General features: G+C 35.9%; 1 protein-coding gene across 1 annotated transcript; it reads left to right on the top strand.

The window, feature by feature from the left end:
• The first annotated feature begins 34,714 nt into the window (after window positions 1-34,714).
• On the top strand, window positions 34,715-63,476 carry msx2b (muscle segment homeobox 2b). The gene is given in 3 exon segments (NM_131276.3): window positions 34,715-34,781; window positions 60,486-60,963; window positions 62,512-63,476. Coding segments are annotated over 2 exon segments (726 nt in total). The 5' UTR covers window positions 34,715-34,781; window positions 60,486-60,659; the 3' UTR covers window positions 62,934-63,476.
• Window positions 63,477-72,089: the final 8,613 nt, after the last annotated feature.

Below are 72,089 nucleotides of genomic sequence, written 5' to 3'. Positions count from 1 at the left end.
TGTTCTGAAGTGAATTTGACGCGCGAATGAAACGGATTTGATGCACAAATGAAGCGAGTAAACTCAACTTATCACGAGTCTATTTACTATTATGTTTGCCTCACAGTAAGAAGGTCGCTGGTTCGAGCCTTAGCTGGGTCAGTTGGCGTTTCTTTGAGAAGTTTTTATGTTCTCCCAGTGTTCGCGTGTGTTTACTCCAGGTGCTCTGTTTTCCGCCTCAAGTCCAAAGACATACGGTACAGATAAATTGGGTAAGCTAAACTGTCCCAGTGTATGTGTGTAAATACGCGTGTTTGGATGTTTCCCAGTGATGGGTTGCAGCAGGAAGGGCATCCGCGGCGTAAAACATATGCTGGATAAGTTGTATATATATATATATATATATATATATATATATATATATATACACAACAGTTTTGTATGGTTCTAGAATCTGATTGGCTGATAGCTGTGCAATATTCTGCAATAAGAGTGCCTGTACAGCCTTGTGTATTACTTCGCCCACATAGAGTGACAGCAGATCAATACAAACTCAATACAATTTGACATATATTGCAGCTGTTGGACAACATAGTGTACTATTTAGGCAAGAAAACAACTATGTAGTTTGGATAGTGCCTTTTTTTAAATATTTATAATTACGAAGATTCACCACGTTGCGTATATTTCTCTATTACTTAAGACAAAAAAGTAAATGTTTTTTCCAATAATTAAAATATAAGTTTTTTTTTTGTTTATTTGTTTTCAAACAAGCAAAAAAACAAAAAAAAAAAAACAATTGGTACCTGTAATTTTTATTTGGTTAAAGTTAATTTTACATTTTCATCCAAGAGTATATTATATCACAAATGTCTTACTATAACTTAACTTGTGCTGGAACTGGAACAGTTCTTTAACTTCACACTCAATATAACTAAATACTAAAAGATAAATTTAATATTTGACTTTCGAAGTCTTCATACGGCTCAGAGACTTTAACAAGACTTTTACGATTTTAACAAGGAGTCGTGGCACCCAACCCCACCCATAATCCCAACCGCCATTGCGTGATGAGCAAATTGTATGAATTAGATCGTGTGAATATCATCCGAATTAGCCACTAAATCAAAAAGTTATGAATTGCCATGAGATTGTGTTGGTATATCAGATAACAGGCCCTTGTGTGGTCAGTTTATGGGATATTTTGCTACCGTCTGCTAAATGGAACACTTTATTGTATCTGATCTACATTAATTTGTTACATGGTTACATTTCAGCTGTTTTTAGCATATTGCTAGCATCATTCTAGCATGTTCCCAACAGAAATTCACATGAGGTACATGTGTAATCGCATGTTAAAATCATATGTGAAACACATTTAACCTCAGTTGAACACTGACATATGAGATGTCAGTTTCCATGTGTCCATATTTGTTTAAATATAATCACATGAGTTTTACATGAAAATGTCCCAAATCACACTTTTGATATCAATTTGTTAACATTTTTGGTTAATTATATTTTGCTAGCATGAATTTGTAAATCATGTAGGCAACATGCTTTAGCAAGAATTAACATGCTATTAGCACGTTTAAATCAGTGACGTAGCGGATGGGCCCGCAGGGCACGCACCGCGGGGGGGCCCGCTTGATTAGGGGGCCCCGCGTCGTCGCGATTTTCAATTATTGAAAATCCGGCAACCGCAATAATCAAACTCTTGGGAACAACTGTGGTCGGAACCAAAGTTCACAGGTCTGTGTTCTCTGAACACCTCTCAAGCGGTGGACTACTTCATTCTGATTGCTTGCCGCCAATGTTGCCAACTTAGCGATTTTTTTCACTAGATTTAGCGACCCCCTAGCGACAAATCTAGCGACTTTTTTGTGTGTTATTGGAGATTTTTTTTTAAACTGTCATTTGTCCATACTGTACCGTCCCTACTCTTCTCAACGAGCTGCGTGTGATGCCGCCGACCCCTCCCCCTGCCTCACAGCACTGACAGGTGGCCCAGTCAGTCCTCTACAGCAGCCTCTCCCACCTGCAGCCCAAGAGCAGATCACCCCTCTGTGTACCGACGACAAATGATTTAGCACAGGCAGTGTGAAGGTATTTCCCTTGTACAGTCAAACCGATCTACTTCTGCTTTATTTTAACAATTTAATTGGACCGTTTATTCTTTTCTTGTTCACAATCACAGATATTTCAGTGACAGTTTCTGAACTTGTCTGAGTTTATTACATATGAGAGATTACTGCACATTCACTACACATCTATAATGACATACTGTGTTCAAACAGCAATAAATTTAGTTAAATAAACATGCTTATATAAAGTGTAGTGCAATAATAAATACCCCTTTAGTAACCATAGGCTGTTAAACAAACAGAAACGGTAGAACGTGATGACGTCTGTGATATGCAAATTGACGCATGACCTATCCCCTCCCCACTTCATCAGGGGGCCCCGTCAGCGATCCCTGCAGGGGGGCCTCCGCATTTTGCGATACGCCACTGGTTTAAATGCGCAATAGGTGTCTGTCTTCAGAAACATTTGTGGTGCTGGTTGAAAGTCTCGTAAAATTCTAATAGTAAATCATTAAAGTGATCTAAATTTATTTATGTCTTTTAATGTTCTGGGTAAGGCATAAGACTATGAATTGTTCGTCCAATCAAAATATTCAGGCCAATCATTACGATAGGCAGCTTAAACTGTCAAATTATGCAGATTTGTATACAGTATCTCCGCACCCTGTTCACAGTTACATCATCACCATGTTCACATGCAGTGTGCCAACCTGCTGCTGACAGCTTCTGGGCTTTGTTAAGAAATGCCAGATCAAAACCACCCTAAAAACTATCATTTTTTTGTGATTGTGATTATACTTAGCATATAATTTATTGTATGCTGCTTCTGGAGACACCTTCTGCTTCACTTAAAATGAGTTACATAAAATCTTTCCGATCTCTGAAAGGATATTACATTCATCTTCAACAGTTTAAGTGTGTGCTAGATATGAGAAGGCTTCCAGCTTTTGCCGCAGATAGACAAATTGACCTCTATTTTCCAGGTGTCAGTCTGTCTTCTAGACTCATTACGCTTCTGCTGACCCCTTCACCTCTGTCTGTCATACTGCCATTCATGATTCGTGAAACTACCACCCACACAACAGTTTCACAACCACAGTCTGTACATTGCACTCTATTAGCAATAGATTTAACTATAACCAAAGTTTACATGAACTGACAATCCAATACTAAAATAAAATTGGGTCTCACTTTATATTAAGTGGCCTTGACTAATATATACTTACATCAAAAAAAAAATAAATACAATGTACTTACAGTGTTTATATTGTATTTGAGAACACTTGTGGTGCTTTTGAGTTGGGATAGCGGTTGGGTTATGGACAGGTTTGGTGGTATGGGTAGGTTTAAGGGTGGGTTAAGGTGTAAGGGATGGTCAACAGTGTATTTACAAATGTAATTACAAAAGTTAATTACAAATGTAATGACATATTTGTATTTAATCAAGCATAAGTACATAGTAAATACATGTATTTTACACAATAAGTACATTGTAACAAACTATTAATTACTATGCAAGTACATATTAGTTAAGACCACTTAATATAAAGTGGGACGTAAAATTGTTTATTAATCAGTTTGTTAATTAGCTAACTGGGTTGTTCACCCAAATATGAACACTTACTCGCCCTCAAATGGTTCCAAACCTTTATGAGTCTCTTTCATTGAACACAAAAGAAGATATTTTGACAAAAGCTGAAAACCTATCAATGGCTACAGGTTTTCAGATTTCTATAAAATATCTTATTTTGGCTTCTATTTTAACAATTTAGTCTAAACTTTTAAGTCTAAAGCTCATGGCGCAAAAGCATTAAGGCCATGTTCGAATCCACTTTTGGTATTTTAAGGAAAGTAAAATATGATCTGCAACCTGGCATAAGGTCTAACAGGGTTGTGCTCATTCTCTTAATGAGTTATGGGTGGGTCAACCTTTTTGGTGTTATGCAGAGTTTAGACTGCATGATTTTAGCAATTCTTAGCGTTCTTGACACTGGTGAGTGGGCTTGACAAACCATCTGTAGGTGACACTGTTTTCCTCTCCATATGCATCAGACACTTTCTTATAAGCACACCATACTTTGTGGAAAGCACTGTACAATGGGGTATATGCACAGCTAGTGTTTTTCAGAGTGATAATGTCAGAATTCCGAATGATGAAGTCACAATTCCGAGTTATAAAGTCACAATTTCAATAAAATCAGAGTTCCGAGTTTTAAAATCAGAATTCCAAGTTTAAAAAGTCGCAATTCCGAGTGATAAAGTCAGAATTCCAACTTATTACACCACAATTTTGAGTTGTAAAGTCAGAATTCCGAGATATAAAGTCACAATTCCAAATTATAAAGTCACAATTCCAATAAAGTCACAATTCCGAATTTTAAAGTCAGAATTCTAAATTATAAAGTTGCAATTCAGAGAAATAGTCACAGTTCCGAGTGATAAATTCACAATTACAGGCAAATCGGTGCTCGTGCACGTGAGTGATAATCATACAATGTGAACTATCAAAGATGCAATCTGAGAGAATCGCAGATGAGTCGCTGATGCCTGTGAGATATTTGGCATACTAAATATCTGGAGCTGTCATGCCGTGTGAAATAAGTTTTGACTAAAATTAACATCTGCAATTACCAACAGCCAATGAGAAAGCAGCATTCACTAGTGTGGGTACCTGCAGGCCAGCGGGAGGTTGAGGGAGAAGTTAAAAGGGCTCATTTTCAGTTTATTTGGACCCAAGAAAAGGAGGAAAAACTAGTGGAAAATTGGCAGGAGTACTCGTGTCTGTTTAACATGTCATGTGAGAAATATCACAACCGGTTCAAAAAGTTGAGGAAAAATCGCTAATTCTCTTCAAATCCAGGTGAGCAAATATGTCAATTTTCTACCCCATTAAAGGCTTCTTTTTCGTTATGTAGTTAATAAAAAAAGATACACTATGTGTTTTTGGTTGTGAGACATGTTTTGGACATAGTTGTCGGCGATTCTTCCTATTGTAAATTCATGCAATGTGAAAGCCTGTCACTGATCCATCTTGCAGTGTAAACAAAGCAGAGACAAAACGCTAGCCCAGATAGTCATGGAGTGTGAAAACATCGGTAACACAATGTCTCGATCAGCAGCGATCTAACAACCAGAGATCGCTGGTAAACACTCATATTCATATAAACTACAAATCCGCCTTGTTATGGACTACAATCCCAGTCATGCAACACACACACACACAACAGGATCCTGACTGATTGCAAACAAACAGCTGATGCTGCTCAAATACTGATTACACGCACATATATACGGCTTTGCCGTGTTTTTGTCCCTCACCTCGCCTTGTTTGTATTAAGCTGTCTGCTGCCTGCCTTGTGACCACCTGCCTGGTATTTAGACTATGACTCTGGATTGTCCTCATACATTTCTTTGCTCCTGTGTTGATCATTGCTTTCCTGACCATCTCTATCTCTATAAACCTGCATTTGGTTTGTCAGTGTCACTTCCCCGTTACAGACGATTACTTTGAAAATCATGCAGTCTGAACTCGACATTAGGCAACTGTGCTAAAAAGTTCATCACTAGGTAATTGCCATATTTCTTGCCACAGCTGGGGTCAATTGGTATTTCTGTGTGGAGTTTGCATGTTCTGCCTGCATTCGCATGGGTTTCCTCCGGGTGCTCCTGTTTCCCCCACAGTCCAAAGACATAAAGTATAAGTGAATTGGGTAGGCTAAAATTGTCCAGAGTGTATGAGTGTTAATGAGTGGTATGAATGTTTCCCAGAGATGGAAGGGCATCTGCTGCATAAAACATATGCTGGATAAATTGGCGGTTCATACCACTGTGGCAACCTCAGATTAATAAAGGGACTAAGCTGAAAAGAAAATGAATGGATTGTTTAACTAAAAAGGAGTATGAAAAACTGAGTGTGGAATATGACAAGCTAAGAAGCTAATTAATTGTCGGTATGCTAATATTGGATGCTAACCCTGACTTGAGATTACTCTTTTTGTTTTCTATTGGCTTTGCAAAGGTAAACCAAGAATGCATTTATAACCATATGTGACAAACATCCTTCCACATGCGGTCAAGCAAATATACTGCATCTTAGCATAAAAGGAAAAAAAACAGAGTAGCAAATGGCTTGCAGTATTTCACAATTATTCTCTTAAAATATACATTCATACATTCATTTTGATGAACCGTAAAAACTATTCCAGCATATGTTTTACACAGCAAATGCCCTTCCAGCCGCAACCCGGTATTGGGAAACACACACGCTCTCGCATTCACACACATACTCTTACTAATTACCTATAGCGCATGTCTTTGGACTGTGGGGGAAACTGGAGTACCTGGAGGAAACCCACGTGAACACAGGGAGAGCATACAAACTCCACACAGATATGCTAACTGACCCAGCCATCGACTGAGCCACCGTGCCCTTTTTAAAATATATGTATTTTTAAATTAGTCAGAGTAATTTCACTTCTTTACCACATAAAAACTGTAATTTCATCTGCAAGGCAAACTCATATCCCACATTAATATAATGCTCCTGTGTGCTGACCTCCCTCGGTCTAATACAAGTAATTAGTCTGCCAATCCAGAGACATTTCTCCGAGACAATTATGTATAACACAAGCAAATCTGAAATGAAAGAGAACAGAGACTATCATAATTAGCATGGCATAATCCACCATGAATAAATTCTGTCACCGATTCCCATCATTTTGACAGACCCGAGCCTCCTGCTGGGACAGATGGAGCTGCTGGAATGAAGAGGAGGAATGCTGTTTAGCTTTAGAAGGAGACTGCCAGAGAACATTACAGCAAACGCAACCTTAAGCTTGGAGTGTTTACTTTTTTATACCGCAACATATATTTGACAATGCCGATGACACAGAAATAAACAGATAAACACAAAAGGAATAGGCGGTGCACTCTCTCATCTCTGTATGCACCTGACACTTTCTTACCAACACTTCTGGAAAAGCATCTAGCAATTCTTAGCGTTCTTGACACAAGTGAGTGGGCTTGACAAACCATCTGTAGGTGACACTGTTTTCCTCTCAATATGCATCAGACACTTTCTTATAAGCACACCATACTTTGTGAAAAAAAAAAACATTGTACAATGGGGTATATGCACGGCTAGTGTTTTTCCAAGTGATAATGTCAGAATTCTGAGTGATAAAGTCACAATTTCGATAAAGTCAGTTTCGAGTTTTAAAATCAAAATTCCAGGTTTAAAAAGTCGCAATTCTTAGTGATAAAGTCAGAATTCCAACTTATGAAGGCACAATTCGGAGTTATGACGCCACAATTTTGAGTTATAAAGTCACAATTCCGAGTGATAAAGTCAAAATTCCAAGTTGTAAAGTTACAATTCCGAATTATAAAGTCACAATTCCAATAAAGTCAGAATTCTGAATTTTAAAGTTGCAATTCAGAGTAATAGTCACAATTCCGAGTGATAAATTCAAAATTCCGAGTGATGAAGTCAAAATTGCGAATTGTTAAGTCACAATTCCCATAAAGTCGAAATTCTGAGTTATAAAGTCGCAATTGCGAGTGATAAAGTTACAATTTTGAGTGATAGTCACAATTCTCAGTTATAAAGTCAGAATTCCCAGATATAGTGACAATTCCGAATTATAAAGTTACAATTCCAATAAAGTCAGAATTCTGAATTTTAAAGTCAGAATTCCGAATTATAAAGTTGCAATTCCAAGTAAGTCACAATTCCAATAGTCAGAAATCAGAATTTTAAAGTCAGAATTCTGAGTTATAAAGTTGCAATTCTGAGTAATAGTCAAAATTCCGAGTTACAAAGTCACAATTCTAATAAAGTCAGAATTGCGAATTTTACAGTCACACTTCCTAATTATAAAGTTGTAATTCCGAGTTGTAAAGTCACAATTCCAAGTTATAAACTCAAAATTCAAAGTTGTAAAGTCACAATTCCCACATAGTCAAAATTCCAAGTTATAAAGTCTTAATTCTGAGTGATAAAGTCACAATTCTGAGTAATAAAGACGCAATTCCAATAGTCACAATTCCAAGTATTAAAGTCACAATTCCGATATAGTCAGAATTCCTAGTTTAAAAAGTCAAAATTCTGAGTGGTAAAGTCAGAATTCCAAGTTTTAAAAGTCGCAATTCCAAGTTATAAAGTCGCAATTACGAGTTATATAGTCGCAATTTTGAGTTATAAAGTCACAATTCTGAGTCATGAAGTTGCAATTCCCAGTTATTGAGTCACAATTCCCTGTAATAAAATCAAAATTCCCAGTTTTAAAGTCAGAATTCTGAGTTATAAATTCGCATTTTAAACAAAAGCACCGGTTGGGTTTAGGGAAGAGGTATTGGTCAGTCAGTCAGTCGGTCGTCAGTGGCCTCTGGTGGATTTAAGCGAGAACACCAAGCTGAATGGCACAAGAGCTAGAAATTTGAAATCTCAAGTTTAAACAGCGACCTCTGGCGAATTCGTGAAAACAGAAATTGCAAAAAAAGTAGCTCCTGGGATGTATTTGGCGCTCTCCAGAAATGTATATAGTGGTGTGTATCAACAATGAACCTAGATTGAAACATTGGCTTCCATAGTTTTTGTTTTTCATAATATACAATGGTTACAACATTCTTCATAATATCTTCTTTTCTAAAACGAAACTCATGAAGTTTTGGAGCAACTTAAGTACTACGTGAGACCAACCAAATATCTCTACAATGGTTTTGTTACATAAAATCTATATATAATGGTTTTAATATATAATATAACACACCTTCTTCTGCTTTGAATGCTCTTTTTATTTCTTTAACACTTAATAAAAATGCAAAAGGGACACAGGAAAAACTTTTGATCATCTCTATTATTATTATTATTATTATTTTCTTTAGCACCTACATGTGAAATATGAACTCAAGCCCTTGGACAGGATGTATCTTGCGAACATTATGGGAAAAAATCCCTCAAATTGTTCAGAGAGCACCTGTTCTCTGAGATCTGTAAAAGCCTAGCATAATGTGATCACTATGGTGATATTAATCCACCCACGTGTGTGTGTGTGTGTGTGTGTGTGTGTGTGTGTGTGCGCGCGTACCACCAAACACGCCACTTAAACTGCGCTCCATTTCAACAACACTTTCGCGATTACAATACAATGTGATGTAAATGTAAAAGCCCAATTTGTGTGGGAGGATAGAGTATTGCTCTTCTCTGTTTGTATTCATGAAAAGCTTTGATGCAGAAGGGATTTTTCCCTGAGCCTCTCAACAATAGGAAACAAAGTGACTTTGAATTTGCATCAGACTACGCTGCTAGGCAACTGAGAGTGAAGGCCGACCAACTACAATTCCCCTAATTTACACTTGTCATGCTTAAGAGAATCAAGTTCAATGTATTCCCCAAAGCAATTTGCAGCGGGTGTGCAGATAGGTGACTTATGATATCTGACATTTAACTAATACTATGTCATCTTTTCCTTTGCTGCTGCACAAGTTCATTTCATATGCACCGTTGTATCCTGTGACACCTTCTCCCTAGGAGGTAAACAAGAGTAAGATTCACCTAGCTACAGAGAAACTGTTCGCCCGTTCACAAATGCAGATACTGTATGTGCACATCTCTCAACTTTTGACTTGTGAGCAAGTACACTGTGCTTAAAAATACTTGACAGGCAACATGACAGCATAGATGCACTTGTCAAGCTCTTTTCTTAAAGAACTTGTTCGCACTCCAAAATATATCTGACAAGTGGAGGGGAAACATAAGCATCCAATGTACAATTTCCACAATTGTGTGCCGTCCTGAAATCTTAACGTTCCTGATGTAAACATTTTCAAAGCCATGGGTTTTGTAGTAAAATGACTGCTTTAAAGGGTCACGAAACACCAAAACACATTTTTTGAGCTGTTGACAGTCGTATATGTGTCCCACACTGCTAAAAACACTATTATGACACCTATATTTCACTAAAAAGGGTAAATTGGTTGTTTTTGCGTTATTTCAAGCAAATTCGTACTTCCTGTTTGAAACTAATTTTTGAAGCTGCGTCACGGTCATGACATAATAGCGTGTATTCCAGCGTGCAGACTGGGCGTCTGTGCCTGAGTGAGTCTTATTACCTCTTACAGTGTGATACATTAATGCATGAGTAAGGCTTGGTTCAAACCAATCAGCGCGCTCTATTGTGCAACTTCATTAATATTCATTTGTGTCACCGTGTTTACACCACAAAGACGCCACGTTGTGTTGGCAAAACAAGCGTGAAGTGTTGCTTTTATAGTTTGCTGCCGTTAAGTTTCGTTTTCATTTTCTCTCTGTGAGAGCTTATCTGGATCACGTGAGGATTAACAGTGTACGCGACGCTCGACAACAATAACTTACGTGTCTAAGGAGGATTATTGTTTACCTGAGAGCTGTTCTCATCTGCAAACGCTGAAATCTGGATTTGCTTGTAGTATTCTCTCCATAAAGACGCGGCTCTAGTTGCTGGTGATTGTCCTGCCTCTACAGATTTGGTAAGTGAGCGACCAGTGCTCTTTGTTTATTCAGTTTGTTCATATCGAATTAAGTTAACTATAGCACTGAGTGCAGAAATGTTAGCACCGCATTTAGTGACCGGAATAACACACGCGGCTTTCTGACGCTACCTGCCGTGTGCATCTAAGTTTCCGGGAAATGCGGAGTTTTTTTTCTCTCATTCGCCGTGCGGTATCAAACATTGCATGAAAAATACACGCTTAGAGCAGTTCCTCGAATCAAATATCTCGTTTGTCGCGAGGGGCATGAATGAATTCCCTGAATGAAAGAGCCAAACTGCAGTTAAAGTCCAACATTTATTAATTCAGCAAATAATTCGACTACAGATGTCCATGTAGGTTAAACACCATCGCTTTCTCCTGTCTGTGTGGGTGTGTATTTTGACTCTGAAACTCGCGCGTGCACAAATAGACACTCCCACACCATCCCACTTTAGTTCCTCCGACACTCCCCCCTAAACAGAGCTGGACACGCCCACTTTTCTGACTTTTTCGAAAGTAGAGGTGTGAAAACACACTGCTGAAACGAGGGGGTTTCATGGCCCTTTAATGTTCCATAGAATAAAATAATCTTACAGTTTAGTACACTCTTAGAAATAAAGGTACAGGAGCTGTCACTCGGGCAATATCTTTTTAAGTGGTACATATTTGTACCTGAAGGGTCCATAATGGTACTTCAAAAGTACTTTTTAGGTACATTTTGGTACTAATAAGCACCTTTTAGGTACCAATGTGGACTCTTTGGGTACAAATATGTATCTTTTGAAAAGGTACTGCCCCAGAGACAGCTCCTGTACCTTTATTTCTGATAGTGTAGGATGACAAACTGTATGATAACAATAATTATATACTTTTCATCATGAGGTAAGAAGACTTAAATTTATGGTCTAAGCTGCTTTAACATGGAAAGTCTAGACCAGGGGTGCTCAATCCTGTTCCTGGAGATCTACCTTCCTGCAGATTTCAGTTGCTACCCATATCAAACACACCTGCCTGTAATTATCATGTGGTGTTCAAGTCCTAATTAATTCAGGTGTGTTTCATATGGGTGAAAAGTTTGAAAGGAGTTTCTAATCAATGGTGACTTGGAGCAGGTGTGTGTGTGTGTCGCATGACTGGATCTGTAGTCCATAAACCGTCAGATTTGTAGTTCATGTGAATGAGATCTTTTGTAGTAGATAGCTGATGATCATGACAAAATCGTTGTATGAATGTTGTAATGTTTAAATATTTGTCAGTTAAAAACCTATGAAAATCACATGACCTTCAGAAAGAACACAGCATATCATTTCCCAGAAGATGCGCTCTGTTCTTGCGAGTCTCCCGAGTTCGTTCTTCCGAGGTGAGGAGGGAAAAATGGTCTCAACATTCTTGGAATTGAGAAACAGCCAGTGACCCAGATATCCAAGCTCCTTTGGACATAGCATCTACTGTGGATCCACATTTTAAGATGAGATACAACGCTGACTACAACAAAACATCAGTTCAGTCCAGACTGAAAGCTTAGATGCAGACTGTGGTAGTGATGGCAGTAAAATAAGAGCTGCACTGAGATTTATATAGTGCTTTGAGTTTTAGTTTGTTCTACTTGTCTTTTTCTGTGTTTAGGTGCCAGCCCCAGAATCAGCATGAAAACACAAGAGGGAGGATGCTGAAGCTGGAAGTGCTCCAAAGAAGAAAATGACTTTAGGAAGCTACTTTAAAACTGCTGAACAAGCCTTGCCACCTAACAAACAAAAACTCAGTGCAATCCAGAGATGGGTTTTCTTTTTCTTTTTGTTTTTTGGTTTATTTGTGGCTATAAAATGCAATAAGAGTACACAAGTGAATAAAAGTTGATAATCAAAGTAATAATCATGATTATTAATCTTTATTAAAAAACAGTATGATGTTTAATAGGAATATATTTGTCTGAATCCATCATTTTTACGACTATTTGTTAAATATGTATGTTTTTTTTAATTGACTGCTTGTTCAAAAATTATTATTTTTCTTTTTATTTCTCAATGTATTAAACCAATCAGAGTCTCATCTCCTTTTCCCTTTATGAGTCAGTAGCATCAAGCCATGGCGCATTTGATATTGGCGCAAAGTGGAAAAACTGGATGCTTTACTAACAATAAAAAAGTTAAAGACCATCTGCGTGACGATAAAGGCCATCTACAGAACAAGCTTTCATCATTTGGTCTCTTTGCTTTGCCTTTACTTAACCCCTTTCCTTTTGTGGAGTAAGGAAACAGTGTTACATGCACTCCGCTGAAGACATCCATTAGCCTAAATATTTAATTTTATGATTTCATCTGTTAAGCGCAAAGATTTGTTTCAAAACTATTTCTAAATTCAGTTCTAAATTCCAGCAAACAAAGAAATGAGTTATGTCCGAACACTCATTCTATTTCTATGGCCCATATGGTAATGAATACATCTCCAACACCCGAGAGGTGGACAAATCTAAACTACTAATAAAAACATTATACAAATGGAAACTGTCATGATTAAACTGACCAAAACAGAGCTGGATTCCAATTATATGTATAATTATATATTTCTATAATATATATATAAATGAAATTACATATATTTTTTATAAAATGCTGATAATAGAAAATAATAGAATACATTATATTATATATATTATACAATTTTGTATATAAATATATATAAAAATAAAATAAATATAAATATTATGTTATATGTTAATAAATACAGATTTAAATGAGCATTTCAAACTAACATTTAAAAAAAATATCAGACCGAGGAGGGCCTTCAAAAATATATTGGAGAAAGAATTGGGCCCCAAAGTCAAAAAGGTTGAGAACCCCTGGTCCACAGAACAAACCATCCTAATGCAATGACTTGCCTAATTACCCTAACTTGCCTAAATAACCTAGTTAAGCCTTTAAATGTCACTTTAAGCAGAATACTAACATCTTGACAAATATCTATTAAAATATGACATACTGTCATCATTCCAAAGACAAAATAAATCAGTTATTCAACATCATTACAGATAATAAAACTATTATGTAAAGAAAAATGTTGAAAAAAATCTTTCCGCTAAACAGAAATTGTGGAAAAATATACAAAATATCATGTTATTACCATCTGATCACTGAACTATCACTGCCTTATTCCTGTAAAAGCAGACTCTCTAATCTCTCATGGACGAACAACAAGCTTGTTTATCTTGATCTTGCAAATCTGCTTATTAACAAAGACCTAATGGATTATATCAGTTCTGCTTTATTCTGCTCACATGGATATTACTGTATGCTCGTCTTGATAACAAATTTGTTTGCGCTAGAGTCAGAGTTCTCACCCCAACATCACGCCCCTTCTGCATTTGGCACAGGTTTCCATGGCGACCTCTAACCTGTTCTTGTTCAGCTCTGAATCAAATCCACTGCAGATAAGGAAAATGCTCAATAAGTCATATATTTTACATGTTTAATATATTGAGAACCCTATCTGAAGAGTTCGGAGGCAAAAAAAGCTTTACATGCCATCTGAAATGTTCTTCGAAAACGTGTATGTTTGGTCTTTTCACTTTTATAATATAGAATCAGATATTTACATTGCCTTTAATGTGAAATAACCAAGCATAAACATAGGAGGCTGAGAAAAATGCTAATTATAGAAGAAAATTTCAGATGGCACTTAGAGGTTTTTGCATCTAAATTCTTCATTTGCAGATTTTAACATATTTTAATATGCGTCTTGGAATTTATTTGAATAGTTATAAGGGTAAAGTGATATTCCTCCTCCATTTTAGACTCATCTCTAACTGTACGTAATAGACAATTGCTTTCTTGGTATACCGGTACCAAGCAGCACTGAATAATGGAAAACTACTGACCTTATCCTCACATGCATGTAGCACACGAGAACAGTCACGATTGAGCACAGACAGCAGTGAGAGAGAGAGAAGATTCAAAGCTGAGTCTATGCTGGTCTTGGAAAAGATGTCAATCTTTCTTATCTGAATAGGTGGAAAGTTATTAAAGCCCTGAGCAGAGCTTAGATTAAGGTCATCCTGCATGTCTGTTGTTACAAAGGCTGACAAGATTCCTCTCATAGCCGGCGGGCAGAGAAAACTAATTCTTGATCATCTTTGCAGCGTGTGATACACTAGATTGACATTTACAGCAAATTCTTCAATCACAGACACGATTCATGTTCAAGTGTTTTCTTTTTGTATAATATGTTGCTTGCCATTTTTTTTAATGAATTATTACAATTTTGGTATTTGTGATGCAGAAAGTCTATTTTGACGGTCCATGAGCAGAGCGCAAAACACAGGGCGCAAACGCTTTCATGGTGTGTCAGGACGCGTTTTTGCTAATTTAAGGATGGGAAATCTGCCTTGCGCAGTGGCGCATGGTCTAAAAGAGTTGAGTTTATTTTCTTAATGAGTTATAGGTGTGTTTTGAGAATAAACCAATTAGAGTCTCATCTCCCATTCCCTTTAAGAGTCAGCTGCGTCGCACCAAGAGCGCATTCACTATTTACAGGATGCAAAGTAAGTCTAAGTGGAAAAAATGAGCATTTCACAAGCAAACAGTTAACGTTTTTTTAACAGAAAACTGTTAAACAGAGCATCTACTGCGTGAGAATGAGAGATAATGTAACTATTTTCACATTCGCTCTTGGATAGGGAAACCTTTACGCACAGACATCAATTAGTCTATAAATAAATACTTTTGTTTGTTAAGCGCAAATATTCGTTTCAAAACTATTTCTAAATTCAGTTCTAATTTCCAGCAAACGAATAAATGAATAATAATAACAAAGTGTGGTCAGAAACCTGAGTTATATCCTAAAACACATGCTGTGCCCCATATGGTCTAAAACCTGACAGGTGGGCGAATCTAAGCTTGTTTTTAATAAAACAAATAAAAATATGGATATAATAAATAATACTGCTAATAATAATATTATACAAAAGCAAATTGTTATGAATGAACTGAAAAAGCCTCCCGAGATGAAGAAGACATAAAAGCAGTGATTTTTCATATTTATGTAGGCTAGAAAATAATATGTTTTGTAATATTTTAATCCTTTATATTTATATTCTCTATATATACTTATATCCTATATATATCCTTAATATTTAATTTTTTTTCATATGTAAAGATATTTGCCTATTGCTCTCTTATGCGTATTAAGCAGTGCGTAAGCGAGGCGCAACTCTGCACCGGAGTTTAGACCGGGTTAGTTTTGGTCTAATGAAAAATCTATTATAGTTTCTCAAAATAGCAACGCGCCAGCGGTCCGCCTCAGAATGACTTCCTTTTTAGACCAGAACGCCTATGGGCGCACAAATGAGCGCTAATGCATTTGCTATTTAAACAGCATAGCGCAACGCCTCAAAAGCTGAACGCCAAGCTGAAACTACCAAAAGACTATTGCGCCGCGCCTTGCGCCACACTGCGCCGGGTGTATGATAGGGCCCTAGATGTGTACACTGATTTCATATAAAATTCACTTTAATGTGTGATATGACTAAAAAGTGGCCATAAACGAATATTTTCTCAATTCAAATCACCCGCATTGACCCGCAAACAGTAGCCCATACATCACGACTTAACAAGCGGATTCAGAATAAGATTTTCTTTATTGATTTATGATGGCCAGGTGTCGATCTACTTAATTCATTAAAAATGTCATCTCCAGGTTAGAGTAAAGTCCTTACCCCAGGTGGAGGAGTTCAAGCATCTTGGGGTTTTGTTCACGAGTGAGGGAAGGATGGAACGTGAGATTGACAGGCAGATTGGTGCAGCGGCAGCAGTAATGCGATCGATGTACCGGTCCATTGTGGTAAAGAAGGAGCTGAGCCGAAAGGCAAAACTTTCGATTTACCAGTCAATCTAAGTTCCTTCTCTCACCTATGGTCATGAGTTTCGGGTCATGACCAACAGGACAAGATCTTGGAGACAAGCGGGCGAAATAAGTTTCCTTCGAAGGGTGGCAGGGCGCCCTCGCATGAATAGAGTGAGCTCTGACACTCGGGAGGAGCTCGGAGTAGAGTTGCTGCTCCTCCACATCGAGAGAAGTCAGCTGAGGTGGCTCAGGCATCTGTTTCAGATGGCTCCTGGACCCCTGCCTAGGGAGGTGTTCCAGGAGGAGGCCTTGAGGAAGACCTAGGACACGCTGGAGGGACTATGTCTCACGGCTGGCCTGAGAACATTCGGAATCCCCCCGGAGAAGCTGGAGGAAGTGTCTGGGGAGACAGAAGTCTGAGGTTCTCTCCTAAGACTGCTGCCCCCCCGTCCCGGCCCTGGAAAAGCGGCAGAAAATGAATGAATGAATACCCTTTTTGAAGTAGTGCCCATTGAATAATATGTATAATATCATTTTGGACCTGTTGTATTTATTGATAACATCTGCCTGGCGGCCAGTTGGTCCTTGCCGTACATTTTTATCAGATTTTAAAACCTTGACGTCATTGCTCATCAAATGCACATCTTTTCAGCGCTGTATGTGCAGTGGTACTATGGGGTTTGGATTCTTCATGTTTCATTCAAATCAAGACCCATACAACCTTAAGGTCTTGGCCTTAAAAACCTTGGAATGGGCTCATGAAGGAGACTGAGTTTATACCATGATACTATTGGATTGCTCCCTCCTTACGTCAGCTGTTGATGCCACGCAGTTGAACCGTATCGACAGGGAATGTTCTGGTTATTAATTTCACAATGCCTCTCTCAGATAACAATAACAAGCACTGCGTATGCTGGCTGTATACTGTGCTTGCACCTGAGGTTATGCATGCTGTTCCTCAGTCAAAGATTAATGGCAATCCGAGCAGACTTGTATCTAGGCATTCTGGAGGAATGAAATGGAATTTGTCTTTGCAGATTGTGCAAACACGATTCAGTCAGACAGTATAGCAATTTAGTCGCTTTCATGAATCTGTGTGAATGAGGATCACTGTGACAGCATTGTTTTCTTCATGCAAAATATTTCATAAATGCTAATAAAAAACAACACTGCTGTTGCGTAAGGATACGCATATTTTAAAATCAAAGGTTATGCACGTTACTTATACGAGGTGCAAACAAATCAAGCATCATAAATCTCCATAGAAAAGACAAAAAATGGTTCATTAGTTTTTAGAATTTTACACGTTTAAAATGCCATGCCAATAATCACTTTAAAGGTCACGTAATGCATTTTTATTTCTTCCCACAGTGCCCTGAGACTGCAGCAAGACACCCTTTGTCACAGAAACAGCGTGGAGAATTATTTATAGCACATTTATATATGAAGACATCTCTCTTTCCCACAAAACTAATAATGGTGTATCCAGAAAAGCCTACCCCCGAACTGTTCCAGAGAGAGCTGTTTACTGAGAAAACCTAATAACTTTGTTTTATGATTGAGTGAGCTTACTCATAAAAATACAGTCGTTCCCAACTATCTAATGATGCGTCATCTGTCTTTGCTGAAACAAACTCTTAATCTGTCAGAATTAAAAAGAGGAAGAACATAAAATGTTAGATTTTAAAATTAAAATGCATGCTCATGTGACTTCATATACATTTTAATGAAGGTACTGTAAAATGAATGTAATTCAGACCAGTGTTTAGTGAAAGGTCAGTGTACATTTGTGATATATTATATGAATAGCCAGGCCAATCTCACGAGAAAACGTAAGTATTTTACGTTTTGCCAGTTTAAATTCGTATGAGTTTAGTTGTACGAAAATGTACGATTTTAAAAAGGAGGCGTGGCACCTAACCCCACCCCTAAACCCAGCCGTCACTGGGGGATGAGTAAATCGTAATAAATTGTATTAATTAGAATTCATACGAATTAGCCACTAAATCAAAAAGTTACGAATTGCCTTGAGATTGTGTTGGAACAGCAGTCAAGTTCACAACTTGAAAGCGAAATGAGAAAATGGGGCTGTCGACAGCAGACTGAAGATACTCGAGTGACTGAGTTTGTCATAAAGAACTCCCATGCCTTCTTGAAAGAGCTTTGCTGTGATTAATAATGTAGGTTTGGCTTGATGGGGTGCAAATGTTTACCACAGTGGTAGAAAGGCCCTCAGTTAATGTCTTTCTGTATAATTCACAATTTCCTGACAGTGTAGTGCTCATTTCTTAAAGGCAGTGGTTGATTATCAAAAAAAAAAATAATAATTTAAAAACTCAGATATGTGGAATATACAATTACCAGCCACTTTTTTTAGGTACACTAGTAGTAGTATTCACTAGTACAGTACACTAGAACAGACTTTTGCATTCAGAACTGCCTTAATCCTTCATGGCATAGATTAAACAGGGTACTGCAAATATTCTCTTGGTCCACAATATTGACATGAAAGCATCACGCAGTTGCTCATCCACTCTGGCATTCACACACACACTCATTCACTGCAGACAATTTAGCTTACCCAATTTACCTATAGCGCATGTGGAGTGTGGAGAAAACCAGAGCACCCGGAGGAAACCCTTGCGAACACAGGAAGAACATGCAAACTCCACACAATAACGTCAACTTGCCCAGCTGGGACTTGATCCAGCGACCTTCTTGCTGTGAGGCGACAGTGCTAATCACTCAGCCACTGTGCTGCCATCCATAGTGAAATAATCCAGATGAGTATCAGCTGTGGGGATAATCAGTGCAAGGGGTAATGGGAAATGGAGTCTGGAGGTTTAAGTTAGTATTCAGGGCTGCATTCAGCCCCAACAAAATATTGTAGAAGACTTTTTTTAAATGGAAGTAGTGGTGTGTTAAACACCATGTTCTCATGACGCAAGTGTTGCAACAATGGCATCTGCGAAATCCATCCTTTGTGTTCTTTATAAAGATCTTTGAAGCCTGATGGAATTGGTACAATGCATTTTTAATACTCCAAAATACACCCAATGTTACAGTCAAATTTCTTGCTATCCAAAATAAAAGACGACATCCAACTGCATGAACGGAGGTGGAAACTAATTATTGTGATCCAACATTTGCCAGGAAGAAAAGAAAAACCTTTCAGGTGAAGGATAATGCACTCAGCTCTGAGAAAGTTATAATCTATTTGACCTTATTATTTTCATTGTGAGTATTAGACTATCATTATATGACTGCTGTTGTGAATATGTATATAAACAGTTGAGTATAAAACAGTTTTAAAAAGTTTTACTTTCTCAATACAATAGCAAAATACACACATATATCAGCATCAGCTGAAGAGAGCTCTGATGTGAGAACTGAAGTGACATAACCAAGTAAACAATTCAAGGCAAGAGATAACACAAGAAGCCAGCTGTAATTTTGGTACATTCCTCAAATATTTGCAAATTGTTAATATATTTTATTATATTGCTACATTCATCATGCTTTCTTGAGGACAGAATATGGACCAATAGACATTGCGATTACTACATAATATTTAGATGGACTAAAGTCCTGGATCTATTTTTGTACTCATATTATTTGAGATATTTTGCCTTTATTGTAAATAAATGTGCAAACAATATAACTGCTCTTGTACTCATTGAATGAGCTGTCTCTATATACACACATACACATCTTTATATATATTTTATATACATTCTGCCAGTGGGGTCAGAAAAACAAAACATTTAAAGGGTACCTATGATGAAAATCAACTTTTGGAAGCTGTTTGGACAGAACAGTCTGTTTGTAGTGTGTCCACTGTCATATTGGTGATATAAACCCAACAAGTCACTTTTTAAAAATTTCTTGATGTAGAATAGGACCCAAATCCCATTGATTTTGGTGCCCACCGCAACGTTATGCAGAAGTTGAGTTTTGACCGCCCATTGAATTGATTGACAGGTGCCATGTTTCTAGAATAACACATATACACAGAACATTTTTGTTTGCAAATAAACTGGAATTTAAATATTTGTTGCAACTCTTTGTGATTTTATAAGTTTAAAATGTTTTTAAAAGAGCATGTTTGTAATAAAGACAGTAAAATCGCTAGTTCATTCTTAACTGATATAATCACCAATGCCACATGGTGTCAGTAAATACTTATGTGAGTGTGTGACTATGTGTGTGTACTGCAAACGGCATTTGTGTAAGACTCATCATTTCAGAAAGGCTTGAATAGACTTCACCACAAATACATTAAATAAATTAATTTATTTATTTTCAATTCGGCCTAGTTCCTTTATTAATCCGGGGTCGCCACAGCGGAATGAACTACCAACTTATCCAGCACGTTTTTAACGCAGCAGATGCCCATCTCTAAGAAAACATTAAATAAATATACTTGGTATTTCTGACTAATGAACTTCGTCCCGGTCTGTCTTTGTCACTGACTGCTGTTTATCTGATGTAACGCAGAAGAAGCAGATGCATATGTAGGAACGGTGGGCGGGGAGAAGCAGCTCATTTGCATTTAAAGCCAAATGACGCTACTAAAAATTGCTACAATGTCCTCAGACACCAAAATGGGACGATTCTGGAGGCTATAAAAATGATCTGATTAGAGCTGGAACTTTACAGACACATTCTGGAGACACCAAAGGCTTATCTTACATCTTGTAAAAAGGGTAAAATAGGTGCCCTTTAAAATAAATTAACTAAACTGGCAGACATTAATAACTGTTTTATGCTTGCTTAATATTTTTTTTTTCTATTTTGACCCTTTATTTTATCAGGTGTTCACACGTTTTACGCTACTACTGTAATTTTATTCTTTATTTATGAATAGTTCAATATAAAAATATACATTTTCTGTTCATTTATTCACTTTTTTCTTCAATAGAATATCAAAAAAGACTTTCAGCTGAATAGTGCTAAGATGAAAGTGAGGTTTTCAAATGTACCCACATTAGTGTACGCTACCTGACAGAAGTCTTGTTGCCTATCCAAGTTTTAGGAACAACAAATAATAACTTGAATTCTAGCTGATCAATTGGTATCGGAAGTGGCTTATATGAAAGGCAAAGGCCTCGAGATTATGCTAATTTTACCAAAATAAAATTTGATCATGGCTTGATTTTTAATTATTTAATTAGGACAGTAAGCTCTGACTTTGCTCAGACAAAAGACTTATCACATAACAGAAATAATGTACAGTATAGAATATAAAGTCATGCTGCAGTGGGAAAATAATGAATATTGTGTATGACTCCCATGAGCTTGAAGGACTACATCCATACATCTCTGCAATGACTCAAATCACTGATTAATAAAGTCATCTGGAATGAAAAAGAAAGCGTTCTTGCAGGACTCCCAGAGTTCATCAAGATACTTTGGATTCATCCTCAATGCCTCCCCCTTCATCTTACCCCAGACATGCTCAATAATGTTCATGTCTGGAGACTGGGCTGGCCAATCCTGCTGCACCTTGACCTTCTTTGCTTTCAGGAACTTTGATGTGGAGGCTGAGATATGCGAAGGAGCTCTATCCTGCTAAAGAATTTGCCCTCTCCTGTGGTTTCTAATGCAGCACAAATGTCTTGATACCTCGGGCTGTTGATATTGCCATCCACTCTGCAGATCTCTCGCATACCCCTATACTGAATGTAACCCCAAACCATGATTTATTTCATCACTAAACTTGACTGATTTCTCTGAGAAACTTGTGTCCATGCCGGTTCCAATAGGTCTTCTGCAATATTCGTGATGATTGGGATGCAGTTAAACAGATGTTTCATGGGAAAAATCTACCTTCTGCCACTTTTCCAAATGATCAACTAGAAGTCAAGTTCTTATTTGTTGCTCCTACAACTGAGATCGACAGCAAGACTTTTGTCAAGCAGTGTAGATGCATTCAAAGCAATCTACTGTATAGTTTAAAAAAAACACCACAACAATGTATCATATTGTCTGACAGCTAAGACCATTTTCCACATTGAAGAATGCTATTAATCCAAGCCAAAATTTAATCAGAACTGTATCATTATAAAAAAGGATTTATTCAATTAAAATGCAAATGGGTCTTTGTTTCTGCATGGTCTGGCTGATCAGGAAAAAGGCTTATGCATAATGTGTTTGTGTTGAAAATAACACTGCGCTATTCAAATGGATGGGGCAATTTAGCTGATATCATTTCATGCAAGAGCACCAAGATAAATATTCATTTCAAATCTGTAATTTACCCCTTATATACACAATAGTGTCAGTGCTTTGTAGGACGTGGTGTTAGGTTCACTTATTATTAGCAGTCTTTCGCTGAAAAGCACCTAATAGGTTCTGCGGCAGCCACAAAAGCGTGAAGGTGCCGAAATCAATAGCTGTTGAATACTGACAGGGATGTTGGTTCTTAAAAAATGCATTGTAAAAGCAGTTTGTGGAGTGTGAGAGCTGTGAGCACACGGCTGGATGGCTTGTGAGTGTGAAGGGGATGGAGAAAACTGAAGCAAATGATTAATGACAGAGTGTTTGTTTGTGTGTGCTTGGGTATGCTAACTTTGAATGTGTCCCTTGGGAGAACATTTGTCACATGGCTTATTGCTTATTCAAAGTAAATCTAATCTAATCTAATCAGACAAATCTAATTCATTCTTTTTAGGGTTACACATTTAGCAATAAACCTATTTGCTCTGATATCTTACTGGCTGTCTTCAATATTATTGTTCTGCCTCGAATGCAGTGCCATGTGATGTGAATAAGAGATGGGATTTTATGACAAAGACTAAATGAAAAGCAAAATGAGGGTGACATCTGCTGGATGTGAAGGCAACTGCAATAAATAACAACAAGGCTGCATCTGAAAACTTTTTGAGTATACGTATTTTGAGCAAGTAATTGTAGAATTCTGCATAACAACAGTGCATTTGCCATATTGTCGTTGTAATGTGACCTACTTTACAAACAGAAGTCGCAACAGCATTTCAAGGCCATTTAAAAATCTTCTCCAGTGATTTAATGAAGTAGTTAAATATATCCATTTTCTTCTTGTCGGCTTAGTCCCTTTATTAATCCATGGTCGCCATAGCCGAATGAACCGCCAACTTATCCAGCAAGTTTTTACGCAGCGGATGTCCTTCCAGCCGCAATCCATCTCTGGGAAACATCCTCACTCATACACTACGGACAATTTAGCCAATTCACCTGTACCGCATGTCTTTGGACTCTGGGGGTTATGGGAGTACCCGGAGGAAACCCACGCGAACGCAGGGAGAAAATGGAAACTCCACACAGAAACGCCAATTGAGCCAAGGCTCAAATCAACGACCTTCTTACTGTGAGGCAACAGCACTACCTACTGCGCCACTGCTTCGCCCGTTAAATAGCCTATATAACGGACTTTATAGAAGGCTTTCTGGAAACTTTAAAAAAATACCTGCTGAAAATGTTAGAGTATAATATTGTAACAAGGGTACCATTAAATGGGATTATAATGTTTTAGACAACATTTAGCTGTCTTTTAAGAGAATATTATGGGAAGTAAAATAAAACAATACCTTGAAATGTTATAATTATGTTTAAGTATAATGTTTCAACAATGTTTGTCTTATTTTCCTGTCTTATTTTGACTTGCTCCCAAGCACCAGGGGTGCTTCTTTCATTCTCAAAATGTGGACCTATTTGCAGTTCTTTGACAGTTTTTTTTATTAAGAGGTTTAAATACTGCATTTCAGGGATTTTTTTAAACATGAAATTTTTTTAGTTTATTGTATGGTCACACTGATGTACCAAAAACACTTCTAATGATTTTGAATATAGAAATAAGAAGAGGCTACTTATTTTAGGCTACTTTATGATATATCACTAGTGGGAAAAAAAGCAATCTGTTAAAGTTTTACATTTAAAAAATGAGGACCTATTGTCAAATAGGCAAAAATATACTGGCTAGCACATTCAACTTTCCTCAGTCTCAGAATTTTACGATTTTGGGTAATAAAAATGTAGAGCTTTCCGATTTTTTTTAGCTTCTCTTGTTCAAAAAGTACATTTTAAGATTCATGGATAACAACAATAGCCTAATAAGTATTAATATGTGCTGTGTTTGGTGCTTTACAATTTTTTATTGGTCATTTTTTTCTTAAGGTCAAAGATTTAGAATAATAGTACTCATAAAAAATGTTTTTTGACTCCCATGAGCTTGGAGGCTGTTGATGTCGCTGGCCACTCTGCAGATCTCTCGCACGCTCCCGGGGTTTCCATAGGTGCAGTATTTATGATCATTGGGATGCAGTTCAACAGATGATTCATCTGGAAAAAAAATCTACCTTCTGCCCCATTTTCAAATTATCAACTAGAAGTCATGTTAATATCTGTTGCTCTTACAACTGGGATCAACAACAAGACTTTTGTCAGGTAGTGTAGTAGGAAAAACACTGAATGGAAGCCAATGGTGGTTTCAGCTTTCTTCAAAGAATCTTAATTTCTGTTCAACAGAATGAAAAAATCAAGCAGGTTTGAAACAAGTAAAGGGTGAATAAATGATATAATTTTGATGGGGCTTTTCCTTTAATATTTGCGGATTTTAAGCCAGTTATGTGCTGGGGTCATATCTTCGTACGTGGATTACTCAGTTAGCTGGATTTGGTTATTGACGATTTGACATGATCCAGGATCGTTTCGTTCTTCAAAACTGATCTGAGAGTTGTTGTCATAGCAACAATTCTGCTAGCTCAAACCTGGTCGGAAGCAGGTTCAATTAAAAAAAACAGGATTAGATTGGCTCAGTTCAAGAAAAGATAATACAGAAAGTATGTACCAAATTCTGATATTTTCTTACAGTAGTTGTTATATATAGTTGGGAAAATACAAATATTTTTAAAACTATATAGTTATAGTTATTGATAAAATAAATGAAGTTATATATTAATAAAACTAATGCAATCTGCACCCCCGAAATGAAAGTACAAAGACTGCCACCTGGTGGTGCAAAGAGAAAACTTAATGATATGAACTTTTAAGATCACTTTAGTACAATTTGTGTATAACAGAAATGCACAATATCTGACTTTTTAAAAGCGATAATACATTCATGCAGTCATAAACATGTTTTGACAGTTAATATGTTGGTGATTTGATGCTTCATAAAGTTGCAGACACCTTTACCAATATCAAAATGCTTTTGTAAACATCCAGTTCTTCTTTACACCGATTAAAAAACCGGCTACTATAATACTACTATTGGTACTACAATAAGGAAAATCCGCTCTAACTTTAAAACGTAATAAACTGCTCTTGACACATAAAAGGGCCAATCATGCAGCCCACAGCAAGGTGTAAAGCTATTCCGTGGAATATTTAACAAACCGTTTCCAATGAATTTGATGTAATTTTGCTCACATGGATAATTGAATATTAATCAGACGATGTCATTACGCTGCTGTGCCGTCAGCCAATCGTTGCATTGCTGATCAAGATTTCGAGGATCGATAGATCTGTCCTTCACAACACACGCAGCGATCTCAGATCAGTTCATCCAGACATTTTAATCCGATTCACTAACTTGTTTGAAGAACCAAATTAGCCAGAGATCAGTCATCAAGATTAAAAGATCCAGAATCTGCCAAATCATCTTAGATCATTTAAGCAAGCTACGAAGAACAGACCCCTGCAATTAAAGTGTGAAGAATAAAAGCATAAGCTTTCTTCAGCAAATAGCACTAATAGCAGGAGAAAATGAACTCCCAACACTATTCTGTTCTTTGACAGTGCTATTTCCCAGCACTAGAGGGGGCTATTTTATTGCTGTAACTAGTATAAACAGCCATTTTCCCTATACACAAGCTGTGATTAAATCCCAACCATTTAAATTCTTTAGGATTAACCCACAGCTAAAGCCCATTTATTTATATATGGGTATTTACATCATCTCTCTTAAGCTGTTGTGATCGTACACTGCATTTCGAAAGATCTGGGACATCTGCCAAGATATGAAGAGCACAGATTGAGGCTAGCCATTGAAGGTAAAGAGGAAAAAAATCAAAACAATTTTTATAGGTTTTTAAAATTCCTTCCCTTTCAAAGGACTAAGCGCTCATAAGTAAGGCTGTCAGCACACAATATAGCCAACCGCACGGTGATGCGCACGAGAACTATTTACACGATCAGGTGTTTCCTCAGGCTGCAGCTAAAACACAATGCAAATAATAGAAGTCTTGAAGTTAAAGTCCCTCTATTGGCGTAAGAGAGATCCCTAATGGAGACGGGCAATGAGGTTAGGTGACAGCCGCACAAAAGGACAAAACTGGTCCGTTTGAAATTGAGACGAGCAGTTATGACTTGAGGAATAATGAGAGATCCTAATGAGAGACGTTTGGATGGCGAATTGTGAATGAGACTGCTCCGCTGGCAGTGGGTTTGGCAGATCCCTTCTTTTACCACACTGATGAGATCGACATCTTGGAGTCCTTCCATTTGATATTTGATCTAGGTGTACACATCTCTGTCACAGTGTTGATCCATATAATGAGAATATAATTAGGAAGATTGCTTGAACCCTCACGCTGAGAAGAAAATTGACATATTATCTTATTAGATGGTCCTTCAGAGATAAACGCCAAATCATGTCATGAAAGTCACGAGTTTTAGAATTACTCTGCAAGGGCTTATAAAATAAGCGTTTCTCCCCCAAATTGCTAAATCGGTTTCTTGAACTTAAGGCTCTTTCGGCTTTGCGGACGTATAGAAAATGATCTTGCTAACACTTTCAAACAAGGTTTCATTTATTAAAATTAGCGCTTCTTGTGCTGAGAAGAAAATTGATTATTATATATCATTATATTAAATGAACCATCAAACGTGTGTGTAATTGAAATGATTCTAAGCATATTTTGACAGTCCTCTTTAGACATACTGTTCTAAATTTGCAACTGCATGTTAATTAATTTTCATTAGCAAAGTGTTGACAGATTAGGACAGGGCTATTTAATTGGCGGCCCCCGAGGCAATTTGTTTCGTATAGAATAAAATCACAGTAATAAATATTTAGTGGGTAAATAAAATTCACGCATCTGTAATTATAAAAACGTCAAGGAAAACAGAACGTACTCATTATTATTTTATAAGGGTACAATTCCAAAACCTGCAATTTGTAGTATTTTTATTTTTGCCATCAAAACTCATGAAAGTTGTTTATATTTAAGTTACCATAGAAATGTACAGTTGAAGTCAGAATTATTAGCCCCCTTTTGATTTTATTTTTTTAACTATTTCCCAAATTATTTTTAACAGAGCAAGGAAATTTTCACAGTAAGTCTGATAATATTTTTTCTTCTGGAGAAAGTCTTATTTGTTTTATTTCGGCTAGAATAAAAGCAGTTATTATTTTTAAAAAAACTCTTTTTTTGGGACTAAATTATTAGCCCCTTTAAGCTATTTTTTTCCCGATAATCTACAGAACAAACCATCATTATACAATAACTTGCCTAATTACCTTAACCTGCCTAATTCACCTTAATAACCTAGTTAAGCCTTTAAATATCACTTTAAGCTGTATAGAAGTGTCTTTAAAAATATCAAGTAAAATATTATTTACTGTCATCATGTCAAAGATAAAATAAATCAGTTATTAGACATACGTTTTTAAAACTATTATGCTCAAAGATGTGCTGAAACAATCTTCCCTCCATTAAACAGAAATTGGTGAAAAAAATAAACAGGGGCGCTAATAATTCAGGGGAGCTAATAATTCTGACTTCAACTGTAAGTTGTTTGCCCTTTGTTGGTGTCACAATTCAAGTTTATCCACATTGCCACAAACGCACATTTGTCGAAACGTCCTTTTATTGTAAACCGAGTTCTTATTTATTGTGCTGTATAAAATTACAATTGTAAGGGGATTGTAATTGTATCTTTGATAGGAAACTGATTTTTAATGATGGTTGTAATTTTATTAATGGTAAAATATTATTGAAGGAAGACAGCTCGAGAGCCACATATTTTTGGTCAAAGAGCAACATAGGCTCCCTACCACTGCCCTAAACTGTCATGAAAAAAAATGAAAAACAAAACAACTTTCACGTCTTTATGCGAAATATAACTTGGACATGTTTTTGTTATCCTTAATCTCAGCCTAATTTGTCACAGTCTAAAACTTTCTCTTTCTTGAATACCCCTGGGTAATGCCTGTCCCTCTGTGGTTGTGTCTCCGGATCCACATTACTGATAGACTCTAAACAAGAGGACCCCTCCCAATTACACAACACAGAGCCCATCGCTTTCATCACAGACAATTGAGTTAATTACAGCTCCGAGATGACCACCATATTAATCATATTGCCAAATCTTTGATTTTCCTGCTTTGTTCCAGTAATGACACTAGAGCTACATAAATACACAATTTACATTGAGGTAAGTGGTATAAACAAAATTTACACCAAATGTGATTACAACTAAATGGCTCTTTTTTAAATTAGACTTGTGGTCTGAAATAGGCCTGTAAAGTCTGCCTCCAGCTCAAGACCATTGTTGTTTATGTGTGGACTTATTTACGGATGGCTGAAAGGCAATCTTTTCCCTCTTTTTTGTCTGAAAAGACTCTATTTAGCGTAACCAAAGAAAGTACAGCCTAAATGAGGTAGTGGTGTGGTAAGAAAAAATAGTGAAGAATTAAAATTGAATGGTTACTGACAAACAAGGGTTTTTAGATGGCAAATTAAGAGCTGGCTAAACAAGACAAGACTCAGTAATCTATCTAGCATGGCTTTATGGTGGTGCTTTTTTAAGCATGGCATATAAACAGTTCATAATGAACATTGCGTTGGAAGAGACTTTAAGTGCACTTTGGTTCTTTGTGCCTGATTATCATTCCCAATATGATACAGACCTGTCTGTAAAGAGAGATTTAAAAAAAAAATGTAAAAAAAAAATTATATATATATATATATATATATATATATATATATATATATATATATATATATATATATATATATATATATATATATATATAAGAAATACTTAGTCAAATTGCAAAAGGTTGATAAAATATTGACTTTTTTAAACTGGCATTGTGAGTGTTTGGTAGACTTTTTGTTCATAGGTTCTCATTAAAACAAATAAATAAATGGAGGTGTGTCTAGAACACAATTCATTTAAATATATACACTACCTGACAAAAAGTCTTGTCATCGATTTCAGTTGTAAGAGCAACAAATAATAATTTGACTTCCAGTTCCAGCCTGAGGTATCAAGACAATTGTGTTGCCCATTACATTAAAAACCAAAGAAAAGGCTCAATTATTCAGCAGGATAGCGCTCCTTTTCATACATCAGCCTCCACATCAAAGTTCCTGAAAGCAAAGAAGGTCAAGGTGCTGCAGGATTGGCCAGCCCCATCACTAGACATTAACATTATTGAGCATATCTGGGGCAAGATTAAGGAGGAGGCATTGAAGATGAATCCAAAGATTTTGGATGAACTCTGGGAGTCATGCAAGGACGCTTTCTTTGCCATTCCAGATGACTTTATTAATAAGTGATTTGAGTCATTGCAGAGATGTATGGATGCAGTCCTCCAAGCTCATGGGAGTCAGACACAATATTAATTCTTTTCCCACTGCACCATGACTTTATATTCTATACTGTACATTATTTTAGTTAAGTGACAAGACTTTTGTCTGAGCAAAGTCAGACCTTACTGTCCTAATTAGATAATTAAAAATCAAGGCATGATCATATTTTTTTTTTTTGGTAAAATAAGCATAATCTAAAGGCCTTTGCCTTTCACAAAAGCCACTTCTGATACCAAATAACCAACTAAAAGCTAAGTTGTTATTTGTTGTTCCTAAAACTTGGATAAGCGACAAGACTTTTGTCAGGTAGTGTATAAAATAATAAATTAATACATTTTTTTTTTCTCAAAGTAGAAGTTAAAACAATAAAACTAACAAATAAACAAAAAAAAAAGAAATAAAATAGCACTTTTATTGAAGTCTATAAAACGACCACACATAATTTAGTTTTATTCCTATATAAACAATGATCAGTGAACATTAACATAAGCTCAACCATACCTGCTTGACACGCAAGAACAAACCTCATTAGATCTTGTGGAAGTTTAAACCAGCCACATGACATACAAGAATGAACCTCGTTAGTTTTCACACAACAAGCAAACATGCCTGAGCTTTGAATGAATTCTGTTCACTATAAAAGCAATTGCAGATCATCAGGAGACTTGGATAAAACTGCTTAAATCCTATAGAATTATATTTTTATATTTTGATAAAAATTTTGAAGCACCATCGTACATAGACTTTGAATAGAGGGACAAAATATATCATTTAAAGGGCACCTATGATGAAAATCATCTTTTATAAGCTGTTTGGACAGAACTGTTTGTAGGTAAAGTGTGTCCACAGTCATATTGGGGTGATAACGTTAGGAAATCTTTTTAGATTAACAATAAAGTAGGATCCAAATTCTTCCCACCGCAACATGAGATTGGAGTGCGGTTTCCCCACCCATCGAGTTGACTGACAGCCAAGTATTAACATGTGTCCGTAGTACCGCCAATATTCATATCAACAAGACAGGACATGCACAAAGGAACTGGGACTAAAAAATCTGTTCAGCTCTCTGTGATCATCAACCTTAAGTGTGATCAAAAAAGAGTTTTACAGGTCTAAAATATTTGTAAAACAGTGCATGTGTAATGAATTACAGCAATTTTACCATCTTTTTTTTATCACCACAGCTGCATGTCAATACATTTGAAAAAGAAAATTCTCACATCCAGGTTTGTGGAAGTTAAATCAGGTTTACTTTGTACATGAACATAACGGATATCCATACCGCAGTGGATATTAACGTGTATCCTGTCAATGCAAAGTTAAAAGCACGCTGTAGGTGTGCGAGAACTTTGTACCGACTCATCGAAAGGCTTCAATTAACTCCACAACAAATACATCAAATAATAATCATTGGGAAAGTTCTTACTGTAGAATTTCTCACAAAACTTTACGTGAGATCTGCTTCCTTTATGTCTGTCACTGTGCTGTTTATCTGATGGAGATGGAGACACTCTGCCAGGCATGTGGGAACCAGTGTTGCCAACTATTTCCAATGAAAAGTTGCTAAAGCCTGCCCGAATTGTAGCTTAATATCAGTGACGGCATCACGTAGTCTCTGACAGTTGTAAGCCTGTCATGTCTCATGCAAAAAGGAAAATAATACTTATTTCATAAACCTTATTTTTTGTTTGCCAAATTTCATATTCACGAGAGCAAGTTTTGTGACAGTATACCTTTTGTTCTAAATTTAAAATTGAAATGAAAATATATTTTGAGTCTATTGAGGGATCAACAAACTTAAAAGCAATACAAACAAAAACTCTGATGAAGGACTTGACACTTATCTTGGACTAAATGACTGAAAACTCCTGGATTGTGGTTGTTTGATTGATGACATTTGTTGTTACTGTTTTTCAAGCATTCAATAAAAAAAAGCCCATCATGTCTCTACTCTCTGAGGCGCCGTGTATTATATTATATTAAAACATTACATCCATATGCATAATAAATAGGTTGTTATTATTATTATTTTTTTAAGTTCCCAGGTTCTGCAGGTTGCAATGTCCCAAAATTTTCATTGCCAGTTTTAAGCCAATTGTAATCATTTGTTTTTTGGTGCAATTTGGACTTTCCCCAACTAATCGCAGATCCTGGGAAACCAGGGTGAGTGCTCTGACTCAGCCCCGCCCTGGTCCCAATAAATAGGTTCTAATTAACATATTACTTTGCGTGATGATATCATTGCATAATCGCAACCCAAAACTACATCTTTATGTAGTATACATAAAGACCCAATCCCAATTCTACCCCTTAGCCCTTTCCCTTACCCCTAGTTTTGCGCTTGCCCGTGAAGGGGTAGTGGTGTCCCAATTCTCTTTAGCTTGAAGGCGTAGGGCTAAGGGCAATGTCTGCTATAATGTTAATGTTGTTTTTGGTGCGTTAAATTAATGAATATGGCCACTGTATAAATGCACAGTACTGTTACGATCTTATTGCCACATTAAATCATTATGATGATTTGATTATATTAATCATTATGATGATTATGACTCATATGAAGCAAGAGATCGCGAGAACATATGATGACGTGTGCTGGTGTTGTAGTGCTGTTCCAATTCTTAGGGGTAAATTTTGAAGCCCATCCCCTTCACCCTCGGTTGCAAGGGCTAAGGGGAAGGGGTAGGGGTACAAAAATAGAATTGGGATTGGGCCAAAGTATACTACATAAAATAAATACAGCAAAAGTGTTTTCTCAAATTGACTAGCCATGTCAGCAAAAACATTATTTGAAATATGTCCATTTAGATTTGTATGAAAAAATATAGTTGACTATTTGTAAAAGTAATACAAAATTTTTAAGTGAAGAATTATTTTATTTTTAAATATACCACTGATAATGAACAGTTACATTCTTTTAAACAATCACAGCTTGTGTACTTACTCTTTAGAACTTGTGAAATTAACACATTTGTATAAAAATAACTACAATTATAGCACTATTGGAATTGATTGCTTCCTATATTACCAACAATTATAGATGTTAACAAATATCAGTAAATTAACAGTTATGAAAAGCAATCTGAGCTGGCAATTTACTCTAAGGAGTGAAGTCTGCAGCCACTGCTCTTTTGAGTCACTCTTTAAAAAACTGCTAAAAGTAGCCAAATGAATGATAAAAATTGTTAAAAGTAGCCAAATGAATGATAAAAATTGTTAAAAGTAGCCAAATGAATGATAAAAATTGTTAAAAGTAGCCAAATGAATGATAAAAATTGTTAAAAGTAGCCAAATGAATGTTTAAAAATGCTAAATGTGTTGCTAGGTGCTTTTTTAAATAAAAAGTTGCTAGCGTAGTATGAAAAGTTGCTAAATCCAGCAACAAAATTGCTAAGTTGGCAACACTGGTGGGAACGGGGGGCGGGTAGAACTGTAGTTCTAGCATTGAAGGCACAGGCCACAAAAAAACTACAATGTCTTCAGAGCAGTAAATTTCAATATTCTGAAAGGTTTAATACATAATCTGATGGGTGTTTTAAGCTGAAACTTTATACACACATTCTGAAGACACAAAAAAGACTTAAATCTTAAAAAAGGGGTAACATAGGTGCTCTTTAAATGTCAACAAATGATACCTTTTTGTAAAGTGTTAACACAAACACTAACACCATCAAAACCATTTAGTGCAGCAGACATAAATCTTTAACTCTTTTTCTCTTTTGAACAACACTGAAGATTATTCAGTTCAGTCATAAACAATAGCTTTGAGCAGCCGGCTGCTGCTGATGTAGAGTAATGCGACACCAGAGTGGCTTTTGTGACCAAGCTTAAGCTGTAAAGCTGCAGACCACAACAAGCTTGTCAATGTCATCATCTTAAGCGTCCCCAGTGAATGCTGACTAACCCGAAACAGTCACTTAGTGCTAATTGTCTGGTCAAAACCACTGAACAGAGGTGAAACATTTGCTTAAAGTAGGCAGTGCCGGTACTATATTTAAACCATCAGCACACTGCCAATTCCTGTACGTATTATTGTTGAAAATTTGCCAAACAGATTCAAAACGTCTATGTCACTGTCCAATAATTATATGATCGTTTTATTTTGAAGCCTAGTCATGTGTTGAATCATGAGTTTGTAACATAACAGTTGATTTGAAGTCCCAAGATTTAACAGAGAAAAAAAAATTAACATTAATTTGTACATTGGGCTGTCGTGGAGCTGAAAAAGGTCAGTGTAAAATTTAATTTACTTTATACATGCATTAGGTCTTGTTTGTTTGTAAAGATGTCCAGCGTTCTACACCCTCCGGCTGTGAGGGAGCCGTAGGTGAAGACATGGAGGCGGATTGAATCCAAAAGCTGGAGGTTTGTTAAACAAGCAACTAGCATCAAACAAAGGCAGAATCGTGATCATGAACCAGGCAACGACAAGCAAACAAAGAGGCAGTCCGAAAAGTCAAACAAGGCAGAGTCCAAAATCCAAAAACAGTAGTCAAAAGAGCAGGCAAAAAGGTCATAACACAATGGCAGAAATAGCAGTAGGAAACTGCTTAGTAGGCAGTGAAACTGGCAATACTTCGCAATGAACACACATAAGCAGTGTGCTTATATATGGTGGCTACCAGGAAGTACCACAGAGGAAGTACCCAGTCAATATTCGGAAGAGAGCTCCCTCTGGTGGGCGGATGAATGGTAAGCGGCCATATTCGTTACACCGGCGCCTAGACTGCAACTTTGCAAGTTTGGTCAGAGGAGAAATGATCGTGCCCAACTGAGCCTGGTTTCTCTCAAGGTATTTTCTTTCACTTTTGTCAGTTGATGAAGTTTGTTCCTTGCCACTGTCCCACAGGCTTGCTTGGTTTGGGACTTGTGGAGCTGCGCATCGATAAGTTAGCTTCTCTGTGTTTGGACATCAGTAACGTTAGTGAAATTTAAACCACACTGAACTGAACTAAACTGAACTTCAACTTTGAAAACAATTTACTAGAACTTCTATGTGAAGCAGCTTTGACACAATCTATGTTGTAAATGCGCTATAGAATTAAACATGAATTGAATTGAGTTAATTAATATTAATTTAATATTAATATTAATTTAATATTGACAAATTAATAAAAACAGCACTACTAATAGGCAGTCCGAAGAATTTTCAAGTAGTTTTCAGTGTACAAAAATAAAATGGGATAATAACAGACATTTTCTTACGTCTGGTAATTTTCCACGTATTAATGACTAATTGTATTCTACTTTATAGCTCAGAAAGTAAATTAAATCAAACCATCTATTGCAAAGAAAAAAGAACTGACAAACATGTTGTCAAGAAGACATTGTATGTTACACGCACACACACATTTACTCAATTAACTAATCATTATAAAATAAATTAATAAAATCCTTTATTTATAAATAATAAAACTTACAACTGGGATCAACAACAAGAATTTTGTAAGGTACAGTCCAGTACTTGTTCAACAAAATGACATTTGATAATGCCAATATATTTTATTAAAATAATTATTAGTTTACCAAACTTGTGCTGTACTAGCATTAGTATGACATCAAACACAAAATGTTTCCTATTTAAATTGCCCAATGTTGTTTCAAGTATTTTCTTGGTATTATGTGCCATACATGTCCAACTGACCATGGAGACACTGGTATTGAAACTTGAGAACAGCTTGACCTAGTGGGTGACCCTTAAGTATCCTCTGTTGTTCTCTGGTGTCTCAATCTAGTTAAAGTAACTTGATGCTGCGCCATTGGACACAGTAGACAAAGTCATGAGAAAGTTGTGTTTGTAATTTTAAAGAAAGGCACATTGTCATTGTGTGACAACCTAGTCTGGCTTGCAATTGTAAATACCCAAACCGTGAATTATGTAGCTGAAGGTACGTATGGCTGCATTTAATTCTTTTTAAGTGAATGCTACAGAGCGGTATAACGCCGTTCCTTTTGGCGCTTAACGGCTGACCGCTTACGTCCATGTGGAGGGCTTTCCCGCCCCAACCAGTTTGTCTAGTTAGCACGTCATGTACGTTGGCGGACTGGAGATGCAGAGAGTAGTTGACAGGGTTCGAGTCCGGGGAAGAGTGGTTCCAGAAATCAGGTAAGACAAAAACAGAATCTAAAAAATAAAATGGTGAGAATGTGGTAAAATCTGAAAATTTGGTAAAAATCAGACCAGGGGCCTCATGTATCAACGCTGCGTACGCACAAAAACTTTGCGTACGCCAGGTTTCACGCTCAGAATCGCTCTGTTTTCCCAATGTAATCTGAGCTATATACTGCACACACATTGCTATAAAGACACTATCTGAAGATGAATTTGCATGTGTGAATCAGAAACATTTCCATTCAATAAATGTGCAAATAAAATATGATGCTTATTGATATGAACTTATTGATGATTCCTACTTGTCTTTCTCGTGAAAAATAGTTGGCAAAATCTGATATGTAGCGGGGGAAAAAACAAAAAAGAATTCATCAGACGCTGGATTCGAGCCGAGTTCAAGCTCGAATGTATCAATTCATGATCACATGCATCTTACGAGAAGCGCCACTGAGACTGTTAAGCGTCCTGCAACATTTTACAGATATAAACCACACTATTTCTTTTTTTTAAAGCACTCAGTGCGATGTTCAGACCCAACTGTGTTGACCGCATCAGCTAAACTCTCCCACTCTATTTTTTTCTTTTGTTGTTAATTCCGGAGAACAAACTTGCAAATAACACCGCTCTTCTCCGGTCTACCTCCGAAAGCAGCACCTCCAATCCACATTCTGTTCAAAGTTTCTCTTCTTGCTTGCTTTTGCCATTGCTTTTTTCGTTGGGTTTTGCCATTAGCATAGTCATTAGCATATTCATACGGGGGAGGAGGCAGGGAGGGGTTTTGTGCTCGTGCATGTTGCGCTCAGTTTCACGTTCATTCAGATGTACAAAAGAATATGCGTGAGATTCGGCGTACGCAGTGTTTCATACATCTGAATTTTTTTTTTACGCACATTTACAGCTTTGTGCGTACGCAATGTTTTAGTAAGATTTCCACGCAAGTCTTCGTACATGAGGCCCCAGGGCTTTTCTTTTTTTGGGCGGCTTTTGTAAACCGTCGGCTGGGTTTAGGGAAGCAGGTGGGACAATTGGTAAAATTAGTTGAGTTTTCTATCTCTCAGGATAAATCTTTATGGGCTATTAATATATTGCATCTAAAACCACGTTGAAACGACACGCATGGTTGTTTCTTTAGCGATTTTAATGCGTTTCTGAACTCTGATTCTCTCTGTTAGCCTTTGCTATGGCCACCGTCAGCGTGGAGCCTGGTCAATTTTCAAAATAGTTCAACTTTTGCCACTGTGTGGATTAATACTAAATATGTGTTGTTGTTATTACTTGGGGTTAGGATTAAGAGTAGAGTAACATGCTGGTGTTTAACTGCATTGCTGTAATGCACTCCTGCATTGGGCTCTCCAATTAGCGCAGATTAGCCTCACACAGAGGAGAGGTTTGGGAATAAATAAATCACTGAACAAATCATATGGGAGTCGTTGTGATATTTAGGTAAAAATAAATGCATATTAAAAGACAACGAACGTGTATTTTGACCTTGCATGCATATCAGCCTGTTGTTGTAGACCCCCAAAACCAAAATATGACCTTTTTTCATGCAAAACAGGGGCTTTCTAACAGAATTTTTTGACAGTGCACTTGCTAGAAAGTAAAAGATGAGGCAATTTTTATTTGAGGGTGAACTATTCTTCTTTATAACAAGAAGAAAAGATAAAAAGAGATACTGCAATGGACAATAAATGGTAAATTGTTTTTAAAAGGAGTAGCTGCAATATAAATGTACACTCAATTTAATTCAGTTCCGTAGGCTTTGGCTGATAGTTCATTGTTTGTTGTTATTTATCAAAAGCTCAAATGCACTGATCCCAATTGTCTGCGCAGTAGCTGTCATCAACACACCTGCTTCCGAGAGTTTAATGACAAACCTTTGCACTTCTCGCCAAGATCATAATCTTAACTCCAGCATTAACAAAGGGGCAAGACCCTCTTTAAATCAACTTTAACAGCGCAACATGATGAACAATGATTTATAATTCCACGTTTGTAGGTGCTAAGCAAGGGTCAAACTGTGCCGGGACTCCAACACACCTGAGATGGGATAATTGTCAGGCTCCGGGCTAAACGTTCAGCCTTTTAATACCCACGAGGGTCCGCTGCGGCGCCACGCATTGCGAAACATCACTCCTCTGTTAAATCACCGAGTCATGTAGCGAGCAATGCCCAGGGCACCATCAAGGTTAATCTGCAAAACACAGGGTGACAAAGCTGCACCATCAAATGAAGGGTTTTGAACAGGACTGAGGTGTTTTTTTGAAAGAAAAGAAGGGGTTATTGTTGACAGCTTTGCTTGAGTTTTTAAGGGTTGTCATCCACCTAAGGGATCATTTATATGGGAAAAAACATAGTTACATCGGCAGAGCTGAATGCCGCTAATTCAGGCCTACAACTACTATTTCAAATAGTTATATAATTGCGATGCGTTTCACCCAAGGCAAACAGTTTTCAGTGCAAGTAAATATGTGATTAGTAGATTGTATGACAGTTCACTAATGCATAAAGGTCTCGTCTCCAATCTTCATTTTCGGATTGAAATTTCTCATTGCTCTGAAGTTGAGGTACATTTAAAATTATGGATGTCAACTGATTAAATTATTTAATCGGGATTAACTGCTTGATTGCTATGAATCGCTAATTATTTGGTAGCCCAGGCTCATTCTGAAAACATACCTTTATATACATCACTGGAGACTGCCAAATATGCCCCAGGAGATACGTTTTTTTTTTTCAGTTTTTGTTTTCGCGAATCCACCTGAAGCCGCTGTGTGCTCTTTTTGAGATCTCAAATTTCTTCTTACTCTGTTATCTACTTGTTTATTTACATTTTTGGATTCTATTTTTGTCTTATCTGCTTTCTGGAACCCATTTTTGGCTCGAACCCCGTCGTCGTGATCAAATCCTCTCTGCGACTCAAGTTCGCTGACGTACATGGCAAGGGAACTATGCCTTTCCAGCTGCAACCCATCACCGGGACACACCCATACACTGCAAAAAATGATTTTCTTGCTTAGATTTTTTGTCTTGTTTCTAGTCCAAATATCTAAAAATTCTTAAATCAGGAAGCATTTTCTAGACAAGCAAAACATATTGTCTTATTTTAAGAAATAATATGCCAAAATTAGGGGTGGGGGCGAGGCAGTGGCGCAGTAGGTAGTGCTGTCGCCTCACAGCAAGAAGGTCGCTGGTTCGAACCTCGGCTCAGTTGGCGTATCTGTGTGGAGTTTGCATGTTCTCCCTGCCTTTGCATGGGTTTCCTCCGGGTGCTCCGTTTCCCCCACAGTCCAAAGACATGCGGTACAGGTGAATTGGGTAGGCTAAATTGTCCGTAGTGTATGAGTGTGTGTGTGAATGTGTTTGTAAGGATGTTTCCCAGAGATGGGTTGCGGCTGAAAGGGCATCCGCTGCGTAAAAAACTTGTTGGCGAAAAGTTGGCGGTTCATTCCGCTGTGAATTAATAAGGGGACTAAGCGGACAAGAAAATGAATGAATGAATGCCAAAATGAAGTGAGTTTTCCCTCAAATCAAGCAAAATAATCTGCCAATGGGGTAAGAAAAATAATCTTATTACAAATCGAAAAACAAGATTATTTTGCTTACCCCATTGGCAGATTATTTTGCTTGATTTGAGGGAAAAACCCACTTCATTTTGGCATATTATTTCTTAAAACAAGACAATATGTTTTGCTTGTCTAGAAAATGCTTCTTGATTTAAGAACTTTTAGATATTTGGACTAGAAACAAGACAAAAAATCTAAGTAAGAAAAGCTTTTTTTGCAGTGAACACTCTCATTCACACACATACACTATGGACAATTTACCAAATTCACCGACTGCATGTCTTTAGACTTGTGATGGAAACCGGAGCACCCGGAGGAAACCCATGCGAACACGGGGAGAACATGTAAACTCCACACAGAACTGCCAACTGACCCAGCCGAGGCTCGAACCAGCGACCTTCTTGCTGTGCCACTGCGCCGCCAAAATGAATACATATTAATGTAAATAATAAATAAATATATATTTTTAATTATCATTCAATGTTAATTTTAAATCAATATTTTTCTTCCCAAAACTACAGTGATACAAATTAAAAATATAAAAAAATATTAATGCATACTATTACAAAATTAGTTGACAGAGTATATTGACACTTGCATTTGTTTATGTCAAGTTGTCATAACAAAGACATCTCAAACAATGTTATATTTGCAATTAAAATGACATGCTAATAACACTTAATGACAATACGTGCCATTTCATGATTATAAAGGCGTCATGACAGTCTTATGAACACCCCCTTCAAGTAGTTTTACCTTATTTTATAGCAATTAACCCTCCTGTTGATATACAGGTAAAATACATTTATATATATATATATATATATATATATATATATATATATATATATATATATATATATATATATATATATATATATATATATATAAGGCAGTTCCTAAGGCAAAAGGGGTCCAACCTGGTTCTAGTAAGGTGTACGTAATGTGGCCAGTTGGTGTGTGTGTGTATATACAGTATATATATATATATATATATATATATATATATATATATATATATATATATATATATATATATATATATGTGTGTGTGAATTAATGGGGGAAGAAATTTCCTAATAAAAAAGGATTTTAGACTCTCCGTGTTTGACTTTCTTTTTTATATACACGATTGTGCCGTAGAACTGTTGTATAAATTCAATATTACACTTGTAGCAATGCGATATGGCTGTATATGCCAAAGCACGCCTCCCATATTGCACTGCTACTTGTGTGATATTGCTCATATATATATATATATATATATATATATATATATATATATATATATATATATATATATATATATATATATATATATATATATATAGTGTATATACAGACACACACACACTAACTGGTTATATTATATAGTTATATTTATATAGTTATTTTTATAGTTATTTTTATTTATGAATTTTTTGAGGTGTAGTGAATGTTTAGATATTTTGTGAATGTTAAGAGGCAAATTCTTTTGCAATAAATGACTATTTATTGTTAGTTTTACACTAACAAACAAATAGGCGGACAGACATATAGATGTTTCTATTGTTAGTAGATCATTACTGTGTAGACATATGTGTTACTAACTTCAACAATTGAAATTTCTCTTATTCTCTTTCTGCGATGAAAACTGGCCTCTATTTTGTGATCACTGTGTCTTTAACTGGGAAAAAAAATGCCAGCGACTCCGTTTTGCACTTCTGCTAACCCAGCTGTGGTGCAGTGACTGCTGTCACGCCGGGATACTGTGTGTTCAAAAGCAAACCTGACCTGTATACCAACAATGCATCAGCATTATGAGTCAACCACATCAAACCGAGAAAAGAACTGGCATCACAATTACAGGCTACCTGAAGCAGTTTGCCCGAACAAACCACTCATTACGCCCTTCTATATAATTAGATCAGTATTGCAAAGGTATTTTCCATAGGATGAAAACAGAATTGGCCAGAAGTGGCTCTACTTCAGAAGTCGCTCTACTCTGTCCAATTCCAATTCAGCTATGTAGTTTATCTTGCCCCGGTTTGGATATGCATGCTAGCAAGCTTCATATAGCCTTTATCACGCCGGGCATCGAAAAGACAGCATGCCTCATTAAAAAGAAGTGATGTCATTAAATTTATTGGCAATTTCCTTTTTGACATTATCATAGCAGCACCAAAGAGAACTGTTCCGCCGGCTCCGGTCCCACCCCTTTGGTTCCCCGTCTCCCTCCCCGGATGCTGTGATCAAGGGTAATTACCTGCACAGACATTGCACTGAACAAAGCAAACAGGGAGTGGCCCAAAATAGGAGGTCTAGACTTGGTGTCTCTGCAGTTTTTTTCCTCATTCTATCAATCTATTTGTCGATCTATCTCTATCTATTTACTTAGATTGTTTATTTCGAGCTACAGTGTTTTGTGTGTTTACACGCCAGTCACTGAGAATGTGAGAACTGGAAAAGCAAAGCAAGAGCGCAATTATGAGAATATCCTTGGTCTTGTGCTAAAGCTTTTGTCATTTGCTTCGCATACAGGATCTGGTGGCATTTTGCATACTTAAATTTTTATGCAGTGTATTGATGTATGACTTTAGAATGTACATTTAAGGGTTTTCCCAATAAATGTTATTCTTAAACACACTCTTTGTGGAGTAAACCTGAATGTTGTGGTAAATGTAGATTGAACAATAAGAACGAAACAGCCTGTATTACTGAATTAAACCACATTCCAGAGGGTATGGATATAGGAGAACAAAAAATCAATAATCTTCATTAAAAATCTTGTAAAAATAATTAATATTTCACGGTATTTAAACCAAAGCATCAGAGTTTTTCTAGCGCTATTCATCATTTAGAGCTCTAAGCAATTTTATTTTACTTTACATACCACGTATAATCCTAATCAAATTAATAATACATGTACATATCTTCTATAGTACTAATACAATTGATAATAATAATAATGATAATTACTGAGGAAATGCATTTAGTTACATTTAATTTGAGTGCTTGCTATCGTGTAACTATTCGTTTAAATATTGAGTAGTATTAATTAATTACATGCACTCACATAGAATTTAATAGAATTAGAATGTGGGTTAGGTTTAGGGTTATCATGTAATTATGCTCAATTAATTGTAATTATTGTAGTGAGTACATGGAGCTTGTGTAACAAGCCATTTTTTTTCTTCTTTATTTTGCCAGGAAGGTCTCACGGAGATAGAAATATCTATTCTTCCAGTGAGTCCTTGCTAAAATGGCCAATTTACGTAGCAAACCAAAACAATATACACTTGTATCAATAGAACAAAATTACTACACAGATTGTAATGATTGTTTTAAAATATTAATAAATACATTTTTAGTAAATATATGGCTATATATTCTTGTCACCAATATGGGTCATAAAAACTGGAAAACTAATTAAAATATGTTTGATGGTAAAGTGGTATAATTTGTTCTCTGCAATCTGACCAATATGACTCAGATTCATGTTGGAGTTGTTTGAATGCAATTTGATTCGCTATACAGACTGCTTTTTATTTATTCATGCAAAATTTGCTGAATTCTGTGACCTCATTTGTGATCACAATCATCAAAGAACCGTGCCACAATAATTTAACCAAATAAGTGATCTGAAACCCACTTAACCAATAAGATTATTAAAATTAAATACATATTTTTTTAATTATTAACAGGATTGGAAAGAGTACATTCGTGGACTAGATTAATTTTTTACTAAAATTAAGAACCCATTACATTCAATTATTTCATGGTCTCTTCAATTTATATAGCGTTTTCTAGACAGTGCTACACATTTTTGGAAGAAATCTCCTCATCCACCACTAGGGTGCAGCATCCACCTAGATGACGTGACAGCAACCATTTTGCGCTAGACCAGACACCAGCTGATTGGTGGAAAAGAGAAAGAGTGATGAAGCCAGTTATGATATGGGGATGGTTAGTAGGCCATGATGGACAGTGGCCAGTGGGCAAATTGCACTATACTGGGGTGTTAGGACACACACAGACTAAGCGCCTCCTGCTGGTCTCAATAACACCACTTCCAGCAGCAACTTCATTTTCCCATGTGGTCTCCCATCTAGGTACTGACTGGGCGCAGTCCTGCTTGGCTTTAGTGGGAGAGTTGCAGAGAGCTAGCTGCCAGCTGACAAAATTCTTCATTCTGCAAAGTAATGCACAGGTAGTTCCAGTCATAAATAAATGTGCTGCCTTCAAACATAAGTAGTTAACATATTAACTACTGCAGTAAAAGTTGTTCAAGCCTTCATTTATCTGTATAATGTCAAGGAAGCTTACAGGATTAACCAACTCGCTGTGCTCGAAAATATTTGCAAAGAGGTAGCTACATATTGTTGACTTTATTCGTTCACATACAAATGAGCACAGATATTGGAACCTTATTGGCTCGAGATTTCTAATCTTATTAGCTTCCATTGATTTTTAGCTGTAAAAACAACTTATTGTGCTGCTTGATTTGTATTTTCTAATTATATTATTTTAATGAATCATAATATACGCAAATTATTTTAGAGTAAGTAGTTTGACCATTTAGTCTTGTTTACAACATGGGGTTGTTGTGAAAACGTATCCGCGTATACATTTCTGGAGAGTGCAAATTATGTAGCTAGAGCTACAAATGGCTGCATTTTGTCTTTAAAACGAACTCTGTGGCCGATAGCTTGTTTCTTTTTGCGCTACCAGATGACCGCTTACCTCCATGAGGACGGCTTTTCCGATGTTACAAGTCTGTCCAGTGGCTCGCCGTGTACATTAGTGAACTTGGGACGCAAAGTGGAGTTAACCTCGATGCGTTCAGTGAAGAACGTTTTCAGAAAGCAGGTGAAACATAAACTAAAGGGAAAAAATAAAATAAACAAGTAAATAACAGGATGGGAATGTGGTAAGATTTGAAAATGTGGTAAAAATCTGGCGACCGTAAGGGCTTTTCTTTTTCTGGATTGCTTTTGAAAACACTGTCGGTTAAGTTTAGGAAAGGTGGTGGGCGGGTCAATAGGTGCTTTTGAAAATACTATCGGTTAGGTTTAGGAAAGAGGGTGGGTGGGGTTATTGATCGCTCAGTCAGTCGACAGTGGCCTCTAGTGGTTTTATGCAAGAACAGCAGGTGCAAATGGACTTGCGAGAGAAACTTGAAATCTGAAAAGGCGTACACAGGGGCCTCAGGTGGATTCATGAAAAAAAAAAAAAAAAAAAAACGTACCTCCTAGGACGTATTTTGCAATCTCCAGCAATGTACATAGGGGTACATATCAATAATGAGCCTGGGTTGCCTGTTTTTTATTTATAGTCATTTACACAAACACAATTGCAGAAAAAAGGGAAATACGAGCTATTAAATAAGCCTGTGTCATTTACATGCACATGTGATTTCTCTTTTGCATGTACTCCCTCTCTTTCTCTGTCTGTCTGATTCAATGTAGTGACTATTGCGCTGCAAAGAGCAAAGCTAGTTATAACTTGTCGATAATTTAGTGAATGACTGTAAAAATAAGCAGAATAATCAACAGCTTGCCGTGCAATAAATGATTTTAAATCCGCTTTATGTCAAGTGATTCTGTGCCTTCATGCCGTTCATTTAAGTAAGGGATAATCAACAGCGTGCCGTGTGTTAAAGGATTTTAAATGCACGACGTGCAGGCAAAGAACCGCCTGATGTGCATGACAAGCTGTTGATAATCCTGCTTATTCCATGGATGTTTGATAAATTATAGACAAGTGAAAATTTGTTTTTTTTGCTTTTTGCAGCTCAATATTTGACTGACTTATCATCAGTTATGTTAGATCTTGTTAGAAAAAGAGTAAGAGAGAGAGAAAGTGAGAGAGAGAGAGAGAGGGTGTAGGAGAGATAATATGAGTGCATGTAAATGACAACAGCTGGTATTTCTGATCTTTCAATCTAATACTGTGGAAGCTAGCCCAAATTTCATATCTACCAAATATATAAATAAAAATCTTGTTTAAAGTACAGAATCCATTAAACACACTTTATGAATGAGCTACTTTATGCGTTGACTAATTAAATTTTAGATAGATATTTTATTTCCAATACAACCACAGGTATTCTGTTTAAAAGTTTGAACACGTACATTTATTTAAGGGGTATAACGTATGAATCACAACACACGATTCAGAATGTACATGACCCGTGTATTACTTTTTTATTTACTTTTTTTATTTTTATTTTTTTTACTTGTAGATTAATGCGTAATGCATATGTTTATAAATCCTTCTAAGCACTTAATTCAGAAATAGATTCAGTCTTTACCCTTTTCAGTTAGCTACAAAGTTATAAACAATCAAGCAATGATGATGTACTGGGATAACAATATATACGTAGTTCAGATATAAACAGTGATGTTTATGGTGAAGATTAAAATCACCATTAAATGACGGTCTTATGCCCTTAACTTGAGGCTTAAAAATGAGAATTGTAGCAATACATTATTTAACCAATAGGTGGACTGAATAATTCCCCAAAAATGATGCGCTTAGTATAAATGATGTGTTGTACAAATTATAATGTTAAATTTATACATTTAGCATTATCAGCAACAGTAGCGAAGGTGATTTTTCACAGTGTTGAATATTTTACAATGTATTTTGATTCAGCTGGGTATTTCTTGATTTTATTTTTAATAAAATTGCAGGTTCTAAGTTCTGTTTATTTAAACCAAAGGTTTCTTATGCGCTGCATAAAACATTTGCCGGAATAGTTGCCGGTTCATTTCACTTTGGTGACCTGTGAAGGAAAATGAATGAATGAATAATAAAAGTATTATTACGCAATGAACCTGATCACATAAAATGATCGATCATTTAACACATGAATCAGTTTGAAAAAAATGCAGCCACATCATGTTTCAGAATCTCATTTTCAGTCCTTTACAAATTTGTTTTTGCAAAAGTTTAAACATATAAGGAATGGTGGGAGCACAGTCATCTTTATGATTTGTTGTCAACAAAAACAACAAATTTGAAATCTCGCCAGCTCGCGTGTCCGCTGTATTTATGAAACAACTTAACAGCAGAGAGAAGGCGACTGTTGAACATGTGCGTACACTACAAAGAAATGAAGGGTCTGCAACTGTAACTCATAGCAGTTGCTATGCTTTCTACTTATGTTTGGGGAAGTGCATTTATATTGAACTGTGATCAAAACTGACTGGAACTACCTGTGTATTTCAACAAATTGAATGCACAACCTCCAGCCAATCAGAATGAACTATTTCAACAGACCGTCCTTTACGCACAGCAATCATTTGATCATGCCCTAATGAATTTACACAGAGAACAATATATGTGTAACCTTAGGGGCAAAAATATATAATCCCCTGCTCATTAGTGATACATACCCCTATATACATTTCTGGTGAGTTTTTTTTACAGTTCACGTCTTCGCGAATCTACCAGAGACCACTGTGTACGCTTTTTCAGATCTCAAATTTCTCTCACAAGCACCATTCACACCTGATTTTTTTATGTAAAACCACTAGAGGCTGTTGTCGATTGACTGAATGACCCAATCTCCTACTTCCCTAAACCCAACCAATAGTGTTTTCAAAAGCACCAATTAATCCGCCGACCCACTTCCCTAAACCCAACTAACAGTGTTTTGAAAACCAATCTAGAAAAAGAAAGCTCTCATGGCAGCCTGATTTTTACCACGTTTTCAGTTTTTACCACATTCTTATTCTCTTATTTACTTATTCTCTTTTCTTATTGTTATTTATTTTGGCTAGATTAAAAGCAGTTTTTAATTTTTTTAAAAACATTTTATGGTCAAAATTAATATCTCCTTTAAGCTATTTCTTTTTTCAATAGTCTATAGAACATTCATTATACAATAACTTGCCTAATTACCCTATCCTGCCTAAGTAACCTAGTCAAGTCTTTAAGTTTCACTATAAGCTGTATGGAAGTGTATTAAAAATATTTAGTCAGATATTATTTACTGTCATCATGGATAAAATAAGGATAAAATAAATCAGTTATTAGAAATGAGTTGCTAAAACTATTATGATTATAAAAGTGTTGAGAAAATCTTCTCTCCATTAAACAGAAATTGGGGAAAAAAATAAACAAGAGGCCAAAAATTCTGTGGGGCTATTAATTCTGACTTCAACTATATATATATATATATATATATATATATATATATATATATATATATATATATACATATATATATATATATATATATATATATATATATATATATATATATATATATATATATATATATATATATATATATATATATATGCTTTTGTTTTTACTTTACCTGCTTTCTGGATCCATTATTCGCCGGACTTTAACCCCGTTGTTGCAGTCAACTCGTCATCGCGGTCAACCCATATGGAGGTAAGCAATCAACTGGTAAGCACGAAAAGGAATGGCGTCATACCACCCCATAGCATTCGTATTAAAGACGAAATAGCTCTCTGGCTACATAATTTGCGAACTGAAGAAATGTATATACGTTTTCAGAATGAGCCTATGTTGGTTATTGTTCTACTACATTACTAAATGTACTTTTTATAATTTTTTTCATTATTTAAACCAACCATGTACACATTTGTTAGATCAGAACCATGTTGTTTTGGCTTAAAACTGCTCTTTAAACGACCACTTTTCATTTTCTCCTCAAGCAATAAGCGTTTCAGTTAACCAGCTTAAACAACAAACCGTCATGGAATACTTTATCTACTTTTGCAGTGACTTGTGTTGGTGTAATTATAGCTCAATCTAAAACGCCTGTGATTTTTATTTCTTCCACTGAAGCCATTTGCCCTTTGGGGCCTCATTACAGGAAAAGAAGCTGACTACAAAACGTTTTGTTATACTATACTCAGCAATACTGCTCACAATGCTTTTATAATCTCTGGATATTATGTCACATATTTGACCTGGATGGTTTAAATACATGCGCTGTAGCTGAAACTAATTAAAGTTGTTGTTTATAAGCCAGGCAATACTTTTACTACTGTTCATACTGGAGTAAAAGATTTGAAGAGTATTCAACTTCATTATGTAACCCAAGACTGTTTGTACTACGGATATATTTAATTACCTATATTGTATCTGTCAATTGGATCTCATGAGTATTTACATACAAATATGTAATCTCTTGTACATTTATGCCTACATAGGTAATATTGATAATACTGAACTATGCTTGAATTATGGACATATGATTATAAGTCACTATTACTACTGTACTTTATTTGTCAAATGCGGTTGATTCATTTAATCAATTTGAAATGATGACATTCTGTTCTGTTCATGATGTTCTGTCGGACATCGTGTGTGAACTTGTTTCAAAGGATTACATGAAATTACACAAGTCTGTACTTTCATCAACTTTTTTGTAATTGTCTGACCATTATTTATCGTGTAATTGTTATCATGTTGGCCGTTGGACACAAATCTTTCTTTCCTGTACCTCAAAAAATAAAACATAAAATGAAAAGACAATAAAATACTCCAAAACTCAACATAAAGAGTCATAAAATCAATCAACTGCATTCCATGAGTAAATGTATTCTTGATTATTTCACATCAACATGCTTAATTAAACCTTATCTTCATCAGCAACCTCAAAAGTAATCATAGATGTTACATTCTAGTTGCATATTCCACAATTTTCTGTTTCATGATGTTGAAATAAAGTGTTTAATGTCAATGATATCAAATGCTCACTAATAAACTAGGTGCTATCATACATTCATTTTCCTTTGGCTTAGTCTCTTATTTATCAGGGGTGGCCACAGCAGAATCAGACTTCAACTATTCCAGTATGTTTTACACAGCAGATGCCCCTCCAACTGCAAACCATCACTGGGAAATATCCATACACACGTATTCACACAGCTTATTCAATTCATCTATAGCACCTGGAGGAAACCCACACGAACACGGGGAGAACATGCAAACTCCATACAGAAATGCCAACTGACCCAGCCAACGCTTGAACCTTCTTGCTGTGAGGTGATTGAGCTACCCACTGCGCCTATATTATATTATATTATATTATATTATATTATATTATATTATATTATATTATATTATATTATATTATATTATATAAGACTGAAAAATTATGTTGAAACCGTTACTGATTTAAAACAATGATGAAATTAGATTTAATTTATTTAAATTAACGGGCAGCCCCATATTTAATTTATGATGGAATTTGTAATGTAAGAGATGTTGTCCTTGAATTAGGGCCAAACGATGTTATCTAGAATTTATGAAAACAATTCTACTCTTTAGTTTAAATCTGTTTAATGTACCACTAAACTGGAAAAATATGCACTGAACCAGCTTTTAAAAAATTAATGTAAGTTGTTACAGCGAAAATATTTAGTTTTTCTCAAAAAAAAAAAAAACATTTTACTTTGGTTCAAACTTTGGTTTAAATTTAATTGAATCAAAATCGAATATATTTATTGTGGTCAAGAACATTCATAGGAACTCAAATTACATTCACACAAAGTAAAAATATTGTTCACTACACTGTGTGTAGTTAATGATTTCTGCTCTGTCGACTTTTGATCTTGAAAATTCAACTTATCGATATTTCAGTAGTTTGAAGTTATCTAATGTATAAGAAATAATATATAAATTAATTAATTGTAAAATAACAGAACATGTACTGGCAGCTTATTACAAGGCTTTTGCAGTATAAAATACAAAACCAGCCCAGACAATATATCATTTTAAACTATTAAAAATGTTCATAAAAGTAACTTTTTTCCAACTTCTTAAGCTTAAAAGTTGTCAGAAGAAGGATCAAAGTCTAATGCGATTAAAAACCATAAATAATAAAACAATGAAAACTGTTAATTTACAGATGTTTTTTTTTATAGTGTATATACCATATTGTTATTTTTTACATTATTTTTCTATTTTGGTACAACATACATTTTTTAAATATAATTTTATGTTGATCTTGTTTACCCTTACAACAAAGTATCCTTTTGCTTTGAAGCAACCTGTAATCAATTCTGTGGATCAATTCTGTAATTTTTCTTTAAATTATAGTTCAGACTAGGTTGAAACTGTAAAATATAAAACAAATTAAATTCACTCAAAGACCATGAATTAGCTGAATTACTTTGGTTCTACTTTGGTAAACTGAAATATTTATTCTGGAAATACTAAAAAAAATTATTATAAAGTTGTACTTTGGACTAAACTATGTAGAAATGTTAAGCTATGCTATTGCTAGTTATTTTATTTTCAAGATCTGAAGTAAAGTATCTTCTTGTGCTTTCGGTATGGCTATAAATGTCATGCAAGATGGATATCAATTTTAAAATTAGCAGTACATGTTTCTATGACCTGAAAACTGATAAATAAAATAATATTCAAAACAAAAATACTACTTTGAGAAAAAGCAATGCTTTTAATTTTTCCTATGTTTTTTTTTTTTTTTTGCTTTAAGCCAAATTGAATAAAACCAGAAACATAATTTCTCACTTAATCCAATATAATGGACACAGTGTTTTCACTTTTTTTTTCAGCGTAGTCTGTTCATGATTGCAAAGGATATTGACGTGTTATTCATGAATGTGCACCCAATGGCTGTCAGTATATTAGTGTTTTAAATGTAATGTGATCAGAAATTACAATCTCATCAGAATTGGGTGTTAGAACTGGAGTCAGAGTACTGATGTGAGAGTCTGTGTGGTCGCCTGTGGGGAATAATGACATTATGGTAGCTTTCATAGCCAAGTAGTATCAATGGGTCTCCGGTCATCAGGATCAATATTTCAAGTGTGCCTTAAGGAGACAAAGTTCTTCTGGCCTGTCTTTCTCTCTATTGCTGACTCTCTATTCCCTTCTGTCATTCCCCTTCCCCTTGTCGTCCATCTGGAGTTGATCAGCTCATTTCCTGACTAGTGTTACAGTGAACAATTATCTTCAGATCGGGAGACAACGGGACTTGAAAGACTCTGAGTAGCAGGGGGCCGAAGAGCAGATGAAAAAAGGGGGCACATGTGTCCCATCACCTTAATGAAATCAACCTGACCATCCCGGAGCGGCTCCCTCAGCTAACACGACGCGCTGTCACCACTTACTTACCCCTCCACTCACACCAAACCGCACGACAAACACACTCAAGATGACCTGTCACATCTAATATACACTTAATTATCCAGCTCTCAGAATGGCATGACTAATTGGCTACTTCTCTGATTCGATGACTTGCGGACTGAAGCATAACGAATCGGTCAATGTTTTCTAAGAATTTAGAATACGTAGCAACATGGACGGGCATAGATTGCAAGTCATTCCTGTCAGTCTATGATTAAGTGGAAACTGTCCACAAAAACAAGCAAAGAATTGCTCATTTGCAGGCCTGCCAATCAATTAGATGGCAGGCAGTAAACCACTAAAAGTTCTGCTCTTTTTTTTTCGGAGGGCGCATGCCGGGGCAATGACATTTGAACTTGTGGGCGGAGGATTCCTGACAGACCCCTGTGGCAGTCGGCTCCTACTAAGGGTCCGTTCTAGCGAGAGGACTTTTGGGGAGTCCCTCCCACTCTTGACTTGCCCCACTGCGTCTGGCGTCTCTCTCTCATTAAATGCTGTTGGGGTCGGAGGCAAACGTCTGCTTGGGCTAGGGGGCAGGAAGGATCACATTAATGAAGGGGACACCCGCTGTCCGGGTGTCGGGTGACATGGCGTGCCCTGTTTGTGTTTGGGTCTAGAGGGTTTATTGTGACTGCACTGCATTGTGACTTCATTCTAATTCCTTCAGCGTCCAAATTTGGAAATCTTATTCTGCAGAGTTCTTGAAGGTGAACCGACACCCTTCAGGTCAACAATGAGCCCAATTTAAAGTGGTGGAGGAACTTGAGAGAATATCTTCGGGGGTAATTCTTCTTCACGCTTTGCTGTGGCAACTGATATTTTTTTGTACCGTTCCCTGCATTTAAAAAACAATTACGCCAAGCTAGGGCTTCGAACTAAATTAAAAGCCTGTCTCAGTGTTGTAAACCTTCCTCATAAATCAAGGCTTCCGTGCATTGCTCAGTCACTGTCTGTGAGAAATGAGAGGTCGCAAAAGGGCCCCTTCATTTACTTGTGGGCGTCTACATGGAAACTTTAGTCATGAAGGTTGGTGAGTCATGAACCCTAATGGCTTCATCGGTTCAGGGATCTGGCATGGCGGCAATCTGTGATTACAAAGCATGGCGCATCTCCAGGGATCCAGTAAGAGGACCCAGAACCAGGAAGCGGACAGTCTTAAAGTTGTTTGTTTGGTCCTATTTTGTAGGGATGTTTCACATCATCGCAAGATTTTTGGGATATTAGGTCAGTTTGTTGTGCTTTGAGAGAATAATACTGCAGTGATGATGACTTGTGTATTAAGTTTACGTAAAGCTACAATAAGAAAGTATGCCTTGATATGAAGAGTTCTGATGCAAACCTCCCTAAATCCATCAGACCTCATTTTTTGTAAATGAACATTTTCTATCAGGCTCATCTGGTTAGCTTGAGAAGTTTCATTTTATTAGTAATGATAAGGTTATTAGCAAGTAAGTAAAATATTTTTTTTTTTTTCAAAAATGTCTCTTCAGACAATTCTTTGGTTTTTAAAAAGGTAGATTTTCTTTTACGTCCAAACCAGTTAAATCCACTTGTGCTTGTTTTTGCAAAAACCTCTTAATCCACCTATTGTAACAAGACAGTGCAATTGGATGAAAAATCACTACAGATGCAATTAGAAATTATTTTACCAAACATAAAAACACACACACAAACCACCTGAAGTTAAAAACACTGCAGTTCCGCTATGTTAACCCCTGATAAACCAGGCACTAAGCTAAAGGAAAATGAAGGAAAATAAAGATTAAAAACATGTGATTCGATTCCCGCCTTCTGATTGGTTTTTGAGACCCTGCTGAAAAATCCAGCTTAAACCAGCCTGGTTTTAGCTGGACAGGCTGGGAGATGACCAGGTAAAACCAGCTTGACCAGCCTAGCCAGGCTGGGAGCCCAGCCAAAACCAGCTATGTCCAGCTAAAACTAGGATGGTCAAGCTGGTTTTAGATGGTTTTAGCTGGTCACTTTCCAGCCTGACCAGCTAAGACCAGACTGGAAATGACTAGAAACCAGCCTGGAAGTTGCCAAAACCCCTCTAAAACCAGGCTGGTCAACCAGCTAAAACCAGCCAACCAGCCTGGGCTGGTTTAAGCTTGATTTTTCAGCAGGGGATATAGCGGTTTTGATATTGCTGTCAAAGGCAAGTGGCGTTTTCAAAGGCAAGTGGCGTCAAAGAGGCTTTTGCCAACAAACTGTTATTTCTGAATGCGCTGATGCTGGGATTTGAATGATTTTAAGCAAATATATTTGTTGAACATGTACTACGAGCCTAAATCATCCACTCAATGCCATTAGCTCATTTTTGGCGGAAGTGGTGTTTAGCGGCTTTTGCATCTGAACTCTTCGTGGATTTGTCTGTAAACCATCACAATCCTTTAAAGGGCACCTAGGTTACCCCTTTTTTCAGATTTAATATAAGTCTTTTGCGTCTCTAGAATGTGTATATAAAGTTTCAGATCAAAATACCCATCAGATTTTTCATTATACCTTTTACAAGATGCTGTTTTATACTGATTTCCAGCAGGGGGTGGTTTTGCCGTACTGCGCCTTTAAGACGAGTTTTTCCCGCCTACTGTTTCTACATGCCTCCTCCCTCAGCTGCGTCAGACAACAGACAGACTTAAAGGAAGAAGGTCTCACGTAGCGTTTGTGAGATACTACAGTAAGAACTAACCTTTACTAATCAGTATTGTGAAGTTGCATTGATGAGTCACACACAGTATCGTTACAAAGTTGACGCACGTGCACACACACGCGCACACACACACACACACAGATGCACACCACAGATGACACACACACAGGCAGGCAGGCAGGCAGGCGGACAGACAGAGCGCGCTTAGCTTAGTTAAGGCTAACCTCAAGTACTATGTGGATATCTGTTATGCTAATGTACAAAATAAACCTGATTTAACTTCCACAAACCAGGATTGAAGCGTCTTCTTTTATAATTGTTCTGACACGCGGCTGTGCTGATGAAGTAAAGCTGAAGTAAAACGCTGTAATTAATTACACACAAACTCTGTTTTAAAACACTTTAAACATGTGAAACTTACTCTATCACATTTGATGATGATTGCTGATCCTAGCGAACAGAACAGACCTTTTATTCCCGGTTGCTTTGCGTATGTCTGCCTGGTCTTGATGACATATACACGTGACTACCGGAACATGTTAATGCGCGCAGCTGTCAATCAATTCGGTGGGTGGGGGGATCGCACACCTATGTAATGGTGCGATCGATTTGAAAACAGCTCCAATTGGCCGACTCTTTTTTTGTAGTTAAATTGAAAAAAAGGACTGGGTGTGTTCATATCACCCCAGTATGACGCTCTATACACTATACCAGGGGTCAGCAACCTGCGGCTCTAGAGCCGCATGCGGCTCTTTAGCGCTGCCCTTGTGGCTCCCTGAAGCTTTTTCAAAAATGTTCAAAAAGATGGGGAAGGTTAGTATATATTTTTGTTTTAATATGATTTTTATAGGAAGACAAACATTTTTAACGTTTTCAAATGCTTCAAAAGTGTGTAGAATTAATATTTAATTTCAACATTTCTGTCAACGAAGATTTGTGTCATAGCCTGCGACACAGGTTTCTATCAGCAGGGCGGGATGCCAGGCAGGTGGTTGTTGTAAACAAACCGGGAGATAATAAAGTATGGAAAACCGTTCACAGATGGTGACCAACCACTTGATTTTAGTGGCTGTTTAATCATGAAGGCTCATTATGTATTTGTAGCCAACTTTGTCATTTTTATAGTAGGCTAATATAGCTACTATATATACACATACAGCATGTGTTTCCTTCATTATAAGGCTTATATAAGGCTTTACATTTTTTGCGGCTCCAAACATATTTGTTTTTTGTTTTTTTTTGGTCCAATATGGCTCTTTCAACATTTTGGGTTGCCGACCCCTGCACTATACCAACACACAGATCTATCTAAACAGCTTGAAAAGTAGATTTTTTACCATAGTTGCCCTTTAAAAAAGCTTCAAAAGTGTATAAAGGTAACATACCGCATCAGCGTAACACGCAATCCTTTCAGTTCTTTTTTCCAAAACATCACTTAGTCAGCAAGTATTTATGCTCACAGAAAGGTAGACTTGCACAACAGGGAACCTGTCATGTGTTGAGTGAATCATTTTTTACATTACATGATAATTTATTTGCCTCTAAGTAATACCTTCCTCCCTTGAGCTAATTGAAGCTGGCGCCATCCTCCTTTAGTGGGTAGCAATTTTCTCTCATTACAGCAAATGTTTGCTCATAAGAGAAGACTCCGGAAGCCTAATAAGGTACTAATAAAAACAAAGCGATGACAGTTGCTGTCACCTGTGCCAAGTATTTTCATGCAGTGTAATTAGCGAGACAAGGCTTGTGATCCTTGTTCAGTGAGTTATCCAAGTTCAAAGACAATAAATACGTTGAAGAGATTCACATTATATTGCACTTTGACACGTACATCTATCTTGAGTTTTGAAACTCCTCGTGTGTTGATTATGCTGTTTATAGTAACATTCAGTTGACAGAAATCCTATTGAGTAAAGAAAGATAGATATCATCAGTCATCAGGTTTAATTTGGTGTGTCATAGCGTGCAAAACTGCGCAAATATATTTGCGCAAACAGATTGTTGCATTGAAGGAATCTAAATGCCTTCTCGAGAATTCCTACACTGCAGTGCTGAGCTCGTAATTAAAATGCTCAAGGTGTGTCCAAACATACCAGAAAAACCAGGAGCTCTCTTTAAGATATGTTCTGTACTCTCTGGAAAAAAAATCTGCCTCCGATTATTCCTAAAGGTCAAAAAGATCGGACAGGAAGGAAAAAAAGGATTTGTTGGTCAATCTCAGATTGGTGTGTCCTAGAGGATAATTTTCTGTCTCTTTTAAATGCAGCATTTAAGGCACAATAGCACTTCTTCTTCTCTCTCTCGTGGTGTGTATTTCTCATATGCCTCCTGTCAACTCCTATGATTCTCAACTGCAAACGTATGTCCTTCTCATTTATCACTACAGTTCAGCCGTCTCTCTCGGTCCATCTACGCAAAGAGTTGGATTGTGCTCAACAAGGTGCCTAAGGGCAGGGGCGTGACGTCTGAGTGTGTGCATGCGTGTGTGTTTGCGTGCGTGTGTATGTGTGTACAGGGAGGCGACTCCTCCTGAGTGGAGCCGCTAAACTGCCACAGTTTCTCCCCCGAGGAGAGGCGCCTTTCATCTCCCCGCTCACTGGCGCCTTCACAAACCTCAGATTGTCTGTGAAATCACCCTGCTTAATAAACGCGCTGAGGCTCCTGGGAACGACAAGCTAGCAGAATCTCACCCTGCAGCATTTGTGCGCATACAAACACACATAAAGACCAGTCCAACAAGCAGCTGATTGCTGCTACAGCTATTTATTACAAAACTAATTTTAAAAGAAGAAGAAAAAGAAGAAGGGTGATGTTTATTTTAACTGTGATTGCCCAAAGTGGGCAATTCCCCATCCAAGACGAGACTAAAGTAATTTATCTCTGTTAAATGCCTCGTAACTGTACAATGTCTCAGCCTTAGTGTCCACAACACATGATGGATACATTTCCTTTCTCTCTCTGAGCGCTAATTTGTTTTACTTTGAAACTAACTCTTGTGTTTGAAGAGTAAACACCCTAATGCTTTCGTTAGCAGCTTACCCTTGTTGCCAGGAACAAATGCTTTTTCCAAGGAGATTAGATGGCGTGCAAAGGAACTAGAAGACAACAGACGGCAAAAGAACTTTTAAGCAAATAATCACACTTCAATTTATACCTAGGACAGTAATGATACATTGCATTGTAATGCCTCAAGCGCTGTTTCTCGTACGAGTCAGGGCTGCAGTTTGGTTATTATTTTACAATGCACTGTTTGTAGGGCTTAGAACATACTTAAAGGGGCTTTAGGATTTTTTTTTTTTAGACATTAATAACTTTTTTTTTATCAGCAGCGTGTGAACAGCTTGCATTAATTCATTAAATAAAAAGACCAACTTCTTTGGTTGTATATGAATGTAATCTGATTTTATGTGAAGGCTTTTTTTTTTGGCCGAGAAAAAAAGAATTATCTGTCAATGGGCTATATGCACAGCTAATGCTTTTCAGCCAATGATGAACTTCCGGTAAGAGCTTTATGTGACTATTTTCAATTCCATAAGGTTTCTTTTACAGCATCAACATTATAATGTAATTCTAATATATTCTGTTACATAAACTAAAGCATCTACTTGGTGGTTAAAGCATAAAAAGAGATGAAAGACGGTTTAAACGCAGGCATCGTCATTAACGGCAGGCTAGCGCAGAAATTCATCAAATTTATTTCTAAATTTCAAAGACAGTGCAGGAAATCATTTAATGCAGTGCTACTTGTTTAGTCTGGTACCCACTTTATATTGTAAGTCAGGCAGACAGTGAAGGTCCAGTTTTATACCTTAAACGCAGCGATTTTGTATGGGACGACAATTAACTGGAAGCCCTAAGGCTGGCGGACTTCATTTAAAAGTCTATGTGCATATACCCCCTAAGACACCCATACCTAGAACCTCTCCTTTACTCTGACACATTAACAAAAAAAAACAAAAAAAAAACAAGACAAAAAATACATTTTTGTACTAAAACCTTTATCGATATTTACATATTCATCTAAATCAGAGATGCCCAAACTAGGGCCCATGGTAACCTTTGATTCCCATATGAGAATGGTTTATGTAACCTTCTATTAGTTGTAGTAATTGTTGTATTATATCTATCTAGTATAGTATTAGTTCATTGTTTCATTGTTAAACTACAAAAACACTATATGAAATTAATTGGTTCAATATAAATGGTGTAAATTTATCAAATTTATTTTGAAATAGAAATGTTTAGTTTAAAATAAAAAAAAAGCATACAACGGATAGAGGAAAATGCAGACTTTAGTGAGTGAATTAAGGCATAGGCAGATTCTGTTTGAATGGTGTATTCAGCATTGAACTCCACTGTGTTTTAAATATGATTGTTTATGTTTTTATTGGAAAAAGTAAAAAAAGTTACTACTGCATACTGCATTTAGGTATTATGATTTAAAATAGTTAGATATATTTATCTTCAGCCCACGGCTATTAACGATATTTGGTTTTTGGCCCTTCATACAAAAAGGTTTGGGTCACGCTGATCTAAATGCTGCTTTCAACCTGCTTGGATGGAGACTAAATGTGCATCAACAGCACATCACATCAAAAAAACTAAACAAAAGCAAAACAGAAGTGTCTCAGTAGTCAGTATATCTTATGCAAATGACCCACTACAAAAATAAAATAAAAGTAAAGTAAATAAAAGGTTACTAGAGGTAAGTCATGGTGACTATATAAGACGTGGTCATAACACGGACAATTTACAGCTGAAGTCAGAATTATTAGCCTCCTTAGAATATTTTTTTCTTTTTTTAAATAGCTCCCAACAGAGGAGAAAAAAATCACAGTATGTCTGATAATATTTCTTTCTTCTGGAGAAAAAAAAATCTTATTTGTATTATTTTGGCTAGAATAAAAGCACATTTACATTTTTTTCAAAACCATTTTAAACTCAACATTATTAGCTCGTTTTAAGCTATACTTTTTTTGGATAGTCTACCGAACAAACCATGGTTACACCATAACTTGCCTAATTACCTTAACCTGCCTAGTTAACCTAATTAACCTAGTTAAGCCTTTAAATGTCACTTTAAGCTGTACAGAAGTGTCTTAAAAAATATCTAGTAAAATAGCTGTCATCATGGCAAAGATAAATTAAATCAGTTATTAAAAATGAGTTATTAAAACTATTTTGCTTAGAAACGTGTTGAAAAAATGTCCTCATTAAACAGAAATTAGGGGAAAAAATAAACGGGGAGAGAGGGAAGGGTGGTGGGGCTGATAATTCTGACTTCAACTATATAAGCCGTTTTCATTTGACTAATCATGATGTATTGAGCTAAAGTTAGTTTTATATTCACACATTCGATCAGTGACATCTTGTGACATGCTCCCTATATTGTTTACCATGGTACGTTCAAATACTCTGTCTGATATCACACGTAATAATGACTTCAAACAACATTAGCACTATTTAATTCATTGTGAACAATGTTGTACTTTGATAATCATTGGCTGCTAATATGATTTTGCTATTTAGAATTTGCGAAGAATACTTTTCCGAAAATACATTATTAAGGAGAAAGTCTGAATGTGTGAATATAAAGCTAACCTCACCTCAGTCCATAATGTTACCAGCATTGGTGGCAAAACTGGGGTTATACAAAAGGTAAACACACACAAAACATGTTACTGCACTTTTACTACAACTAATAAAACCATGAATAATATTCATAAGGGTGGCTAACAATAAGACCCCACAACATGTCACATAAAGTTGCAAAGAAAACAAACGGTCATGTTCGCATTGATTAAACAGACCTCAACTGAAGACTAATATCTGTTGGCGTTTGTTATAATTATATTACCCATTACAGAACTACAAACAGAGTTAAATAAACTTTAAATAAGTTTTAACTTCTAGGTCACTGTAAAGAAGCGATTTATATTCATTTATCTACATTGTACACCTCTGTTTCATATCGAGGCATGGTTTCACTTACCAAAAGTCCAGAATCTGTCGTGTCATTTAATGACTGACATTTTCTTGCAGACTCCACAAGCCAATCACGAGTATTGGTGCGCGCTCCCCAACTCAGCGGCGCTCTGATTGGCTGAAAGTTCTATTGTGGCCGCGTGCTTGAAGGCATCAAAGGCTTCATGCCCTTTGCATGAGACGTCAGTGCGACTTTGAAGTTCGGGTGTCCAAAGGCAAGTCGCGAGGAGGATGTCCGCGTCCGCGAGCCTGAAGGAATCAGACGGAGATCGGGACATGGAGCAGCGCAAAACCCAAGTGTCAAGCCATCCGTTCAGCGTGGAGTCTCTTATTTCTAGCCACAAAACCAATAAGGACTTTGAGAGAAGGCGAGAGGATGTGTCCAGTCAGTTTGCGCAGACTGAGATCAGGGATTCTTGCGGTTCGGCTGGAATACCAAAGCACTTTATGCTTCAAACCTCACCCGTCAAATCCGAGTCCCCTGAGCCGGATGACTGCACATCATGGGTTATGAACTCTAGATACTCGCAGACTCGTAAGAAGTTTACCTTATATACTTTTGCATTTCCCCACATATTTTAAACTATGTACATTGCAAAAATGATTCTCTTACTTAGATTTTTTTGTCTTCTTTCTAGTCCAAATATAAATAAATAAATAAATAAATAAATAAAATTCTTAAATCAAGCATTTTCTAGGCAAGCAAAACATATTTTCTTGTTTTATAATATGCCAATATTGAGTGAGTTTTTCCTTAAAACAAGCAAATAATCTGCACATGGGGTAAGCAATCTTGTTTTTCCTTTTGACATACAACTATTTAGCTTGTTTTATGGAAAAACTCACTTACTTTTGGCATAGTATTTCTTAAAGCAAGACATTTTGTTTTGCTTGTCTAGAAAATGCTTCTTGGTTAAATTTTTAGATATTTGGACTAGAAACAAAACAACAAATTTAAGAAAGAAAAGCATTTTTTGCAGTGTATATTTATTATAAAAATTATACGCAACTTGGTTTAGATATCTGCTTAATTTATATTTATTTCCAAAGGTAAAACAACTTCAGATTATGTCTTATGATAACACTTTAGTTTGTCACAACTCATATGGTATTCACAAACCATTAACTAACACTACTAGCTTAACAAACCTGTAATTAGCTGTTTATTAATAGTTTGTAAGGTAGAAGTTAGGTTTTTGGTAGGATTAGGGATGCAGGGTATGATTATTCTTTATAACTACTAATGAACAGTTCATATCTTAATAATAGGCAGGTAGTAAGCCAGTTGTAAATAGGATGACTAGCTATTTTGCAAAGTAAATATTCGTAAGAAACAGAGGGCACTTAAATTTTATGGATATTTGTTTTTCACTTTTAAATGGAAACATAAGCCTACTTCTCTAAAACAGTGATGCCTTGAGAAGTTTCAGATTACATTTAGGGAAAGTTTGATTTAATGAAGATCATAACACATTCAAATGAAAAAGTTCACTATATATATATATATATATATATATATATATATATATAAATTAATTTTTCATGTTATATATATATATATATATATATATATATATATATATATATATATATAATTAACAATTATTACATTTAAGTATTTAAGTAAAGAAAACAGCGAAACAGACACACAATTTGAGTATTTTATAACATTCAAATGCACACATTGAATTGCAACTTAGGTGTGATACTGTTTAAAATTTAGATGATATTTTATTTAGATTAAATTTAACTATTTTTACTAATGTAAAATATAAAGGAAATTAATTATGTTTAAAACTTATGTTCAATAATTATAACAAGATTCACTCCTTTTTCTTATTCCTTTTGTTTATTTTTTATTTATTATTATTATTGATAAATTCTGCAATATAACACATTGTATATTGTTTATGCTGTGATGCATAAAAAACACTTAATTAAATTCAAAAGTAATAAAAAAAACATGAGCTTCCCTTTCCCGTTTTTTTTTTTTTCTCCAAAATATTTAAACAAAATAAGCATTTCATCTTTTTCAAACCTCATTTTAAGTTTTTTTTTTTTTAAATATATATATTTCCTACAGGCCAGGAAAGTCCCTGTCCTCTCCGCAAGCACAAGACCAATCGCAAACCCCGTACACCATTCACCACCTCACAGCTCCTTGCCTTGGAGCGAAAGTTCAGACAGAAACAGTACCTGTCCATCGCAGAGAGAGCCGAGTTCTCCAGCTCCCTCACCCTCACAGAGACCCAGGTCAAGATCTGGTTCCAGAACCGACGGGCCAAAGCCAAACGTCTACAAGAGGCAGAGCTGGAAAAGCTCAAGTTGACTGCCAAACCTGCCCTGCACCCCAATTTCAGTCTGCCTCTTCCTCTTGGGACACAACTTCATTCAGCGGTCTCTCTCTATGGCCAGTCGTACCCTTACCAGAGGCCTTTATTGCCTGTAGCTCCAGTGGGGCTTTATGGGACACCTTTAGGGTACAGCATGTATCACCTCGCATGAGAAGAGCGCTGAAAACTGGACTAGCGGACATACCTGTGGATGTACAGAAAGACATTGTTTACAATGCCCAATGCCGAAAAAAATAACCCACAAGTTGCTAAAGATTTCATAATGTGCCTTGCCTTCAAGTCCTGACTTGAAAAACGGAACATTTTAGCTCCGTCTTCACTGACTGACAGATCACATTTTACCGTATGGATGGATAATTCTATTGCCAAAACTTTTGTGTATATTTTTGTCATACGTCTTTATGTAATATATTGTAAATCTAATTATTATTATTATTGTTGTGTGTGTGTGTGTGTGTGTGTGTGTGTGTGTGTGTGTGTGTGTGTGTGTGTGTGTGTGTGTGTGTGTGTGTGTGTGTGAAATATTGGATGAGTTTAATGTCCACCACATTTTATGTTGATGGATTTTTTATACTGTAAAAATTTGTTTCTGATGGAATTTCCTTTCTAGGCATTGTTGACATACCTGTAGTCATGTTTTCAACATAGTCATACTGTTCGAAAATGATTAAATGACTAGATGTATGATTTTATATACGATAAACGCATTGATACATTCACACTGAGAAAATGTACAAAAGTTAAGAGGTTCTTTTTTTTTGTGTTTGGTTTATTTTTAAATATACAGTCCGAATTATATTATATAAAGGCTGAAATCATCCATAGCCCAGGCAAATTCTAACTTAAAGTTACTTTTATTCAGCCAACTTTTTTGAATGAAATGACACGGTTAAAATATAAAGACATAAAAAAAGTGTCATGTAAACAAAAACTCTAAGTCAAAATCTGCCTGTTTGTATTTACGATATATATATATATATATATATATATATATATATATATATATATATATATATATATATATATATATATATATATAATATAATATAATATTAGCTATATATATATATATATATATATATATATATATATATATATATATATATATATATATATAATTGAAGTCTGAATTATAAGCCCCCCTTTTGAATTTTGTTCACAGTATGTCTGATTTTTTTTTCTTCTGGGGAAAGTCTCATTTGTTTTATTTTGGCTAGAATAAAAGCAGTTGTACATTTTTTAAAAGCCTTTTTAGGGTCGAAATTATTAGCCCCTTTAAGTCTACAGACTTACCTAATTACCCTAACTTGCCTAGTAAACCTAATTAACCTAGTTAAGCCTTAAAATGTCACTTTAAGCTACATAGAAGTGTCTTCAAAAATATCTAGTCAAATATATTTACTGTCATCATGGCAAAAATAAAATAAATGTTATCAGAAATGAGTTATTAAAACTATTATTGTTTAGAAATGTGTTGAAAAAATCTTCTCTCTGCTAAACCGAAATTGGGGAAAAAAATAAACAGGAGGGCGAATAATTCTGACTTCAACTGTACATAGTGCAAACCATAATTGAGTACACCCCATTCAAAAAAGATAATTTTTATCCATTTATCAGTGAATATAGGTAATGTATTTTGGTGCATTTAAACAAAAACAGATTTATTAATCAGATTTGTTTATTACAGTAATATTTTAGTCACCGAACATTAAGAAGTTGAAAGATAAAACAATTAAATTCAATCAAAATGTTGCAAAAAATATTACAACCTATAAAATTTCAACTATTTTTTTTTTCAATTTATTTTGCTTCTCTTGATTTTTCCTCTTTTTTCAATTAGTATTTAATATTTTTCTATAACATATAAATTTGTGTGTATTCACTTTGGATCATTATCGTAAGTTCTTTTGTGAGATAACCTCAAGATTTGGCTTTAGTAATGATTAATATATATGCACAAATATAATTTTGTAGAGTTTCCTATTAAAAATGTAAATGTAAAAGAGAGATTTGTGAGGGGTGAACTTATATATGCTGAGCACTGTGTATAATAAAAAATGATTTTTGCTGCTTACTACTTAAAGAAAATGAGAAAACAACACAATTCTAAAGTTGTTTTGGGAACAAACAAGTTGTTTTATGTTGTAAAAACAATTAAGTCTACTTAACTAGATTTGTGTTGGGACAACTTATAGCAATTTTGTAGAACCCAGCATATTTCACATTTTCAAAAGTATAAATTTTGGACTTTTTGATTACTGATATGTACGTTGGGTATTAATTTACACTTTTGTAGCAATGTTGTCCATTTCAGCACACATACCTTTTAAAAAAACATACTGCCTCAGTGACAGCTCTCATACATTTTTTCTTATATCTATACTGAAAATTCAATTCAGTTTAATTCAGCTTTATTTGTATAGCGCTTTTACAATGTAGATTGTGTCAAAGCAGCTTCACATAAATGGTCATAGTAACTGGAACAGTGTGGTTCAGGTTTTAGTGTTTAAGTTCAGTTCAGTTTAGCTCAGTTCAGTGTGATTTAATCATTACTGAGAGTTCTAACACTGAAGAGCAAATTCATCGATGCGTAGCTCTACCAATCCTGAACCATGCGAGCCAGTGGCGACAGCGGAGAGGGAAAAAAAACTTCACCTGATGGGAGTGAAGAAAAAAAACCTTGAGAACCAGACTCAGTTGGGCACGACCATTTTAATTTCTCCGCTGGCCAAAAGTCTTGTGCAGAGCTTCATTCGCCGTGGTTTAGGCTGGAAGATGGCCTCAGCGAAGACTCGTCTGTCCCTGGAGCGTCGCTGGAATCAGACTCAAACTATAAACCAATTCAATTCACAAAATCAAAATGCAAATATAGATTTTGGATGGAGTTTAATTGGTTAATACTCAGTTTTGTGTATATGAAAATATTCCCATTTTTATTTTGTGAAGGTTTATGAACAAGTTTAGGGTAGAAGTTGGGTTGAGTAGACTAAATTTAACTGTTTATCATTTCCATAAATTTGTTCATTCATTTTTCTTCGGCTAAGTCTCTATTTCAGAGGTTGCCACAGCGGAATGAACCACCCATTTTCATATATATATATATATATATATATATATATATATATATATATATATATATATATATGAAAATAATAATAATAGATATTAACCAAATATAATGAATGCCATAATGTGATTATCAGCGATTAAATAATGATCTCTACCCTAACATGATGTGCAGTAATAATGTTTGATAAGGCTGTTAGTGAAAGTTATTATGAAATGTTACGGATTAGTTGGGTTTTGCTTCTTTACTGCCTTGTTATGGCTTGTTCATTAAGTTGTGGCTCTATAAATGGGGACGTTAGAGGGCCTGTTTTACTGCTTCCGCGTGACTTTGATGCAATGAGGAAATCGTTTATGGTCAGCACTTTACTCACAAGCTTCCTTTAATCAAAACACGAACCCAGTCATGCTAACCAAACACAGACCCGCTAAAGTGTTCGCGGATGTGTTTTATAATGTCGACTTTCAGCCACTTATGAGAGCACGGTGAATCTGGGCAATTTGCCTGTTCCTGTTCCTATGGTGAACTGTTTTGCCTCAAGACCCTAAAGAAGGTAAATTCACAAAGCTGTCAAGTTATTCAAAATATCTCATGTATATGTGGGTAGCTGTTGCACTTTTTATTCTACATTTCTCATTGACTTAGCAATAATCAGACAGGCTTATTTCTGAATTATATTATTTAAATAAACAAAACAAAATATATATATACAGTTGAAGTCAGAATTATTAGCCCCCCTGAATTATTCAACCCCACTGTTTTTCCCCAATTTCTGTTTAACGGTGAGAATATTTTTTTAACACATTTCTAATAGATTTAATAACTCATCTCTAATAACTGATTTATTTTATCTTTGCCATGATGACAGTAAATAATATTTGATTAGATAATCTTCAAGACACTTCTATACAGCTTAAAGTGACATTTAAAGGCTTAACTAGGCCATAACTACACTACGGACAATTTAGACAAAGACCGCATGTCTTTGGACTGTGGGGGAAACCGGAGCACCCGGAGAAAACCCACGTGAACGCAGGGAGAACATGGAAACACCACACAGAAACTACAACTGAGCCGAGGTTCGAACCAGCGATCCAGCGACCTTCTTGCTGTGAGGCGACAGCACTACCTACTGCACCACTGCCTCATCTCTAACCCCAACCGTCATTGGGTGATGAGCAAATCGTACTAAATTGTACGAATCAGATTATACGAATTCATACAAATTAGCCACTAAATCAAAAAGTTACGAATTGTTGTGAGATTGCGTTGGGTAGTTTATATTTTTCTAGCCCACATTAATGATCATTATTCAATATACACAGGGTTTCCACGCTTCTTAAAAGTACTTGAATTTCAGACATATGGATTCAAGGCATTGAAAGTACTTAAAAACCTACACGGGTCCTTGAAAGTGCTTAAATTAAATTTGAAATTCATTTCAGTCTCTTTATCAATCATTGGTCGCCACAAGGGAATGAACCCCAAATGTATCCAGCATTTATTTTATATAACAGATGCCCTTGCAGCCGCAACCCAACACTGGAAAACACCCACATAGACTACAACTAATTTAGCTTATTCAATTTATCTAATGTGCATGTCTTTGGACTGTGGGGAAAACCGGAGCACCCAGAGGAGCCAGACCAACACAGGGAGAACATGCAAACTCCACACAGAAATGCCAACTGAACAGTTTGGACTCGAACCAGGGACCTTCTTGCTGTAAAGGTGATCATGCCACCCACAGCGCCACAGTGACGCCCTAAATTGGAAATTAAATTTGTTTATTGTTTGTACTAAATTGTCAAAAACAGAATGAAAAAACAATGTGAAATTAAAAAAATCACATATTTAAATCTTGTACAATAACACTGACACGTTTTTATCAACATTTCAGAAACCACATTTGAATATCACCAGTATTGAATTCAGCTAATTTATGAATTTATTAAAATCATTTTAACATGACTGTTTAAAACTTTTTTAGGGAATCCTGAATACAGTACATATGTAGATGGGTTGTACAATTTGGCCTTGTTTGATCTTGTTCAGTCAGATCTTGTTTTGATTTTGACATCCTCTGCTGGTTACAGGGAGAACAACAGCAGTGCATTACACAGGCGAAGTCAAAATTATTCCCCCTCCTGTGAATTCTTTTTTCTTTTTCAAATATTTCCCAAATTACGTTTAATAGAGCAAGGACTTTTTAAAAGTATTTCCTATAGTATTTTTCCCTTCTGGTTAATTCTTATTTATTTTATTTCAGCTAGAATAAAAGAAGTTTTACATTTTTTAAGGTCAATATTATAAGTTACCTTAAGCAATCTTTTTTTTTTTTTTTTCAGATTGTCTACAGAATGTACAATGACCCTAACTCAGCTAGTTAACCTAGTTAAGCCTTTAAATATCACTTTAAGCTGAATAATACTATCTTGAAAAATATCTAGTAAAATATTATGTACTGTCATCATGGCAAAGATAAAAGAAATCAGTTATTAGAAATGAGTTGAAATGTGAAATGTGTTGAAAGAAAATCCTTAAACTGAAATTGGAGGGAAAAAAATCCACAGTTGGGCTAATAATTGTGACTTCTGCTGTACATGTCAAAATTACATAGTGTGCTCATTGCCTTGCGTTTTCCCCTGTATATTTGTCTTATCATGCATTCCCAATCCGTATTCCTCTTGCATTAATAGTCAACTCATTTTACAAACAAATTAAATAAAAAATATATATTTTAATTGTCATAATACTTTGTTATATAAAGTGAGTCTCTCAGGATGAACAAGAAGCACTACATTTAATCACATTGTTCTGCGCCATGTCTTTATTTTACCCCAGTAATTTCAATGGAGTTTATGGGCTCAACGGCTCTTCCTGATGACACTTGCATTTTGAATTTACTATCCATCAACTCCAGTTTATAATGCTTAAAACAATAAAGTTATAGATGCTTAAGTATTGTAGAAGAAGAAAAAAAAAGCGCATGGCACTGAACATTTTATTATTTCACAAACAAATAAATTAAATTAGTCCTGGAGCAATCCATAAAAGTAATAGGTCAAAAGCCACACATCACCTGAGTTTATGTTTTAAATTTGATAATGATATAATGAAAACTGATATTACTGCAAACATTTTTCTGAGACTATGTTTCAAGCGTTCACAATAATGCTATTCACACCAGACGGTGAAGAAGCATCAAGCGAAAGTGATTTACATGTTAAGTCAATGCAAACGAGCGAATAGGCATCCTGAGGCGCGATATGCCCGAATGGTGTGGCGCGAATGACGTGAATTGCATGTTGGTTTCCCCAACACAATAAAGTCCAAAGACGTAGGTAATTTGGGTGAGCTAAATTGGCCGTAGTGATTGTGTGTGATTGAGTGTGTATGGGTGTTTCCCAGTGATGGGTTGCAGCTGGAAGGGCATGCGCTGCGTAAAATGTGCTGGATAAGTTGATCAGATTAATAAAAGGGACTAAACCGAAAATAAAATGAATGAATGAATGAATGAATAACTAAAGCAATCTCGATTGTACTGAGCGAAAGCACTCGTCTTTTAAACTGAACAGTTGCATCATTGATGATTTAAGTTTTTTGTTCCAGATGTGGGACACAGCTTATTGGTTCAGAAAACCTAACGTGAGGTGACAACACAGTTGGTTTTCATCTGCGCTAGTAGTTTAACATTGGTTTGGTGTTTCCTGGCCTTTATAGATCCCCAAAAAATAAGGGTTAGGATTTTAAAGTCCTTTTTGGGATATTATTAAATTTGAATGAATTTATGTTTGTTTTTATAACTATGTGTCTGTTGCAGTTGTTTCGCTGCATCCAAATTGCCTCAGAGGGATCTCAATAAAGTTTGACCTTAACCTTGTTATTTGCCACCATGTTGTGCATAACAATCCATGTAATGTACACCTAGCCATGGATAATCCCTTACATAAGGGATAATCCACACTAGACATGCATTATGAGTTTAAATTTAGAGCAGTATACATTTTAATTTAGAAATGAGAAACATGGCCATAACTAAAGAGTAGTATTTAAGCCGCCTTATACATCCATTCTTACAAATAAAAATGTTAATGTTGTTCTGTTAACAATATAAAAAGAAAAATATTACAATACTAAAATGTTTTCTAATGAATTATTACACAAAATGTATTGATTTAATATTTTACTTAAAAACGCACACGTCATCATGTGTTTCAAATATATTATGTATATCCAAACTTGCAATCCAATTTTCTTTTAATAATTAAAATACAATGAATAGCTCAATAGGTTGTCAATTTAACAATGTGTTTAGCTATCTAAATAGTTAGATTGCAGTTCTTTCCACCCGAACTGGTTATTTGTCTTGGTCCTGTGTTTTGATTGCTTTTCAAAATTTCACTTATTTTCATTTCATTGATGCTACAAACTGCATTCATTATTAAGAGCAGAGGCACATCCAACAAACTGCTTTTAAATACTTGAGCACTTCAGATTACATCTAAATATTCAACATAAAAATGCTGCGTCCCACACAATTCCAAGTAGTCTCAACACAAATCGATTAAGTTAACTTAATTGTTTTACATATTTAAGTACATTGAAAAAAAAACAATTAAGTTGCCTCAAAAAAAAATAAACCTAAAAACTTAAAAAAATGTTGTTTCAACTCATTTTAAGCAAGTAGTTTGAACAAAAGTACTTTTTTAAGTGTGAATCCAAACCTACAACAATAATAACACCTATTTTTATACAACTTAATTATTTTTTATTAACTTTTTATCTACTTGAATGCTTAATTATACAATAGATAGATAGATAGATAGATAGATAGATAGATAGATAGATAGATAGATAGATAGATAGATAGATAGATAGATAGATAGATAGATAGATAGTTCATGTTAACTCATGGTGCATTAACTAATGTTAACAAGCATGGACTTGAATGTTAATAATGCATTAGTAAATGTTCAAATATGATTAATAAATGCTGTACAAGTGTTGTTCATGATTAGTTCATGTTAGTAAATCATTAACTAATGAGCCTTATTGTAAAGTGTTATCGGTTAATGTTATTATGATAGTGGTTCATTCGGCTGTGGCAACCCCTGATGAATAAAGAGACTAAGCTGAAGGAAAATGAACGCATGAATGAATGAATGTTGTTATGATGTATTGATCATACCATTTGTTTTTACAGTGAAATTATTACTATTTTACTGCAAAATTACATAAAATATCCAATTAGACCTACTGCAGTTTTTGACTGTAAAAAGTAAGAGAATTATCTTCCTCACCACTAATCCCTTTACTGTGAACTTTCAACCACTTTGCCAATGTACAAGTTTTTGCTGTTTATTATTACTATATTCACACAATTAAATGCAGAGGTAACAGCAACACATTGCAGCCCAGGCTCATAATGGATATGTATCCCTATTTACATTTCTGGACATCGTGAAATACGTCCCAGGAGCTACAATTTTTTGCAGTTTTTGTTTTCGCAAATTCACAGAGGCCGCTGTTTATGCTTTTTCAGATCTCAAATTTCTCATTTGAGTTGGTGATGGTGAGCGGCGTATATGAATGGGGGCGTGTGTGCGCGGCCTACCTGATGAGTGGTGGGGGGGGGGAGTTGTGCGCAACGTACCTGAAGAGCGGTGGGGGTGAGTTACGTGTGACCTGAAAAGGGAGGGATGCAGAGGGATGTGCGACGTATTTAAGACGTGCAATTTCCTGGAGATTATCATTTATTTGCGGGCATCTGGGGGTCTCTATGCATTTGCGAGAGACTCCCGGAACTTCCAGGTGACTTGGGATGTCTGTCAATACAGCATAATTTTTTTGACACTGTACAAAAAATAATATTTTACCATTACCGCGAGGGTTGGGTTTAGGGTTGAGGTAGGGGTAGAAGCTAATAAAATACAACTAATTAATAATTTAATAAATTTTACTTCTTAAGTTCAGATCGTATGCCTTTTAGCAACAACCACAGGAGAGATTCGAGCTGCTGAATTTACGTCATATTTATTTATAATTTTCTTCCAAAATGCATAAAGGAAGGCTAAGTAACTGTTTATCTGGGAGAGGAATAGAGAAAATAGTTTAGTAACATAAACAGCGTGTCTATTACGTAATTTCAACATATCGTCCAGTTATATAAAAAATTATTATTATTGATATCTCCATAGACATCCGCATATATTTTGCAAACATTGTATGGGTTGTTTT

This window comes from Danio rerio, chromosome 21 (assembly GCF_052040795.2).
Source record: "Danio rerio strain M-AB ecotype USA chromosome 21, GRCz13ab, whole genome shotgun sequence".
Classification (NCBI taxonomy): Eukaryota; Metazoa; Chordata; class Actinopteri; order Cypriniformes; family Danionidae; genus Danio; species Danio rerio.
This window is presented reverse-complemented; position numbering and strand designations above follow the sequence as displayed.